The 63,472-nt window shown below is 41.8% G+C and overlaps 1 protein-coding gene across 1 annotated transcript; it reads right to left on the bottom strand.

Moving 5' to 3' along the window:
• Positions 1–2,962: 2,962 nt before the first annotated feature.
• LOC133388430 (uncharacterized) lies at positions 2,963–42,726 on the bottom strand. The gene is made up of 3 exons (XM_061634389.1): positions 42,682–42,726; positions 7,342–7,578; positions 2,963–3,907 (listed from the first exon to the last, which is right to left on the bottom strand). Exons 2-3 carry the CDS (start codon positions 7,520–7,522, stop codon positions 3,300–3,302), a joined length of 789 nt encoding a protein of 262 aa, XP_061490373.1. The 5' UTR covers positions 7,523–7,578; positions 42,682–42,726; the 3' UTR covers positions 2,963–3,299.
• Positions 42,727–63,472: the final 20,746 nt, after the last annotated feature.

The following is a 63,472-nucleotide window of genomic DNA, read 5'->3' as shown; positions in this document are numbered from 1 at the left end:
TAATTTGTTCTAACACCCAATTATTTGTCTTTTTCGCAGTCCATGGTATGCGCAAAGCTCTCTCCCTCACCATGTTAAGGTGTGCATGCTAGAGGGAGTTTGGTATATTAGAGACACCAAAATTTATCTTAGGGTAGGGCTGTGACAAGAAGACCTGATCTCTGTCCACCATTCTGCGTGGCTGAGCACCTTGGACAGCTCCTTCAAAATTTGGACTAAAACCTGGAGTGGGTTTACTGCCCCACTGACATTGGAGCCACCAGCTTCCACTGGGGTGAGAAAGGCATGTTACTTTTCCCCAATCCACAGGTTACAGATTAGACAGTCTAGCAGAGAGAGAGATACTTTACACCATGATAATTTATACCACAATGCTCATCTTTCCCTGCTCCCAAAAGGTGTCAAATCTCTACCTGAGGGATGAACATGACTTATGATTGAAGACCTACCTGGGTCAGATATACTTTAAAAATGTCTGCTCTGATGCAGTCTTTGTCTTTCACTGACCATCAGAGAAACCTGCAACTGACCATCTACACTGTGTTACTCATGAGGAGACCAGAAGCCTGTTTGTAAGTAGCAAGATCAGGAAAGATAAGCTTCTTTTATTTGCAATATTCTGCTTTGTCCATATGCCCCCTTCCTTTCCTTTTTATTCCCAACAAACATTATATAATTTGCATGCTGGGGTCAGAAGTGTGTTTATGTCAAACTCTAAGGATGTTTGTAACCTCCCAGGTGTCTACACACTGTGCACATACTACTTGTATGGGGTCTGTCAGCAAAATGACCAAGCTGTGCTAATCACTGGAGTACGATAGACAGCTAGACACAAGCTCTGTTTCCTCAGTAAGTTGAAAGGCGATTTTGCTTGGGAAATGCAAGATGCACAGTCTCAGAATCCCTTCATAAGTACTTGCCTTGGATTCCCAGAAATCACTCCCATCTGGGGTGCACAGCATGCTGAGAAGGAGGACTGCAGTGGTGGCATACCAGATAGCTTTGGAACATGACTGGCCTACTTTAGAAGGCAGTTGTGTAAGGCAGCATGTAAGCAGGCTCTCCTAGCTTTCCCCTTCCATCACATGCCTTTTAATATAAACTAAGATCCAGAAAATGGAATCCTCCTCCCAAAATTCACAAATGCATATTTTAAAGAGAAAAACAAGGTGAAAAGGACCCTCATTTAGATTTCCAAAATGATGCATTAAACCTTTGAAAATATTCTTGGGGACTCCATGAAGGAATACTACACAGCACATAAATGGCTGCCCATTAGCTACCGTGCCAAGTTCAGGAGTCTGATTTTGGTGTACAAAACTTGGGACCAAGATAACTAAAATATCATCTTACCCCTTATATACCCAGTCAATCACTGCGCTCTGCAAGTGAGGGCCTCCTGCAGATACCATCTTATCAGGAGGTTCATTCTGCACAACATAGGAAGCAGACCTTTAGTGTTGTGGCACCTATGCTTTGGAATTCCCTCAAATATTAGACAGGTACCATCTGTGTTATCCTTTTGGCACCTACTGAAAACCTTCCTCTTTCAACAAGCCTATTAAGTAGAGACCTTATCCCAGTCTGCATCTCTGTTGAAACTGCTTTTTAAGATGTTTTTAAAAAGATGTTTTTAAAAAGATGTTTTATTTATTTATTTTATTTATTTATTAAATTTATATACCGCCCGACTAGCAATAGCTCTCTGGGCGGTGAACATAAAACAGCATAAAAATACAATAAATAACAAAACAATACTAAAATACAAGCAACAATCCAACACAATAAACATTTTTAAAATTAAATCAGTGTAACTTAAAATGCTTCAAAAAATGTTTTGTTTTAATATGTTTTGAAAGATGTTTTGTTTTAATATATTTTAAAGTCTGTTTTTAAGATGTTTTAGAGTGCTTTTAGTGTTTTGTTTGCTGCCTGGGCTCCTTCTGGGAGGAAGGGTGGGATATAAATTTGATAAATAAATCAACAATAAATAATAAATTATCCATGGCAAAACATACATCTTAAGGTTGTTAACCTTACCCTTCTTGGCCTTTTGGCTAAGGTCAAGTGTAGTTACCTTATCCCCATATTAAGCCCATCTTTCCAAATCACTAGATATTTGTCATCAATCTATTTAAATTCAATTTAATTATTTGAGAAATATCATAGGAACCCAAATACCCACATGTTTTAGAACCATATTTGCACCATGCTGACCTCCCTGCTGCCTCACCCCTTCCCCTCCCAGTAATCAGCAGAAACTCAGCTGTCAGGAGGTAAGGTAAGCACCATCAACCCACCATACCATTCGCTACTGGCCATAGGCATTTCTGAGAGTTGCTGGGAGTGACCATAGAAGCTCAGATTTTACCCTCTGAAGTTGGGCCTTTCCATCTTTGCTCTCAGAGGATGAGATAGAAACATTCTATGGCCCCTGGGATGCCCTTCTAGAGACCAAAGGATTGCTGCCTGGAAGATTATATATAAATACTCCCCTGTAGTGAAGTCACAGATGGCAGGCACAACACAGAACAATGTATAAAAATCGCTGACCTATAAAACCCACTGTCATTTTGTACAATCAGTTTTTCATGCATTAAAACAAGCAGTCATTTCTCATTAGTTGCTCACCATCTGTTCATCTTCTCTCATAGTTGTATTTCTGTTGCTGGAATGAAGCCTTTTTTCAGCACTTAAAATATGCTTTGTATCTCAGAAGATATATTTCTCCTAAATATTGATTGGTTTTACTATTGTTGTGTAGAATTCAATTGCAGAAATATCATTCCGCCCTTCTTCCAGGCAGCTCAGACAACATATACAGTCTTCCATTACCCCTTTTGCCCCCACACAAAGAAGAGTCGTGACACCAAACTGGTATAATGTTATATTTATTAAAATATAACATCCTAAATCCAATGCAATACAGCCAATTATTCAAATCTATATCTTTTTGGGCAGGTGAGGCTAAACCTAACAACGAGGGATTACACCCTCACCTTCTTAAGGCATCACTTCTCATCATCACGTGACTCCAAAGTCAAGGACGTGGGTGAATTCCTCCCTCCTTGCTCCTGGAGCCAGCTGTGTGGTTCCAACCCCCACACCATGGCCCCGCCGTACAGGTGTTCACCATGATGCGCAAGCCGGTCCCACAAGGACACAACACAGATCCCCACCGGACACAAAGCCCTGATGGTTCCCTAGGAAGTGCCCCTTTTTCATGATGCCTTAACCACCTAATTTTAACCCCCATATACCTCACCTGCTCGAATTCTATGCCACAAGAGGGGATCAGCTTAAGCTTGGTCCCCTCCACCCAATGAGGATAACAATCCCCTTAATCCCCCCATAAGATCCTCCAAAAACAGGTCACACCCTTGCTCAGAAAGATGAACACCATCATCTCGAAATAGATGTGGGGCATGGAACCTAATCCTATCATGAGAAATAACTGCCCCACCAAGAGACAAAACTAAATCCCTAACCTTCCTATTGACCCATTTCCTAGATCTATCTATCTTATTGGGGTGAACAGCACCCCTCCAAACCCTTCTAACAAGCATTTCAGACCATACAAGCAGAAGATGGGGATATGATCTAATAAGCCACGTGAGATCACGCGTAACTTTTAGCAGCAAATCCAACCCAGGACGCTGCACCAAATCATTTTCACCCAAATGAATTAACAATATGTGCGGCCTGTCAGCCAATGACATGATCCGGCACACAGCAGGCAGCAACACATCCCATAACATGCCCCTCCGGGCTTCCCACTGAATCGTAGCTGTGGCAGAAAGCTGCAGCTGTGTTCCATAAACAGACGAGGATGCCCTCCGATGAGCCCAAAACACAATTGAGTGGCCACACAAGACGATCCTGACGGGAATTGGGATGTTTGTCAAACCTACAGGAAACAAAAACAAAGTCATCTGTTAAAACCTGACGTAAGACTTAAATGCATCGGAACGCCACTTTCCGATCGCCTGTATCTCGCTGATACTCATGCCCACAAGGGCCGCAGCTGTAACTGCACCAATCCGGAAAGAATGCAGCCCATAGACTCCAGCATCGCGACCACTGGCCAACAAGGCCCGCCGAACAACGGCCCAAAATTGAAATTGAGTCAGGGCAGTACCATCCATATGTATGAACAAATAACACTGGCCCGCTGGCCGAATGGATAAGAATTGTCGCATTGCAGACACAGGGCACAATACCTGGACCTGGCGACTTCGTAAAAGCACAAATACTGCCATGGCCCTTTGATCAGTCTTAGAGACCCGCAGTGAAAACCTCACTATATCTGCACCGAATGTGCAATCGCCAAAGCATAAGGCTCAATAAGTCACATCGCACTTAGAAGGGGACAATACTTCTCTAGGGCGAAAAGCACCATAAAACATCGTCAGAGTTACTGCGGTGAAGAGGTGCGACTCATACTGAGATGAGCATAAAGAATTAAATAGTGCCAGGATCTGGAGGAGGACATTGGGCGTGATTGGCCTCCTCTGGCCAGCGGACCTGGGAGCGGAACGCGACCAACCCACAAGGACCTATCTGACCCTAAAATCTACAGAATGATCCGGCAGCCCCCTTTCCTTGGAAATAAAGGCTAGTGCCGAGAGGTGACCAGCGATAGTAGAAACAGAATTATTGTGCCCTTTTAAATGTGTCATAAACTGCAATAAATGCTCCACAGGAATAGGCCACTCCAAAGGCAGCTCCGTGCCTATACGGAAAGTCTGGAACTTAGCAAATGAACGCTCATACGCATTTTGAGTACTGGGAGCCAGAGCGGCAGCAATCGCAACCCCAACTTCTAGTTGCCAAGGTTCCACAGGAAAGGTGGGATTGGTACAGGATCCAGAGCCGCTCCAGGTGCAAGCTCCCGAAAGTGCGCCATCTGTAAGTGTGAAAGTGCATCAGCTACTGTATTCTGCAAACCTGGAACATGTCTGGCCAGGAATAAAATATTAAAGCGCAAGCATTGCAACACAAAAGCGCGCACCAAGCGCATGACACGAGGAGACTTAGAAGTTTGGGCATTAATCACGCTAACTGTGGAAATATTATCGCACCAGAAGCGCACTGTGCGGTTTGTAAATGCCTTTGGCCAGATACGAACAGCGACCACAATTGGAAAAAATTCCAAAAATGTCAAATCGGAAGTAATTCCGATATCTCGCCAACTGTCAGGCCATCGCTCAGCACACCACTGAGCTCTAAAGATGACCCCAAAGCCAATGCATCCGGCAGCGTCAGAATGCACCGGTAATTTCGCTTCTAAGATTAATTCCTCCCTCCAAAAGGAAAGGCGTTTGAAATCCTTCAGGAATGCAAGCCACATGTACAAATCCTCTCTCATCCCTGACGTGATCCTTATGAAATGGAAGCGAGAGTGAACTCCCTTCATGGCGTCACATAAACGCCTGAGGAACGCACGACCAGGGGAAATAACTTTGGAAGCAAAAACTAAGTGGCCACAAGTTCCTGTAACCGGGCCAGTGTGATCTTTTTCAACCCTATTACTAAACAGAGCAGTTGACGCAGTACTACCAACTTCTCAAGCAGCAAACGTGAGGACTGAGTCACAGTATCTAACTGAATCCCTAAGATAATAAGGGAAGTAGTAGGGCCCTCTGTCTTTTCGGGAGCTAACGGAACTCCCAATTCGTCAGTTAAAGTGTCAAAAGATTGCATCAAATGAAAGCTATGAAAAGACACGGCCGGTCCCACAAATAAAAAAAAATTATCAAGATAATGAGCAGAAAAGGAGGACGATGCTTTCCTCCTCAATGCCCATTCTAGAAATGTGCTAAATGCTTCAAAAGCAGTGCACGACACAGAACAGCCCATTGGCATAGCTCTGTCAACGTAAAACTGATCTTGAAATTTAAAACCAAGCAAATCCCCATCCTCAGGGTGTGCTGGCAAAAGGCGAAAAGCAGATTTTATATCACACTTTGCCATTGAAGCACCCCTTCCAGCTTTTCTAACTACTCTAACCGCCTCGTCAAAAGAAGTATATCTAACTGATGCAAATAATGGGGAAATGCCATCATTGACAGAGGCCCCTTTTGGGAATGACAAATTATGAATCAGGCGATATTCTCCAGCCTGCTTCTTAGGGATAATACCTAAAGGGGAAATCCTCAAATTTTCCAAAGGAGGAAAATGGAAGGGGCCTGATATCCAATCAGCAAGTATCTCCTCATGAAGCTTGGCCAAAACTACAGGCGCTAAATTACTATAAGAGGGCTGATTGACTAGCGATGTAGCAATCCTAGGACCCTCATAAGGGATACGAAAACCATCCGTAAAACCCTGGAGTATAAAACTAGCAGCCTGCCGATTGGGATAATGCTCTAACAGCTTCGCCAAGGGAGCCAGCTTGATCGGGCTACTGGCCTTGCGATGTACAGCCACTATTGCCAGACCGAGTTTTGGCTGTGGATGCTCCCCTGTACCCTGTGGAGCTGTATGTGCCCTCTGGCAAGAGGAACTAGAGTGGTTGCCTCCGCACAGTGCACAAACATGTCGGAACCTACAGAGACGTCTTGAGCATCGGCCATTGCTATTAAATGTCCAGCAGACTTGTTGGGATTGAACCCACTGCCCGCCTTGGCTGTAGCCAGAGGCGGAAGTCTGCGCACGTGCCAATAAATGCCCACTATCGGCCCTATCTCCAAGAGAGGGCCTGGCGGAGGTCATAGAACGTAGCCACAGTCCAGTATGTTCAATGTCACAATGAAGGGTAGGATCTGATGCTGCTCTTTGTCTAAAATGCTGATCATACCTAAGCCAAGCAGTTCCAGAGAATTCTCAGAAGGCCCGATGCACTATATCCTGATATTTTATCATGGATAAAGCCCTAGACGGATAAGCCTGTGTCATAACACCCATATAAATCGTATAGGCGTTCAACCAATTAGGCCACACCCTATCCACCTTCCTTTTGATCACTGCCTCACGCTCTTTCCCTTCCTGACCGTCCTTAGGCTTAGCCTCGTGCTCACGAAACAGGAGAGTAAGCAAGTCAATATACTCTCCCCTCCAAATTTTTTCTTTTGTTCGTATCGCCTTGAGGATAAACCCCATATGGAAGGGACAAAGAAGCAGGTGATTGAGAAGAGGAAATCGAAGGCAGCTGCCAAGGACTCACTGCAGCCGCCGGCCAAGGAAGCTGTGGGTGCTGGGGTACCAACACCCCTTCCATAAACACTACTGGGTGGGCAGCTGCTCCCAACGAAGGAGAATCAGCTGTTTGTATATCCCTGTTAAGGGCAGTGGAATCCTGTGGATGTGTATTGCGAGCTTGTGAGTGCATGATTTGCTCACCTGTATACGCCAAAGGAGAGGCAATCACAGAAGGTGCTGCAAACCCAGAAACCATTGGAGTAAACGCTGCAGCATCATGCGGAACTGGCTGCTGACTTCGCATATGCCCGGCAGCTGACAGAACTGAAGGTGTGACAGCAGAAATAGGTGCTTGATCAGCTGGTAAACACGCAGTATGCATACGGATTGCTGGCTCCTCACTGGGTACCGCAGCTTCCAGAACCCCGATTCTAGAAACTAAATCAGCAAGAATACAATTTTTAGACTTTTTGGAAGCCAACCATGCAGATTTCTTACCTGCTGGAGCGGTACTTGTGCCAGCCTCAGCATCCAGGGGCTGTCTGCGTTCCTTTTCCAACGCCTCCACCCTAGCCACCAAGGCACGGATGGTCCCAAAATCCTCCTCTTTGTCAGAAGACAGGTTCTCCTGTGGTAGAGGGCGCTTTGTAGTTTGCTTGACCACCCGCACCCCTTTTTTCCACTGAGACTTCCTGGGAGGCATTTTGTAAGAAACAATAAACAACAACAATTATACAAAAGACCAAAATGCTATTATAATCTAATTATGGAGTCAACAAATTATAATAATAATTAGCATACACCAAGTGCCTATAACACTACAACTAATAAATTAACCCAACCTCTTTGGTTATTTATATATTTTATTTATTTACTTATTTACTTATACATTTATTTATTTATTATATACAAAGGGAAAGTGGAAAAAGGATTGAAGGTAAAGGGAAGTGGGAAGGGGGGGTAATTTATATTTTTAACACTAATAAACGGAATAAATAACGACTAGTAAATGAATTTTAAAGTAATGGAATACCTTAGTTATTAAATTAACAGAAACAATACTTATTATATCTTTAAACCTTTGCTCTAAATGAATTAGGTAACTACCAAAGTAACCAAAAGGATTAACAATCTAAATGGAATTACGCAACAAGAATAACTGGAGGGGGGGGGCAAATATCTCAATGTTAACTAAAGCAAAGGCAGAATTAATTTAAGACACACAAACTAAAACAGGAACAAACAAACAACTCAAACCCTCGTAACTGAAACTTAAAAGGCAATAACACTAAAGGGAACTAAACCAGGAAATAAGGAAGCCGGATTGCCGCCCCGCCGCCGCGGGCGTGTAGGCGGGCTCCCGACGCCCAGCTGATCGTCGGAGATCCGATAATAGTAAGTAAAGGCTCAAAAAGGAAAACGAGAGGCAAAGGAATCACAAGCCATGAAAAATCTCCGAACGAACGCCAAAGCCGCCAACGGAGCAACGTGGAATGAGGATCAAACGCAGCTGCTGCGAGGAGAAAAAGGCAAACGCGGGAAGAACGGAGCAGCCTTATATCTGCTGCTCAGTGCCCTCCCTAATAGGATGATTGATCTCACGTGGCTCCTAGCACTTGATTCGAGAATATTCCCAAGTCTTCCCTGTAATTATGGTGGGAGCAAATACGCCCCTAATTAGGAACGACATTATCCTAACAACCCTATGAGATAGGATGGAAAGATAATGGCTGGTGGAGCTTCATGACTGAGTGGGGGTGTGAATCTGGCTCTTCCTGTTACTAGTGCAGCATTCTAACCAGAGCTTGGAAGATTACTTTAAAAAAGTAATAAATTAGTTACAATTACTTGGCCCAAAAAAGTAGTAATTACCATTACGATTGCAATTGCTCTGAAAGTAACTGGTTACTTTACTTTTTCTCAAAAGTAATCACTACAATTACATTTCAGTTACTTTTTTTTAAAAAAAAAGGCCTACAACATGCTGGCCTTGGCTGCTGCACATCTAAGTAGCCTAAAACAACATTAAAAATAAACACCCACATACAGAGGTAGTAGAATAATTCTTCTTATCCATAAGATAGCAATGGTGGTCTCTCCACTGGTAAGGGAGGTGGGGTGGGAGGCAGAGGCCACTACTCTGATCTTTGCACATCAAATCAAGTGCATCCTCCTCCCTCATTCAGCCAGCAAGCATAATCTCTCTCACTTAACCACCTCCCAGACCCTGCCCTGCCACCAACTAAGGGACATTCACTCAAGCAAACATTTTCCCCTGAGATGGAAAAAAGGTAAAATACTGCAAATGCAGCACAGTAGCCAGAGAGGGTGGTGGAGGCCACTTTGTGTGCCAAGAGCAAACACAGTATTCACACACAGACGCACATGCACACAGGTTGTCATCTTGCACTTCCACAGTTCTTTATCTCCATTCTGCTGCTGCCTCCTTCTCCTTTATCCATGTTCTTGCCCTCCCACTTCTTTTTTCCTCCACTCCATTCTTCACCACCACCATCCATTTTTTTAAACAATTGTTTTCTCCACTCCGTCTCACTCTCTACCTCCTCCCTCGTCACCTCCTACCCATGCACATAGCATGAGGGAAGAGTGATGCTGCACAGAAGCCCATGATTTTCATCCACAAATCAGAGGAGCAGAAGACTTCCCCTGCTTCCCCCCCCAAGTAATGCCCAAAAGTAATGCTGGTGTTGAGTCTCGGCTCTCCCTTCAGGGGCAGGAAGGGGGGAGGCATGAGTTGCAGGCGCCTCAGCTGTCAGAGGGCATGGAAGACCCAGGAATTATTGAGTCTGAGCAGGACCTTGGGAGAGAAAGCGAGCCTGAATTTGAGCCAATTCCCACTGATAGCGCGCTCTCAGAAGAGGAGAGCGCACCGCCCCCAGTTGTCGCAGAGGAGCCATTGGGGCAAGCTCAGGAGAATGTGCCAACTCCTCCCTCGCCAAGCAGTTCTCAGGATGCCGCCAGCATGACGCAGCCTCCTGACCTTGAGCCTACTGTGGAGCAGGTGTCTTCCGATGAACCGTTGGAAACACGCCCCCCGTCGCCTTTCTCCCGCCGCTGTGAGAAGCGGACAGGGCAGAGACAGGACTTGTGAAGGAGTCAGAGATTATGCTCGAAAACGTTCCCTACTTAAGCTGGCAGTGCACCGGGGGGGGTGTTGCTGAGTCAACTTTCTTCACACGCCACAGAGCATGTGTAGAGTGTAGTTAGGGATTCAAGTGAGCCAGAATAGGTGTTTCTTATGAAGCGCAATGCCTTTGATGTATCCATTACTCTAATAAAACAAGATTTAATTGCACCCCCGTCTCAGTCTCGTGGTTCCGGCTCTGGACGGGACAGCTGGAAACATTACAGTTACTCCACAAAAGTAATAAAATTACTCCTAGTTCTATTACAATCAAATTGTAAAGGAATTACCCACTCGTTCCTCAAAAAAGTAATGAATTACAAGTAATTTGTTAATTGTAACTAATTACTTCCAAGCTCTGATTCTAACCACTACACCATGCTTGTCCACAAAATGAATGAGGGACCATCCAGACATCTCAACACTTCCTCTATATGCCTGATACATTTTGTAAACTTTTATAAGTTTTATTTCTTTCTTTGGATGCTCTGTGTTCCCCTGCTGTACAACTCCAGAGTAGCAACTGGCACCCATTGAAAATTTAAAACAAAACACAAGCACAAAAAATAGCAATAACATTACTCCCCTTCCTATACCCACCATCCTAATAATAATAATAATAGATTGTGATTATATAATTTTATTACATTTTAAAGAGAACGATAAAAGGGAAATCAATGTAGTATACAGGAAAAAATTAGATACTTATGTGGGAGTAACTGCAAAACACTGTAGTATTTGTCCTTGTTTCTTCACCTTTGAATTGACAACCACGCCTTTAGAATAAGGAAAACTATACATAACACCATAAAATGAGTGGTAATTTTATTGATCCATGACTCACTTTTGTATTTTTTAAAATTGAATATACTCTAGTAGTAATGTAAAGACAGATATTGATGAGAAATGTGCATAGAATCTTGTTTTGTGACTTAGGCAAAATGTTAAAAGAAAAACACATATTTTTATCTTAAAATACACCCAAGTACCTCAAACATCTTTGTCTCCCTACCACCATCACCACCACCTCCTTCACCATTCTCAGTTTTAAGTATCTCCTACACAATGTCTCCCTGGTTAATTAAAGTTTACTGTAAAAGGAGCCAGAGTGGGCTGAGAGCATTGATAAAGAGATGACTAATAAAGTAATTGGCATGTGATTAAAGTGTGGGCTGCCAGGCACAGATTAGTTCTCCTTGAGTCTCCTGGCTTTTATCTTGGCTGTGTACTAAAATAATTCTCTGTTAATGATAGTGAGGTCTCCCATCTCTTACACTGCATTTGAAAAAGCAAGACAAATGGAACCTAAATTTCTAAAAGCCTGTGATCCAGCTCAGGTTGCAGCCAATAAACTAAACTATAGATGTGGGTGGCTACATTTTCGCTATGCCTGGTGGATAGAGAGTTCAGAAGAGTGTGGGAAGTCACAATGAGTTCACAAAAGCATCTGCCTCCATACATGCATCACATTCATCCACCAACTGGGTACAGAATCATGTTTCGTTACCTATTGGTTATCAGTTTCACACGATGGAAGCAGATAAATCATAGCTAGGCCACCCAAAAGGCACTTGATCTTGACCGACATCTAACCTTTGAGAGGATATTTCAACCCAACTTGTGATAAACATTTGTTGCAACATACATAAACTCTCTTCAGCTGTAATGGAAGCCTGCTACCTGCTAAATAAGAACGTAAGAAGAGCCCTGCTAGATCAGACCAAAGGCCCATCTAGTCACACACCCTGTTCTTACAGTGAACAACCAGGTGCCTGCAAGAAGCAGGGCCTATGCGCAAGAGCATTCTCCCAACTTGTGATTCCTAGCTAGGGATGGGGGAGAAATTCAATTCAGTTCAAATTCACTTACCTAATTCACACTTTTCCAAACAAAATGTGAACCAAAACAACTATTCTGTGAAATTCCCATTTTGCAATCCAGTTTTCCAGCCAAGTAATGTTTACAAAAATGCATAAATTAGGGCAAAGTGTGCATATAAATGCATATATTGATGAAAATAACTTATAAAATTCATTGTATTAGAGAATGTTGCTTTGCAAAAATGTATATATTAGGCAAAATTGCATAGAAAAATGTGTATACTAGGTGAAATGCACACTACAATGCTAGTGAATTTTCATGAGGACCTAAAAAAATGCAAACTGATCTAGAAATGTGGAGAACTGAATTTAAGATTGGAAAAATGAGACCTGAGAGAAACTGAAATGCACAAATTTCTATCCCTATTCCTGGCAACTAGTATTCGGAAGCATACTGCCTCTGACAATGGAGGGAGAGCATAGCCATCATGGCTAGTAGCCATTGTTAGCCTTATCCTCTATGAATTTGTCTAATCCTCTTTCAAAGCCATCCAAGTGGGTGGCCTTCACTACATCTTGTGGAATTTCATAGGTTAACTATAAATAACTACCAGAACAGGAGGATTAAGTTCACCTTCATGATGACTCTGCTTTAACTTGTTTGGCTTTTAGTCTCATGAACTAGAAGATTATTTAAATATCTACCATATAAACATGAATCTCCTCCCCCACCTTGGGTTAAGTTCTAAGGTAAAGTGACTGTTTATTTATTTATTTATTTATTATTACATGTGTATCCCACCTTTACTCCAAGCGCAAGGTGGCGTACAATCAATCTTATCCTCATAAAAACCCTGTGAGGTAAAGCTGAGAGACAGTGACTGGCCCAAGGTCACCCAGGGAGCAGGGATTTGAACCGTGGTCTCTCAAGTCCCAGTCTGACACTCGTGACCACTACACCACGCTGGCTGTCAACTCACATCTACAACCCATGTCTACTATTACCACTGATAGTCAAACATGAAATAGGCACATTTAAAAAAATATTCCCACCCTTACTCAGACCCCTTAGAAATGTCAGATTTAATCTCCAGTTTTGCTACTACATTTTGTCATCCATTCTTTACCCTCCATGAAATTCAAACAGTTCAAGATAAGTACAGACTCCTAACTTGTAATTTTTGTATTTCTGAAGAGAATGCATAGATCTCACCATGCAGTCCCAAGGTGGGTTACAACCATTTAAAAACACCATATAAAAACAGTTAAAACAGATTACAGTCAAGAGAATAAGCTGGGCCTTAAAATAAGTATCTCAGGTGTCAAAGGCCAGGGTAAAATGTCTTCAACATATGACAATGAAGGTGCCAGATGCACCTCAGTGGGGAGGGAATTCCACAGGTTAGGGCTATCATAGAGGATGCCCACTCCTGGGTCACCCTACCCCTGAATTTCTGAATTACTAAGAGGATGATTGTAACCAGGGCTGTGAAGTCGGTATGTCAAACCTTCGACTCCGACTCCTCTATTTTTCTACTGTCCAACTCCAACTCCTTCATAAATGGCAAATGTATATTAATTTTTCTACTGTCTGACTCCAACTCTGACTCCTTCATAAATGACAAATGTATATCAATGTCTTAATATTAATAAATTAATATTAATATTAAAATATTGATTTTATTTTGAAGTCAGAGTCAGCACATTTCTACCGACTCCGACTCCACCCAAAATTGCTTCCGACTCAGACTCACACTCCATGACTCCAACTCCACAGCCCTGATTGTAACCCCAGAGAGTGTGTTTACTAATTTACCCTTGCAAGTTCTTTGTGAAACCTTATGCCTTACCAATTAAGTAAGTGCCAGTTCAAATATTAGGACTAGCCACATTTGGTGGTGGCTTCATACAGGAGCAATGCCATTTGAAAGCTGCCCTCTCTGTAGATGGCCCCAATAATGCAATAGAGCTCTACTACCTGTGCCAGCATGATGTCCGTGTGATCATAGTCATCCACACAGAGAGCAGCTTTTTCCCTGAAAGCAACGGGGTACCTCCTTTTGTTGTTGAATATCCCTTCTAACCACCCTCACTTCCCATGGCTTCTCTCTCTCACTCTCTTTCTTTCCATTCTGGCACATCTTCTTGTGCAGCTGCTGCAAAAGAAAATCTCAGGATATTGTGTACAAGATAGGATAAGGCACAGAGGAGTTGGTGCAGTCTGCAGCAGTTCATTATGCTTCCTGTTGAGGAAGCACAGGTGCCCTGCCTGCATTTTTTTAAAAGGTTCTCTATTCAATTAGGGAAGGCACATCGTTCACCTCTCTCCCCATGTTTCAGTCTATATGCAATTATTCTTCAGGAAAGCCTATATTCCTGGACAAACTGATGGTTCTAAACACTATTATTAACAATAAAATGGGTTGTGTTATATGCCTGCATGTCAAGCATGTTCTTTTGCATAAATCTGCTGTCAAAATACATTGTATTTGTTTATTTGTTTTGCAATCAAATACATTCAAAAACTGAAAATCTTGCCTATCACCTTTGAAATATCTTTATCTCCCTCCTCCAGTTTGGCATCCCTTGCTGTTTCCAAGACATAAGGTTAAATCTAAATCCCTTTAAAGAGGAATAGGGCTGTTTCTCCTGCCTCACCCACCCTCCTCCTTTAAAGTATATGATCGCAAGCCTAAAGTCCTATCAAATTAGTATGTACTTTACAGACATTCACAATTGACAGTCTTTTATCATTTCTTGCTTCAGTGTGGAATCTAGCTAAATTTGCAAGTGATTAAGGACTGAATCCAGAACTCAATTATTTCTAAGCTTCCTGCTGAACCAGAAGATAGAATATATATATATTCTGCCCTGGACTCCCACTGGGAGGAATGGCGGGATATAAATCTAATAAATAAATAATATATATATATATATTCAGTGTCAAATACAACATTACTTTTTTCAATTTTAAGCAATGATTAAATTTTAAGCAATGATCAAGGGCCAGCTGCCCATATCAGGGCAGCCATGAGTGCTTATTCACTTGCCCATCCCTGTCTGAAATGGGGACAGGATCTGTTTTTTTCTAACAAAAGGAACATGCAAGCTAAGGGATGCATTTTTGTTTCCAGCATTTTTCTTCCAACCTTGCTAATCACTTCTGATATCATAGCCACACTTGGAGAAGAGCCTGAAGCATGAAGCACAGAGATTCAAGACTGAAAAGGGAGAGAGTTCAGCTAGTATATGCATGTACTTTGTAGGAGGGACTGTAGCACAGTATTAGAACACGTGCTTTGCTCAGGTTCAGTCCCTGGTCTCTCCGGGTAGAGTTGGAAAAGACCCTTGTCTGAAACTCTAGAGATCTACTGTCAGTCAACATAAACCAGTATTCTTCCACCTTGGATCCCCAAATGTTATTGGAGTATAATTTCCATCATCCCCAGCCAGTTTAGCCAAATGGATGATGGGAGTTGTAACTCAGCAACATCTGGGAACACAAGGTGGAACCAGAGCTTGGAAGATTACTTTTAAAAAGTAATAAATTACAGTTACAGTTACATGGCCCAAAAAAGTAGTAATTACCATTACAATTACAATTGCTCTGAAAGTAACTGATTACTTTACTTTTCCTCGAAAGAAATCACTACAATTACATTTCAGTTACTTAAAAAATGCCTACAAGGTGCTGGCCTTGGCTGCTGCACATCTAAGTAGCCTAAAACAACATTAAAAATAAACAAACACATACAGAGGTAGTAATAATTATTTGTATTCATAAAATAGCAATGGTGGTCTCTCCGCTGGTAAGGGTGGTGGGGAGGGAGGCTGAGGCCAGTACTCAGATCTTTGCACGTCAAACAAAGTGCAACCCCCCCCCCTCAGCCAGCCAGCATAATCTCTGTCTCTTAACCACCTCCCAGACCCTGTCCTGCCACCAACTAAGGGACATTCACTCAAGCAAACATTTTCCCCTGAGATGCAAAAAAGTTAAAATACTGCAAATGCAGCACAGTAGCCAGAGAGGGTGGTGGAGGCCACTTTGTGTGCCATGTGCAAACACAGTATTCACACACACACACACACACACACACACACACACACACACACACACACACACACACACACACACACACACACACACGTACGTTGTCATCTTTCACCTCCACAGTTCTTTATCTCCATTCTGCTGCTGTCTCCTTCTCCTTTATCCATGTTCTTGACCTCCGGATCCTTTTTCCCTCCACTCCATTCTTCACCACCACTATCCGTTTTTTAAAATAATTGTTTTCTCCACTCCACCCCGTCTCACTCTCTGCCTCCTCCCTCGTCACCTCCTACCCATCCACAGAGCATGGGGAAAGAGCGACACTGCACAGAAGCCCAGTTTGAGGCACATGATTTTCATCCACAAATCAGAGGAACAGAAGACTTCCCCTGCTCTCCCCCAAGTAATGCCCAAAGTAATTCTGGAAACCTTACAATTACTCTACAAAAGTAGTAAAATTATTCCTAGTTCTATTACAATCAAAATGTAAAGGAATTATCCACTCGTTACGCAAAAAAGTAATGAATTACAAGTAATTCGTTACTTGTGACTAGTTACTTCCAAGCTCTGGGTGGAACACACTACTGAGATACATGGACAAATGTCTTGACTCGATGTAGGACAGCTGCCTTTGTCCTCATTCTGGAGGTGATCAGAACAGACACATGAAGAACCAATGTGGCTCCCCTGTCATATCTAGCTTCCCTCAATGCAGTAGTAACACGGGGCTCATCCATATGAAATCACAAAATCCGCATTTTCACAATTTGATATGTAACCTTGGTGTTCATATCTGACCTGTTTGTTCCTGACTTTATTTTTACAAATCTGGAGTTTTGTCATCTATACCTGGGGGCATGGAACATTGGACACCCCTGGAAGAGCGCAAAAGTTCATTTTCAAATTGTAGAGCTCAAGCACATGTGTGCTTTGAGATTTCTGGAGACATTCCTTCCATCCACGCTTTAAAGCTCATTCGTCCATTTTCTCTCCCTTGGCTTTAGTTACTTCTCTCCCCCCCCCCAGTGTTTTTGAAAATAATCAAGTTGTCAGGTCTATAATGTTAAACTGGTGTTAAGGGTGCTTCCACATATCTGCAGATTGAAATCAAATTCTTTGCAGGATTAAAAGATAAATTACCCAGGCGATTCCGCCTGGTCCCACTCGTCAGGCCACTGAGGAATTTTGTGTGTGTGCTAAAGACCTAATCAAGCAACCAAGTTGGAGTGACCCCTGAGCATCCATCTGCCAGCAAGCCCCATACTACCGAGGACAGAGGCTGCTTTCCCTGCAAAGGGAAAGGGAGAGAGAAGGGGAGGGGGGAGTTTCTAAAAAAAACCCCTAAACAAATTAACCCCTGAGGCTGACTCTTCCTTTGCCTCCTTCTGAATAAACCACACACACAAAAATTCATCTCACAGCTGATGCTTCTCTGTCTCTTTCTCTCTGAGGTAGGAAATCAATTTTTCGATTGATCACAAAATAGATAATCCCATTCCTGCTCTGTCCTCTGCCACCCAAAATGCCCAACAGACAAGGAAAGAGCCACTGAATCCCCCAGACAGCAGCTCCTTCCTCACACACATGCAAATGTCTGCCATGTAGATCAGAAGCTGCTTAATCCCTCCTTCCCTCCTGCCCCCCACCATGCTACTGTCTGGTGCAGGGGGACCTCTTTACTAGGCTTCCAAAAAAGGTGGAGTTTTTTGGAAAACAATGAGTTTGCACAACAGCTATACAGCTACTGCAGTACAGGCTGGAGAAGCAAAAAGGAAGAGCCCAGATTCAGTACCAGAAGCACAAATGGGCTGTAAGGAAAAAGGAGGAATGGATGGAAGGTGGGAGTTACACCTGTGGCCCGCCCATATTGCAAGATGTCCATACCACCATATGTTAAAGCTCTTGATAATCATTATAGCAAAGATTTTCGGGTTTTCAATGGATAGGGAAAATCTCGATTTAATATGAGAAAATCTGTGATGGCTGGGAACGTTATATGGACAATGGTGAATTAATGGGGACACGAGCTTACACTACAGATTAAAAGGAGGTATAGATGGGCCAACAGACACAAACTGTGACAGGGCTAGGCCCACTGTGGCATTGATATACATATCACTTGACAGTCTGCCTCATTTCAATTCGTTTATATGCTGTCGGTCTTTTTAAAAGTTATTGCTTTTTAAGATGTTTTTAAAGCTGTTTCTTTTTTCAAAAAATGTTTTTGAAGATGCTTAATTTTAATATTTTAAAGATGTTTTGTTTTAATATATTTTAACATCTGTTAAGAGTGTTTTTAGTGTTTTTGTTTGCCATTCTGGGCTCCTTCTGGGAGGAAGGGCAGGATATAAATTTAATAAATAAAATAAGAAAAGAAATAAGTTATAGGCTACCCTTGAGTATAAAATTCTTGCTGAAGTAGTACTGTCCCAAAACTACCTGGCTTGACTTTTTGTATTTTTACATATCCTTAATTATACTTTCCATTTAACTAGAATCCTGGGTTTTAAAATGGGACAGGCTACGTAAGTACGATCTGAACAGGCTACGTATATGTGATCAGCTTACTCCCAGCAAACCTCCCAAATGTTCTTCTAATGTAGTTTGCCTGTTTAACCTGTCAGAAGAGGTGTGGACTTCTCTCCAGCCTCTTCCAATTCAGGTTGTGGTTGAAGCCAATGTATACATCCTTGACCCCAGCATCTTTCAGTTAGCTTAGCAAGTGTGGCTCTGTAGGTTACTGTTTCTTCATGTCCTGCTCTTTGAGCGCATCATAGTGTACTCCATCCTATCAGTCTCCTACAGGTATCTATAGCTACATGTGGAGGCTTACACCATAATAAACCAGACACCAGCTGGAGGCAAAATAACCAGATCACTCTGTGGTTGTTGTGGTTATGTGCCTTCAAGTTGATTACAACTTATGACGACCCTATGAATCAGTGACCTCCAATAGCATCTGTCATGAACCACCCTGTTCAGATCTTGTAAGTTCAGGTCTGTGGCTTCCTTTATGGAATCAATCCATCCTTGTTTGGCCTTCCTCTTTTTCCACTCCCTTCTGTTTTTCCCAGCATTACTGTCTTTTCTAGTGAATCAGGTCTTCTCATGATGTGTCCAAAGTATGATAACCTCAATTTCATCATTTTAGCTTCTAGTGATAGTTCTGGTTTAATTTGTTCTAACACCCAATTATGTGACTTTTTTGCAGCCCATGGTATGTGCAAAGCTCTCCTCCAACACCACATTTCAAATGAATTGATCTTTCTCTTATCCACTTTTTTTGTCCAACTTTCACATCCATACCTAGAGATTGGGAATAGCATGGTCTGAATGATCCTGACTTTAGTGTTCAGTGATACATCTTTGCATTTGAGGACACTTTCTAGTTCTCTCATAGCTGCTCTCCCCACTCCTAGAATTCTTCTGATTTCTTGACTATTGTCTCCATTTTGGTTAATGACTGTGTCAAGGTATTGGTAATCCTTGACAAGTTCAATGTCCTCATTGTCAACTTTAAAGTTACATAAAGCTCCTGTTGTCATTACTTTAGTCTTCTTGATCTTCAGCTGTAGTCCTGCTTTTATGCTTTCCTCTTTAAGTTTCATCAGCATTAATTTCAAATCATTACTGGTTTCTGCTAGTAGTATGGTATCATTGGCATATCTTAAATTATTGATATTTCTCCCTCCAATTTTCACACCACCTTCATCTTCGTCCAATTCCGCTTTCCGTATATGTTCTGCGTACACATTAAACAAACAGGATGACAAAATATATCTCTGTCTCACACCCTTTCCGATGAGGAACCAATCGGTTTCTCCATATTGTGTCCTTACAGTAGCATCTTGTCCAGAGTATTGTACAGCCACGAGAGTGGCTGTATATTATAGCCAGCGTGGATTTTTCACATTCCGCAATGTTAAATTGAAAATACCCCCAAGGCATTCTGATGCTTCCCATAAGCTCATTTCAAAACAAAACCTTACAAATCTTATAGTCCTGAACTCAGAAACACTTGCTTAACAACACACACAATTTTCATGGCGATACATAAAACAGTCAGAGAGAATAGAGAGTTCAAAGTCTAAAAAGAGAGAAAAAAACCCAGAGCCCTTGTGGACTTTTTTCTGCCAGAGTTCTCATAATCTGTTGAAATTCATTAAAGATCAGCCATGTTCACAGAGTACCTGTAATCCTATTACTGACCTTGCCCCATACTCTGACCTTCATCTTCTACAGTTTAAAAGTTTAAAAAATGCCTGGCTGATTTTTAATTAATTTAAGAAATTTTGGCTGGCAACCTATGATAATGCGGGGCATGCTCAGTAAGAACCAACTGTCAGTGTTCTAAAAGCCTCACAGCTGCTGGGTTTGGCTAATCAGGGGGCCACACCCACACCAGACTTTGATTTCACATGAGACAGTCATGGCTTCCCTAAGAGAATCCTGGGAAGTGTAGTTTGTGAAGGGTGTTGAGAGGAGACTCCTGTTACACTGAGAGTGCTTCAGTGGCCAGACTGGTTTAACAGTCAGCCGCTCTGATTGAAGTCTGTGAGGGGAACCAGGCATCTCCTAGCAACTCTCAGCACCCTTCACTAACTACACTTCCAGGATTCTTTGAGAGAAGCCATGACTGTCCAAAGTGAAATAAAGGTCTGGTGTGGATGTGGCCAGGGACAGCTTTGGTTTAAATTTGGGTGGGAGGCTACATGTGCCGGCTGTAGAATAAAAAGGTGGGGGAAACGCTGAAAAACAATGATACTGTACACAATGTTTTCCTTTTGGAAAGGGGCTTCCCTTCTGCCATTATTCCACAATTATGTTTGGAGTCTTTTTTAGTGTAAATTTTGCAGTGTTGCTGTACTTCACATACTCACAGAAATAGAAACAAAAGAAAATGATTTCCTATAGGAAACTTCACTAAAATTGCAAAGTAAATCAGACATATTTAAAGTGACCATCTGAACTATATCAACTGTCTTTAATAACGTTGCTTCCTCCCTGCTAAAACAAGATCAGCACAGCACATGTCTTCTTTCTATTATTTGGGTTGATTGTAGGTATTGCCACCACTCACCATATGCTCAGAGGCACATGTTACCAAATTCTTGCAAGCTACACAGCAAGTGGATTGGACTGTGAAAGACCAAACGAAATTGTGTTTGCATTTTGACCAATTTGTAGGGCAGTACAATATCTCAGAGAGGAGGTCAGGTCTCCTGCTCCCCTGATGCATTCACTATAGCTGCCCAATTTCCCTGCTTTTTAAAGTTTGATACAAATATCTGTGGGCTATAGCTATGTTCTTAAACTGCAAGATTTTTTGCCTATTAGTGAATAGGTTGTGCATCAGATGCCGTGGTACCATTTCTTTTAAAGCATTCCATCGTTTTTCATGATCTACATAGTCAAAGGCTTTACTGTAATCTATAAAGCACAGGGTGATTTCCTTGGTACATTCCATTATCCAACATATGTATGCGATATGGTCTCTGGTACCTCTTCCCTTTCTAAATCCAGCTTGGACATCTGGCACTTCTCGCTCCATATATGGTAAGAGCCTTTGTTGTAGAATTTTGAGTGTTACTTTATTTGCATGGGATATTATGGCAATAGTTTAATTACTGCATTCCCTGAGATCCTTTTTCTTTGGAATTGGGAATCACTATGATACCAGTGTGGTGTAGTGTTTAATGTGTTGGACTATGACCTGGGAGACAAGGGTTCGAATACCTACACAGCCATGAAGCTCACTGGGTGACCTTGGACCAGTCACTGCCTCTCAGCCTCAGAGGGAGGCAATGGTAAATCCCCTCTGAATACCACTTACCATGAAACCATAGGGTCGCCATAAGATGGAATTGACTTGAAGGCAGTACATTTACATTTTATGATAACATAAAATGCAGATAATAGGATTAGCATTCTGAATAGGAATTATTCAAAATGAAGGAATCTTTGGTTCCTTTTTGTATGGTGAGGAAGGTTCATTTGTGTGAAAAGCTACATTTTTGCAAAAGCTAGAAATGATTCATCAGCTAATGGGATTTTAATGCCTAGCAAAAAATTTGTATCATCATCCATTATGAAAGCTTGTGTGATACATACACGTCGTCCAGCATATTATTACATGCTCATTCACCCAGTAATAGCCAAGCCACCCTCCCACTTCCTGGCAAACACATCTGTCTCTGGGAAATGGTAAACCATTGTTATGGACAAGTGACTTATTTGATGACAAAGCACTCTCGTCTTTTGCAATGAGTAAGTTTCTTCTGCACTTACTAAAAATTTAGGACAAATGGGAAAAGTTTTCTTTTTCTGAGTTTTTTAAAAAACATGACCCTCTCTTAGATGTGTGTATACATAAATGCAAACAGACTAAAGCCACAGCTTTTAAGACAGAAAGTTTATTGTAAATGGCAACCTGGACACGTTAGCAACTGTGTTCTATAAATGTGTATTATTTATTTATTTATTAAATTGATATATCGTGTGATTGAAATAAAATCTCTAAGCCAGCCTTTCCCAACCAGTGTGCCTCCAGATGTTGTTGGACCACAACTCCCATCAGCCTCAGCCATTGGCAATGCTGGCTGACGCTGATGGGAGTTGTGGTCCAACAACATCTGGAGGCACACTGGTTGGGAAAGGCTGCTCTAAGCGGTTAACAAGAAAGCAGTAGTGAAGTCAACTAATGGGGTTATTGACATTTCTACAATGTCACACATTTCTACCACATAAGGGCTGGCACTTGTAATACCCAGCCTTCTCAAGGTAGAAAGGCATGTCATCTTCTACACCTAAAACTATCTGCCACCCTTCAGGTCCTTCCAGGTGGCAAAAAAAAAATAAAAAAATAGCACCACCAAAACTTGTAAGCATTACATATAGCTCAAGTGTAGCCTTGTCCATGTTAGCTTCCCACTATGGGATCTCCACTTTTCCCCAGTAAAAAAGCAGGTGATGTATTGTTCTGTCCCAGGCAGTAGTCCTACCTGGAGGGGGGAATTCTAGCCCAAGTGGGGGCATGTGGTATTTGCAGAGTCCAAGAAAACTGTGTCATGTACCACTAGTCCCAGGTCAGAATCCAGGAAGCAAGATAGTCAAGCAGGGGGTCACATTCCTGCAAGGCAAGGCAGAGGTTGAGCTCCAAAAGGCAAGCAAAGTGGGTAGCACCCTGGATAGCTCTGAGTGGAACCTAGGCTGGAAGTCAGACACAGGTGGCTTAAACTGCTCCATCAAGCCTTGAATCTGACTGCCACTTCCACTGAGCAGCTAGCCCTACACTTGATGAGCAGATCCTCTACTCTTAAAGGGACCCAACCTATTTTAGGAGCTGTTGCCTCCAGTGGCATGGGGGAGGCCAGGGTTTTATTATGGCTTCTGAACTGTAGTCTGAGGAAGGCAATGGAACCTCTTCAGGTCAGAAAGGAACTGGAATCGCATGTTCCTCTGGTGCAGGAACAAGACAGGGATGCTAAAGGCTCGCTTCAAAGACAAATCCTCCTCCCAATCCAAGATGTTCTCTATATCCATGGCCTCTTCCATGAGGATATATATTAAAGGGGAAATCCTCACAAAATGGTAGGTCAGTGCTGCAAAGGGATGAGTAGCCTTGTGGGTGCTCACCAGGTTTTAATTGCTATTTCAAAAGGCTAGATGCATGCTACTTCAGAAGTGGAACAGCAAGATGTGCTCAGTCTCTGAGAAACAAGAACAAAAGAAAAACTTATGGCGGAAATCTTGCACTGAAGACCATCGGACACGGGTTAGAGCAGCAATAGCTGCCTACCAGGTGGCAACAAAGGCAGCAAAGAAAAATTTCTTTGCTGCCTCTATTGCGTCGGCAGAGTGTTGTCCCAGGAGATTGTTCCAAGTGGTCCGAAGCCTGGTCGGTCCAGTTGCTCAGGAACCCATGGAACATTCTAAAATCTCCTGTGATACTTTTGCTAAACACTTTGCCGATAAAATTGAACATCTGAAGAGCACGCTTCCGCTCGCCGTGGAGACAGGAAGTGGGCCAGAGTCGGCCAGTTGCATTCCAGTCTGTTGGGATCGGTTTCAGCCTCTTCTCTCTGAGGAAGTGGACAAGGTGCTCTGTACTGTGAAGCCGACCACCTGTCTGGTTGATCCTTGCCCCATCATGGCTCATCATGAGCTGTAAAGAGAGACTGGGCGAAGAGATCAAGGCGGTGGTGAATGTATCCTTGCAAGAGAGTGCAATGCCATCAGCCCTCAAGGAAGCGGTAATAAAGCCCATCTTAAAAAAACCGTCCTTGGATCCCCAAGAGTTAAACAACTTTCGCCCAGTCTCTAATTTACCATTCTTGGGCAAGGTGATTGAGAGGGTGGTGGCTGCGCAATTACAGACACACTTGGAGGAAACGGATTATTTAGATCCATACCAATCGGGTTTTAGGACTGGTCATGGTACGGAAACAGCCTTGGTCGCTCTGGTAGATGATATGCGGAGGGCATTGGATAGGGGTGAATACACCTTCCTTGTCCTCCTGGACCTCTCAGCGGCTTTCAATACCGTTGACCACGGTATCCTTTTAAACCGCCTAGAGGGATTAGGAATAGGAGGCACTGTCTTGCAGTGGTTCCGTTCCTATCTCTCGGATAGGCAGCAACGGATGGCATTGGGAGATGAGGTTTCAGACCCTTGGCCTCTTCATTGTGGAGTGCCACAGGGTTCTATCCTCTCTCCCATGCTATTCAACATCTATGTGAAACCGCTGGGAGCAATCATCAGGAGTTTTGGGTTGCAGTGCCATCAGTACGCAGATGACAATCAGCTCTATCTCTCCTTTAAGTCCTCACCAGAGTTGGCTGTGAATACCATGTCCAAGTGCCTAGAATCCGTAAGTGGATGGATGGGAGAGAATAGGCTGAAGCTGAACCCCAACAAGACTGAGGTATTACTTGTGGGAGATAAAAGGAAGTTAGGAATTACTGACCTGATGCTTGATGGGGTAAGTTTACCCCTGAAGGACCAGGTCCGCAGTCTTGGGGTCATACTTGACTCCCAGCTGTCCATGGAGGCTCAGATTACAGCAGTGAGCCAGGCAGCTTGGTATCAATTACATCTGATACGGAGACTGCGTCCCTATCTTCCTGTTCACCTGCTCCCTCAGGTGATACATGCCCTGGTCTCCTCTCGCTTAGACTACTGCAATGCGCTCTACGTGGGGTTACCCTTGAAAACGGTCCGGAAATTACAGCTGGTACAGAACACGGCGGCACGCTTGATTACACATAGCCGTCGCTGGGATCATATCACCCCAGTGTTATTAGATCTTCACTGGCTACCAGTTGTCTACCGGGCCCAATTCAAGGTGTTGGTGTTGACCTTTAAAACCCTATACGGTTTCGGCCCAGTATATCTGAAGCAACGCCTCCAGAATCACCGATTGTGCCGCCTGACGAGATCAGCCTCGCAAGACCTTCTCTCGGTCCCACTGGTGAGAACAGCTAGGCTGGTACGGACCAGAGAGAGGGCATTCTCTGTTGTGGCCCCCACCCTCTGGAACTCTCTCCCTTTCGATCTCAGACATGCTCCCTCCCTGTCCAGCTATCGCCGAGCCTTGAAGACCTGGCTGTTCAGGCAGGCCTACAAGATTGGGACAGATTAATTTATGTTCTGAATTAATGAATGGTTTTTTAGTTTAAAATTTGATTATGTTGATCTATATGTATTGTTTTTATTCTTGTTGTTCGTCGCCTAAAGTGTCCCTAACCCGGACAGATAGGCAGCTGAAAAATAAAATTTATTATTATTATAAGTATTTTCAAAATGGTACAGATACAAGTGGGTATTTCCATACCCTTTGCACAGCCACAGTGCAAACAGCACTTACAAATGCAATAGAAGCAGTCACTGGGGGTAGGGGGGATACATTTCCAAAAACCTAGAGCATCATATTGTTATTTGAATGTTGGGAAAATATGAATTTGCACATACCTAAAGTGCTATGTTTCAGTTATACCTCATATGTTATTCATATTGTGCAAGGAAATAACCTTTCATTGCAGACATGCATCAACAATATTTGGAGCTATTCCAGACAGTTGAAGATGTTCTTTTGGCAGCTAAATTAAATCCAGAAGATTCAATGGGCATATATTGGTTTAAGGTACAATCCAGCCAAAAGTAAATAAGTAACTTTAATGTTGAAACCATAGGTCATAACACAGCAAATCAAAACAATACAGCCAAAATTTAGCACTTTTAAGTCACACTGATTTCAAGAGAAAGGTAAGCACATGTTTATTGCTTTAACATGGCTGGATCATGCCCATAAACAATAAGTTTCCTATAGGCATACACCCCACACACTCCAATGTACTATTTTCTTGCTCCACAGAGGACAGGGGATAGAATAGTGAGCTATCAAATTTGAGACTACAAGCCCTTCAAGGCAGGAATGCCTCATATTTTGTAAAGAGCCATGCACATTATTTGTGCTAAAGAATAATAATTGTACCAAATGTCAAAAGCATAGGCCTATATCAATGATTTGTATTTACCAGAAAAACTTCTAGATTACTGATCAGGTTGTGAACATGTTTCCAGAAATAAAACAAAAAAGATACCCTCTACATTTTCCTCCAAGGAAATGTAAATCTTCCAAGGAAATGTAAACCTAGCTATGAATGTGTAAATGTTGCTGCTTGCTATGAAAGAAGGTTTAAAATATATCCTGGGTAGCATAATAAGGAGTCATTAGGATAATCATTATACCAGGGAACACAGGCTCTTAGATTAAAAATGACACATTAACACTTGTTAATATAGCCACCATTAATTAGCTTGTGATACATTTTGTCAAGTGTTCCAAGAATCTGCTAGCAATTTACTAAGAGGGGAATACATGTTAAATATAATGCACAATTATATGACACCTAAGAGTGTCATTGTGATGAAGCAGCAGCTTCTGAGTCAACAGATTGTAGAATTACACTTTACTAAAATGCTTTACTCCTTGTCTCAGTTTGGACACTAAAGTATGGTACAGGGTCCTCCCAACAGCAAACTCAGGTAGTGGATGCCAAGAGGATTGTAAGCAAATGGGGTACTAAGAGTCAAGAAGGAGGCATCAGGGTTGGAAAAGAACAAAAAATATCATTTAAAAAACCTAAGGGGCAAGCCCCCTCCCCTCAAAAAACAGCTCAACAAGGGTCAAGCATCTTCAGAAGGGGGTTAAACAAATTCATAGAGGAAAAGGCTATCAAAAATTACGAGACATGATGGGTATATACTGTCTTCAAGATCAGATACAGCATGCTTCTTCTGACTACTAGTCACTGGGGAACAGCAGGAGAGGGCTGTGTGCTCACGTCCGCCTTGTGTGTTTCCAGATTAGATGAGCCTTCAGTCTGCTTCAGTAGGACCCTTCTTATGTTGCTACACCTGTTTCTCTGCCAATAACATGGGTAAGGAGAACAGATATTCTCTCTTTCCCACATCATTTCCTACAATCTCTGTTGTGTGCTACAATACCTAATCTGAAGCATGGGAAGTTGCCACCTACGCCTGCCTTTAGAATAACACCATATTCTTTAAGCTATATTCACTGTGATCCAAGGATCTTTATTTATCAGATACAGACCCTAATAAACACGGGTCCATTTTGCCTATTTGGAGATATGTTTAGCACCTTTTAAAAAGTCTTGGTAGCATATATGCACCAGCTGTCTTCCCACCACCTCTCTTCCCCACCTTTAGGACTGCAGAACAGAACTGCACCACAGAATTAACACATCTCACCCCTTTCAAAACTTCCATATATCTGTATCTTTAGGGAACATGACTGAAGGAACTGGAAAATATGTTGCCTATGCATGGGCATCTGCAGGTGGGGTACTTGCCCACCCCCTGATGAAACATAATGCCCAGATTCTCCGCTTTCACATTTTAAAAAAGTAACTTCCTAGCATTTGTAGAACTCAAGATTTGAGGCAAAACGTGCAGGCACTATTCTCTTCATTTCATTTGTAAGAAAATAATCTGCTCCCAGCTTTCCTTGTTTTAGCCAGTGAATGAAATCATAGTAAGGATTGACATTTAGGAAAGCAGATCTAGCCAATTAGAGAAAGGGAAAGCTACAGTGAAACATCCATTTTCTGGACTCTACAGAAGGCACTTGATAGTATATTTTACAGCCTTTTATGCTGGTCTTCCCTGATAGAGAAGTGATTGTTGCCCCATAGAAAACAATTCAGGTATCCAGAACTTTAGCATAGGTGTGATTGGGGAGCAGTGCAAACTCAAAACCAAAAGGCATCATTGAAGACAGGAGTTCATGATCTTTCTAACTGAGGTCTTATTTCATATTTTAAAAAACCCTGATCTTTATGTTTGAGTTTGTAAACATTTAAAAAATGCAGATAAAGTCCATCATTGTTCTACCCGTATTACAGGGGGTGGGACTATGGCTAAGAGAGTGTGGGCTACACCAGCCTTGCAAAGAAACCAAGTGTTGCACTTGTTTATACCCATTTTGCTAGCAGGAGGGGAAGTTAGAGCAATGTATGACAACCCTGAAGTGTAATCTAGTGTTGTTGTTCTGGTGTGTTGATATTCATAGGGGAACGCTGTGAAGTTAATGGCAGCAGCAGTACATGGGCTGGAAAGAGTGAAAGCAGTCAGGGAATAACTAGAGGGCTTCAGCACTGGGTGGAAAGATGTCTGGATGCCAGGTCCACCTGTGGACAAACAGCAAGTCTACCTATTGAGGAACAACAGCAGAGCAGACCTGGGATACAAGTTTCTCACAGATCAGGTCTACCCAGGTCTCACACTTGACCTGCTCAGTCACCTGATCTACTAGAAATGGTAGACCTGTTGTTCGCCGATGCTGTGTTTGCTTCTTTATTTCTTTTGAGTATTTACTTTGCCCCTCTACCAGAAACATTCCTGTGGGCCCCCATGTACCTGTGGAGAAATGATATTTTGCCCCATGGATCAGGGTATCATCCAGCTTCCCTCTTCCTTCAGGATGCTATAAGTTATGATGTACAGGAAAGGAAAAATGCCAACTTCTGCTGCAGAGCAGCCCAGACATCAATATGCTTCCCAGTCAACAAGAAGAACTGAACATGGACAACTTCTCTGTAGCACCTCAAAGTAATCACACAACAGGTGGATTGTGTGTAATGCACCCATTCAGAAAACTGTGGGGGGATGTTAAAAGTCAAGGGAGAAACAGAGTGAGAAAAGGAACAGAGGGCGGGGAAAGACTTGGAAATAAAGAAGTCTTTCCAACTCTGATGGCATCAAATGGATTAAGTTTTGTTCTATCAGTCCCCTCCCCCTGCCAAAAAAAAATACAGGTAATCACCTCAGAGCCAGCTGGTCCCTTTTGATAAGACTGAGAGCCCCAAGCAGTGCCCCTTTAAATATGTGCACAACTAGGTGGGCATAATTAGGAGCAGTTATAGCTTTTTATTTGTATTTTATTTAAAAATCTGTGAGTTGGCACTGACCCACTCTTGGCCCAAATCCATAGTTCTTGGCACACACGCTTCTTCCATGAAGGATGTTTGTGCATTTATTTATTTATTTATTTATTTATTTATTTATTTATTAAATTTCTTAGTTGCCCATCTGGCTGGTTCTCCAGCCACTCTGGGCGACGTACAAATTAGCATATCAGTGCAATAAACATTAGAATCTGAGCCAATAATAATAATAAAATCTATCTACACATCTAATAACATAGCAATCCAGTAAACATTAAAATCTACACCAATAATAATAATAAAATCTAATCCTCCCCAAAGGCCTGCCTGAGGAGCCAGGTCTTCACGGCCCAGCGGAAAGCAAGGTGGAGATCATTAGGGAGGGAGTTCCACAGGGTGGGGGCCACAATTGAAAAAGCCCTCTCTCTAGTCCTCACCAGTCTGGCTGTTTTCACTGATGGGACAGAGAGAAGGCTTTCTGAGGCTGATCTGGTTAGGCGGCATAACTGATGATGCTGGAGGTGCTCCTTCAGATAGACTGGGCCAAGATCGTATAGGGATTTAAAGGTCAAAACCAACACCTTGAATTGAGCCCGGCAAGCCACTGATAGCCAGTGTAGTTCTTTTAATACTGGAGTTATGTGATCCCGCCGGCGGCTGCCTTTGCTCAGGTGCGCCGCCACATTCTGTACCAGTTGCAATTTCTGGACCGTTTTCAAGGGTAGCTCCATGTAGAGCGCATTACAGTAGTCTAAGCGAGAGGAGACCAAGGCATGTACCACTGACAGGAGCAGATGACTGGGGAGGTAGGGGCACCCACAGTGTTGGGCATCCAGATGCCAACCAGATGCCCAACACTGTGACCTATGTCAAGACCAAAGGTGGAGGCAGCAGACAAGGAGGGCTGTATTTGGTTTCTCTATACCTCATACACATGATTTCTGTTATCAAAGGTGGCAACGTCACTCATGTGTTTGGCATGGCTGCATCAGACATGTGCTGGATGAGCTGTAGCAGCAAGGAGAGACATCCTGATTGACTGGCCATGTTGGTGCCTCAGTTTCCAAGCTATTTTATGATATATATGGAGTTGAATTGCTGCCTTTAACTGAAATTATTGTACTTTAATAATAAAGTTGTTGTTTTTGTTGTTATTAATAATAATATTGTCTTTGCTTTTGTATGCCAATTCTGGGTGCAACTACAGAAGGCAGGACATAAATACATGTTTCTTGTCAGTAATATTATTATCCAGAGAGCACACTTTTGCATGTGTAAAATCCATTCCAGAAGAAGAGAAGAAAAGACTGGTGGCTACAGAAAGTTCGGGAAGTGGGACACAATCCTGACCATTGTTTATGGCTCTGTTTTGCTTTTTAAACATCTAACGGAAATTGCTCAGACATGTCTGACTATGGTCATGAGAACAAGAATGTTTTGAAATTAAAGCAGAGGTTTAACAAAGAGAAATTTGGTACCACATTTCAGATTCCACATTGCACTGTGCATGCATATGATGTACTTCCCTGACAATATTCAGGCTATAGAACACTTTCTAATCATGGTTGATCTCAAAGAAAGTATTAAGCATTATCATTTAAAGGTATGGGAGAGGAGTAACTGTAGTATTACCCAGCCAGTGAATTATAAGGCCAGATAGATTCATTATCATGGCCTATGACTCAGGAATAACAGCCTAACTTTTGATGAATGAGATAGTATGATATTGTTGCGTGCCTCTCCCAATCTCCGAATTGTGAGATTTCGGGGGTCCCTGCACTCATCCAGGGTTTGGTTTCCTTTGGGGAAGAAGGTCAGCAGAGACTGTGGTGTCTTTATGAAATATGATTTATTCATTTACACACATTCCAACCTGAGCTCAAGGATGGAGGGGTTCAATGCATCAGCAGTCCAATACCCAGCTTTTCCATCTGGGTTGCAGGAGGCCCCCCAAATGCCATGGTGCACAGAGTCAGTCTCTCTCTGCCTTCCAGTTCCCAGCAATTCTCTAGACACCACTAAAAACTACAAGCACAACTTCTGCTGGCTGCCAGGAGTGGGAGGGAGGCTCTCCTGCAGAGTTTAAATGACAAAAGGGTCTCCCTGGCCCATCCACTGTTGCTAGTTAACTGATAGGCCCATTATCTTACCTGGCCAATCTATTTGGTTAACAAAAGACTGATTTGACCAGCAGAGAGTTCCCCATTCCAAGGCACAGGATTCCAAATCAGAGGCTGGAAAGGAGACCCACAGGAATCATCCATCCCAACCCCCATGCTCATAACAACATTATTGCTGCTGTGCTTAATTTAGTCTTGCCCCTCCATGTTTATCAGTGCTGTTACTAGAAAGGCATCTGAGTTTGTTCTCAACTGTCTCAGCTGGAAGGTAGGTTATGTGAATGGAGCTAGGAAAGCTGTCGGTTTATTAAGGATGCTGGGAATTTGTAGCTCTGCAAAGAGAAAACCACAGTTCCCAGAATTCTTTGGGGAAAGTCACGTGCTTTAAATGTGCATTGGATGTGTGTTCAAATATATGGCGTGGATCTGCCCAGGGATAGCTCGTTGTGAAGAAGCTCATTGAGGAATAGGATCCTAGTTTCCTAAAAGAAGTAATATTTAACGGACTGCCTTCAAGTCGATCCCGTCTTATGGCTACCCTATGAATAGGGTTTTCCTGGTAAGCAGTATTCAGAGGGGTTTTTCCATTGCCTTCCTCTGAGCCTAGTCCTCCCCATCTGGCTAGGGCCTGCACAGCTTGCCACAGCTGCACAAGCCAGCCCCTGCCTTGTCTGCAACTGCCAGCTGGGGGGCAACTGGGCTCCTTGGGACTATGCAGCTTGCCCACTGCTGCACAGGTGGCAGGGCACGTAACCCCTGAGCCACTCACTGTGTGGGTGATCTTTAGCTGGCCCTTGACACCCAGGAGATATGAGCGGGGATTTGAACTCACAGACTCTGGACTCCCAGCCAGGCTCTCCTCCCCACTGTGCTATACCAGCTACAGAAGTAATATTAGGAGGACTTAATTCATACATAAATACGCTCACCATGTTCATTCTAGAGAGCAAGACCCAAAGTAGATTAAGTCCTTTGCCTGACTCATATGCTGAAATAGAATGTGAGATTATGATCTTCAAGTAAATATAGTGCTGATATGGAAGTGGTGAGGTGGGCGGGGCAATGAAAAGGAGGAAGTGGAGTGCGGGTGGAAGCTAAAGAATACTTCTTGCAAATGTCCTACTGAACTCAAAAGCTTCCTTTGTGTGGCTTGAAACCTAACCATTTCTGAGTAATCAAGCAGATGATATTTCCTTGTAATACTAAAAGGACAACCTTTTTTTTTCAAAATGACTTTCCCACAATAAGCATACCAAAAAGCAACGTATTTGATCAGATCTGGTCTAAACAGCACCAAAATGGTTCATTGTGAACAGTCTACATTAGAAATAACAAACACAAGGGTACTACTCAAGAACAGTGAATTCAATGCAGATTAAGAAAGTGAAGTCAAGGTACACATTACCTATCAACTGATAGATGGATCAATACATAATATCATTTTATAGAACATCCTCCACTCATTTATGTATTTGTCCCAATACATACATGTAGAAGGATTTAACTTAATTTAATTCAGTGTAGGAAACAGATTAACACAGTAAAAATAAATCCACACATTTGTCTGTATTGCACATAATGCTCAACTATGGTTTAGTATGAACTGAAATATCAGCTGAAGTGAGCCTTCAGATCACAGCTACACTCCCTTTCCCCCTCTCCACCCTCTAACATGGCTACAGGGAGACTGGAAGCTACCATATCCATTTTATATTAACTACAATTCAGTGTTACGTCGAAACTCTAAACTATGATTAAATTTAACTATATTTTATTGAAATAAACTAGTTTCTTAACCTACAATTTGTAACTGGCTTTTACCCCAACAAACCACAGTTAAGATTAACCACAATTTGTCAGGTTCAGATGACATGACAAGTTCATTTACCTTGTGACAGCTCTGGAAGGGGTGAATCACATTTTAGCATTACATCTGATCCAGTCATAGATTTATGCCTTTCTGTGAAGTGAGTTCTATGGGAAGGAGCTTCTGTGTATGTTGCACGTCCTGCGCAAGGAGTTGGTTGCTGGACTGTGGGGACTGTCAGTGGAGGCTGGTCCATTGGGACAACTGGGGCACAGCCCTCCCAATGAGAATGTCAAGCAATTTTTAAATTCCCCTACCTCCAAATTTTCAAAGCCATACTCTTTTGTTCCACAAACATTTTATACTTCTGCAAACATTTATATCAATCTACTGTTCTCTGGCCAATCAGCTCTCAGCACCACTCAGCCAATCCTAATCCAAAAGAGTAGCTATGGCAAAGAGGTCCCTCCCCTTGGTCTGAGGGCTTGTCAGCCCTCTTAGAAGGCTTCTCACTCCATCTGTTGTTAAAAGCCCCATCTAACACAGCCAGTATAGCAAATTAGGGAGGAGTTGGGGTGGAATTTAGACTGCTTCAAGAGCATCCCACTTGGTAGGCTTAGTCTATATCAGAATCACACATTGGTTCTGAGCATGCTCAGATATATCTAGACATATCAGCGAGAGGAGTGGTGGTAAACTACTCTAAAAGCAGGTTTGGTTTCTTCATAGGCCAGACTGGGCCCTATTTATTGTAGGGGGTTGGAAAGAGAGAGGAGATTGTCTTTTCTAGTGAATCATGTCTTCTCATTATGTGTCCAAAGTATGATAACCTCCATTTCATCATTTTAGCTTCTAGTGACAGTTCTGGTTTAATTTGTTCTAACACCCAAGTATTTGTCTTTTTTGCAGTCCATGGTATACGCAAAGCTCTCCTCCAGCACCACATTTCAAATGAGTTGATTTTTCTCTTAACCGCCTTTTTCACTGTCCAACTTTTACATCCATACATAGAGATTGGGAATACCATGGCTTGAATGATCCTGACTTTGGTGTTCAGTGATACATCTTTGCATTTGAGGACCTTTTCTAGTTCTCTCACAGCTGCCCTACCCAGTCCTAGCCTTCTTCTGATTTCTTGACTATTGTCTCCATTTTGGTTAATGACTGTGCCAAGGTATTGATAGTCCTTGACAAGTTCAATGTCCTCGTTGTCAACTTTAAAATTACATAAATCTTCTGTTGTCATTCCTTTAGTCTTTTTGATGTTCAGCTGTAGTCCCGCTTTTGTGCTTTCCTCTTTAATTTTCATCAGCATTCATTTCAAATCATTACTGGTTTCTGCTAAGAGTATGGTATCATCTGCATATCTTAAATTATTGATATTTCTCCCTCCAGTTTTCATACCTCCATCTTGGTCCAACCCGGCTTTCCGTGTGATATGTTCTGCGTACAGATTAAACAAATAGGGTGATAAAATACACCCTGTCTCACACCCTTTTCGATGGGGAACCAATCGGTTTCTCCATATTCTGTCCTTACAGTAGCCTCTTGTCCAGAGTATAGGTTGCGCATCAGGACAATCAGATGCTGTGGCACCCCCATTTCTTTTAATTCCATAGTTTTTCATGATCTACACAGTCAAAGGCTTTGCTGTAATCTATGAAGCACAGGGTGATTTCCTTCTGAAATTCTTTGGTCCGTTCCATTATCCAATGTATGTTTGCAATATGATCTCTTGTGCCTCTTCCCTTTCTAAATTCAGCTTGGATGTCTGGCATTTCTCATTCCATATATGGTAAAAGCCTTTGTTGTAGAATCTTGAGCATTACTTTACTTGCATGGGATATTAAGACAATAGTTCAGTAATTACTGCATTCTCTGGGATCCCCTTTCTTTCGAAGTGGGATATATATTGAACGCTTCCAGTCTGTGAGCCATTGTTTAGTTTTCCATATTTCTTGACAAATTTTTCTCAAAATTTGGACTGATTCAGTCTCAGTAGCTTGTAGCAACTCTATTGATATTCCTGGTGATTTGATATTCTCTATTCCTGGTGATTTGTTTCTTCCAAGAATTTTAAGAGCAGCTTTTACCTCACATTCTAAAATTTCTGGTTCTTCATCATATGGTTCCTCCGTGAATGAATCTGTCATCCTGTCATCTCTTTTATAGAGTTCTTCAGTGTATTGCTTCCATCTTCCTTTTATTTCATCTCGGTCAGTCAGTGTGTTCCCCTGTTGATTATTCAACATCCCTACTTGTGGTTTAAATTTCCCTTTCATTTCTCTAATCTTTTGGAATAGGGCTCTTGTTCTTCCCATTTTGTTGTCCTTTTCTATTTCTATACAATAACTATTGTAATAGTTTTCTTTGTCTCTACGTACTAGTTGTAGTATAGTTGCATTTAGGGTTCTGACCGTATTTCTATCTCCTTTTGCTTTTGCTTTCTTTTTCTCTTTAACCATTTCAAGAGTTTCTTCAGTCATCCATTGGGGTCTTTCTCTCTTTTGAACAAGAGGTATTGTCTTTTTGCATTCTTCCCTGATAATGTCCCTGACTTCAGTCCATAATTCTTCTGGTTCTCTGTCAACTAAGTTTAAAGCCTCAAACCTGTTCCTTATTTGATCTTTATATGCTTCTGGGATGTTATTTAAATGGTATTTTGGCATTATGAGTGCTTTGTTGTTGTTCTTCAGCTTTACTCTGATTTTCGATACAATCAGTTCATGATCTGTACTGCAGTCTGCTCCTGGTCTTGTTTTTGCAGAAAGTATGGAACTTCTCCATCTTCTGTTTCCAATTATATAATCAATTTGATTCCTATATTGACCATCTGGTGATGTCCACATGTACAGTCATCTTTTTGGTTGCTCAAAAAATGTGTTTGCAAGAAACAAATCATTGGCTTCACAGAATTCAATAAGTCTTTCTCCTGCTTCATTTCTGTCAACTAAGCCCCATTTCCCCACAATTCCTAGGTCTTCTCTGTTCCCTGCTTATGCATTCCAGTCCCCCATGATTATCATCATATTTTGTTTTGGTGGGTGATCAATTTCCTCCTGTACTTCTGTGTAAAATCTCTCCAATTCTTCTTCTTCTGCATTTGATGTTGGAGTGTAGACTTGGATGATGGTTATGTTAATAGGTTTCCCATTTAGTCTCATTGATATAACTTGCTCAGACCTTGCGTTATAGCTCTTAATTGCTTTTGCTACATCACTTCTCACTATTAAAGCAACTCCGCTTCTTCTTGATTTCTCATTTCCTGCATAAAATATTTTGTAGTTGCCTGATTGAACATGTCCCACTCCAGTCCATTTTAATTCACTCACGCTAAGTTGTTTAAAAACACTATATTAGAAGCTCAACTGGAGTGCATACCGCAGATCAGAAAAGGTACCGCCAGGGCCAAGAAGATGCCAGCATGGTTAACGAGCAAAGTCAAGGAAGCTTTTAGAGGCAAAAAGTCTTCCTTCAGAAAATGGAAGTCTTGTCCGAATGAAGAAAATAAAAAAGAACACAAACTCTGGCAAAAGAAATGCAAGAAGACAATAAGGGATGCTAAAAAAGAATTTGAGGAGCACATTGCTAAGAACATAAAAACCAACAACAAAAAATTCTATAAATACATTCAAAGCAGGAGACCATCTAGGGAGACAATTGGACCCTTGGATGATAAGGGAGTCAAAGGTGTACTAAAGAACAATAAGGAGATTGCAGAGAAGCTAAATGAATTCTTTGCATCTGTCTTCACAGTGGAAGATATAGGGCAGATCCCTGAACCTGAACTAACATTTGCAGGAAGGGATTCTGAGGAACTAAGACAAATAGTGGTAACGAGAGAGGAAGTTCTAAGCTTAATGGAGAATATAAAAACTGACAAATCACCGGGCCCAGATGGCATCCACCCGAGAGTTCTCAAAGAACTCAAAGGTGAAATTGCTGATCTGCTAACTAAAATATGTAACTTGTCCCTCGGGTCCTCCTCCGTGCCTGAGGACTGGAAAGTGGCAAATGTAACGCCAATCTTCAAAAAGGGATCCAGAGGGGATCCCGGAAATTACAGGCCAGTTAGCTTAACTTCTGTCCCTGGAAAACTGGTAGAAAGTATGATTAAAGCTAGATTAACTAAGCACATAGAAGAACAAGCCTTGCTGAAGCAGAGCCAGCATGGCTTCTGCAAGGGAAAGTCCTGTCTCAGTAACCTATTAGAATTCTTTGAGAGTGTCAACAAGCATATAGATAGAGGTGATCCAGTGGACATAGTGTACTTAGACTTTCAAAAAGCGTTTGACAAGGTACCTCACCAAAGGCTTCTGAGGAAGCTTAGCAGTCATGGAATAAGAGGAGAGGTCCTCTTGTGGATAAGGAATTGGTTAAGAAGCAGAAAGCAGAGAGCAGGAATAAACGGACAGTTCTCCCAATGGAGGGCTGTAGAAAGTGGAGTCCCTCAAGGATCGGTATTGGGACCTGTACTTTTCAACTTGTTCATTAATGACCTAGAATTAGGAGTGAGCAGTGAAGTGGCCAAGTTTGCTGACGACACTAAATTGTTCAGGGTTGTTAAAACAAAAAGGGATTGCGAAGAGCTCCAAAAAGATATCTCCAAACTGAGTGAATGGGCGGAAAAATGGCAAATGCAATTCAATATAAGCAAGTGTAAAATTATGCATATTGGAGCAAAAAATCTGAATTTCACATATACGCTCATGGGGTCTGAACTGGCGGTGACCGACCAGGAGAGAGACCTCGGGGTTGTGGTGGACAGCACGATGAAAATGTCGACCCAGTGTGCGGCAGCTGTGAAAAAGGCAAATTCCATGCTAGCAATAATTAGGAAAGGTATTGAAAATAAAACAGCCGATATCATAATGCCATTGTATAAATCTATGGTGCGGCCGCATTTGGAATACTGTGTACAGTTCTGGTCGCCTCATCTCAGAAAGGATATTATAGAGTTGGAAAAGGTTCAGAAGAGGGCAACCAGAATGATCAAGGGGATGGAGCGACTCCCTTACGAGGAAAGGTTGCAGCATTTGGGGCTTTTTAGTTTAGAGAAAAGGCGGGTCAGAGGAGACATGATAGAAGTGTATAAAATTATGCATGGCATTGAGAAAGTGGATAGAGAAAAGTTCTTCTCCCTCTCTCATAATACTAGAACTCGTGGACATTCAAAGAAGCTGAATGTTGGAAGATTCAGGACAGACAAAAGGTAGTACTTCTTTACTCAGCGCATAGTTAAACTATGGAATTTGCTCCCACAAGATGCAGTAATGGCCACCAGCTTGGACGGCTTTAAAAGAAGATTAGACAAATTCATGGAGGACAGGGCTATCAATGGCTACTAGCCATGATGGCTGTGCTCTGCCACCCTAGTCAGAGGCAGCATGCTTCTGAAAACCAGTTGCCGGAAGCCTCAGGAGGGGAGAGTGTTCTTGCACTCAGGTCCTGCTTGCGGGCTTCCCCCAGGCACCTGGTAGGCCACTGTGAGAACAGGATGCTGGACTAGATGGGCCACTGGCCTGATCCAGCAGGCTCTTCTTATGTTCTTATGTTCTTATGTTCTTATTGTAATGTTGATACGCTCCATTTCTTGCTTGACAATTTCTATCTTTCCCTGGTTCATGCTTCTCACATTCCATGTTCCTATTGTGTGAGTCGCACAACTCCGGACTCTCCTTTTGCATCTGTGTGCCTCAGCCTCTGGGCTTCCTTTCGGCTTTGACCCAGCTGCTTCATTAGTCACAGTGCTACTCGTACTTGTCCCTTGTTCTTACCCAGTAGCTCGGTGAGTGCCTTCTGACCTGGGGGCCTCATCTTCCAGCACTATCTCGTGTTGCATTTTGGATACTCTGTTCATAGGGTTTTCGTGGTAAGAGGTATTCAGAGGTGGTTTACCATTGCCTTCCTCTGTATTTGGATGCATCTTAGTCTGGTGTCTCAGCTTTGACCATTCCGCCATGGGTGCCCCTGCTAGGAGTCTAGCCTCTTGGTCTAGACTCCTGACTGCATTGCTCTCAGCTTCTTCAACACTCTCAAACCCCCTCACCACGTTAAGGTGTGCATCCTAAAGGGGGCACTACAGCTTATTTATTTATTTATTTATTGCATTTGTATACCGCCCCATAGCCGAAGCTCTCTGGATGGTTTACAATTAAAAACATTAAAAACAAATATACAAATTTAAAAACACAGTTTTTAGAAAGCAATTTAAATACACATGGTAAAATGTCTGGGAGAAGAGGAAAGTCTTGACCTGGTGCCGAAAAGATAACAATGTTGGTGCCAGGCGCACCTTGTCAACCTAATCATTCCATAATTTGGGGGCCACCACTAAGAAGGCCCTCCTCTCTTGTTCCCTAGTTAGGTGCTATATACAAAACTGGAATGCTTAAGTAGCCACAGTATGTTTGCAAGGGAAAGGATGGGGAGAAAACCAAAACTTGGCCACTCTCCCATGACCTTGTTGGCCACACTCCCTAGCAGCCCTACCAGGTCTAGTGGGCACTAGTCGCCACTGGTAATTGTAGTGCATATTTGCTCATTCTCTTTAACTAGAACACCCCCTATCAAATGCTAAACTGCTTCAAAGCAAAGCCAGCTCTACCATTAGGCAGAATGAGGCAATCACCCCAGACAGCACATGCTGGGGGCAGCAGCAGCAGCCTCCCTAGCTGTTCCCCCAGAACCCTTTGGCCATTTCCTCTATTGGAGATCACAGCTATGTGTGCGACAGGCCGGTCATATAACCTCTAGACTAGCCTACTGCCCTCAGCAGCAGTGAAAGATGCTGTCCCATTGCCGGTGTTGAAGTAAGATTCAAATCCAGGCTGCATTCAAGACAGCACTTTATTCCATTCTCCCAAAGTTTCCTTACCTGTTAATTTTTGCATTTTATGTTATCTTTCACACAACATAAAAAAAAAATTCTTGAAATCTAGTGGAATCAAGTGGAACTTTAGTGCTCATTTCCATGTTAATTGCTTCCAGAAAAAAATCTGTTTGCAACCCTGTTAATCCAGAAAATCATGGGGGGTTGGCTTTTTATTTTCCCCACAGTTTTCTTGGGATCATGCTATCACCGCTCAAGTAATCAAATTTGGGGTGGTATTCTGGCATGCAAAAACAAGCATGCTCTTAAAGGGGGAGGCAACACATCCAATGACATCTGTTGTTGCATCACACCACACCCACTGGTGTGAATGAAATTTAGCACAATATGGCAATATATTGTTTTTTGAAACCACAATTCCATAATGCAACAGGTACTGCAGTATGAAAGGAGCAGTAGACATTGGGAGAGAAGCGCTAGCTTTACAATAAAGAAAAATAATGCAATAACACACACACCCGTCTGAATACAGCCCCAATCTAGTTAGTGACTATATATGGAATGCACAGAAGGTCCCACCTTGTTCTTTGCCTGAGACAGCAAACTGTCTGTTAAAGTATGGCAGTAACCAGTGTTTAAACAAAGTCAGTGTACTCTTGGCAAGCCGATGACCTAGCAAGTTGATTATTTTATCTAAGAATAATTACTTAAAAGCAGCTAAATAAAGTTTATAGCAACCAATTAAGCCCCTGCACAGAAGGGTGAAAACAGCACAGCTTGAAGCACAACTCCCAGATTCAAAAGTGGTAAGCAGCTCAGCAATTAATAAATGTGTGGAGAAGCAATATATCAAGAATGCAGTTGATGCTACCCAAATTAGTGTTTGCATATTTATTTGAACTGATACTGTAGCATGTCTGATTTCTTGTTATTACCTGGGGACGGGATCCATAGATCTTTCATTGCTCCAAAAATATCACGTTTCCCCCAGTCTAAGGGCTGTGATCTTTTGTAATCACTAGGATAACTGAAGTAGCTTTCCCCAGTGGATGATTAGTCATTTGTGAATTTCATATAGGTATCAGGGATTGGTATTGTCAGGCCTCTGCTGAGACCCACACTCCAGTAGGGGCCCACTGCTAATCCCTGGAGTCTCTTAGCTCTCCTGCTCCTGCTCCTCCTCCTCCCTATTGCTACCTGTTCACTTGCCCTTTCAATCGAGTGAGCAGTGAAAGAAGCAAGGAGAAATCACAGTAACATGTCTTCTCTCTGCCTGGGGGATTATGCAGATTGGACCCAGAGGGAGAAGCAAAACAAATGGACAATGACAATAGTCTGGAACCATACTTGTGGACTTCCTACAGGCATCTCGTTAGCCACTGTAATGGCCACTAGATGGGCCTTTAGTCTAATCCAGGAGACCTTCTTGTGTTGTTATTTTGTTTTTATTGTAAGATGTCTTGAATATACGATATACAGAAAGGCAGGGTAGGGATTATAATCAGAAGCACATACAGACAATAAGTTTAGGACTGCCGTAGATAGAAAGATACCTTACTTGTTTCTTTTCATTTCCTTCATATGGAAATTGATAGTGTAATCAGTCTCTCTGTGAAATCTAAAACAGATAACAGCCTACATATAGATGAGGAAGCCCAAGCTTCCTATGAAGCAGAAAGCCCCTGGTTCAAGTATCATCTTGCCATGAATTTACTATGGTGACCTAGTGAAAGCTGCCACCCCTCAGCTGCAATATAATATCAGTGTCCAACCTTTCATGGTTGCGGTCAGATTATTGACATATTGATGCAATGTATGTGAAGTGCTTTGAACATTCAAAACACTATATAAATGCTAAATATTGTTATTAAAGCCTGTAAATCTGTTTGATATAAATAAGAATCTCAAATGCGAAACATGGTCAATTTTGGTACTTTTCACTGTTTTTTCTCAATTCTAATCTCCTCACCAGGTGTTGGTAAATCTCTGGCGTTCACCTGTGATGCACAGAGAGTTAAAAATGAATCAACTAAAGAAAGAAAAAAGGCATCCAAAATAGGCTCTGAAAAGCCTGCATTTTGTGAAACTGAGCTGTTTCCCTCCCACACAGACACATAATAGAAGCATCATTGAACACTGTACACGCAAAGTGTAGAGGTGAGGTAAGTCATGTGGAATATCTCCTTAAAGATTATTGCTTGGAGTAAAAAAGAAAGCACTGACCAAAAGATGGTTTCCTAAGCAACTCTCATGTTTAGTTAATTAGTCTAAGAATTTATTCTCTTTCTTTATTTACCTTTTGCTGAGGAGATACTACCAGATTCCTTTCCAATGACAAGTTCCCAGCTTGCTCCTCTTGAGTGATAATCACATTTCTTTCAGATAACTCACATAAACCTGCCTTTTGTAGATGCCTGTAAAATATACACAAGATTAAAAGCCATTACTTCTTAAGGTAAAGCATTTTTAAAAAAGAAATTTGAAATAGCATATGTGCCCCCTCCTTCTGCTTTATCTGTCTAGACATGCACAAATGTTTTTAAATAGACACTTTCAATCAAGTTGTAGGCATACTCATCTGATACGGAAATGTTTCATAAATGCATAATGGGAGATAACTAAAATTATAGTTCTAAAATCATGATTTTAAAAAAAGCAGAAACAGACCAGGTTTGCAGACTCTCTCTGCAGAGTACTTGTATGCAGTCTGAGGCTACTCTCATTAAGTCACAACAATGCTGTACAAATTTAGAGAATCAATGCTAATCTCTGCTGGTTCAAATGGGTGATCACTGGTGGTAGGTTATTTTGCCCTTCTGCTGGCTGGCCAGCCTATCACCAAGAATGTATAGCATGTTTTACACCTGGGTCCTCAGCAACTGAATTACAGTGGGGTCAGAGGGGGCCTTATTCATGCTTTACCTTCTAGTTCCTGTTCTAAATTAAAAGGCCATCAGAAGGGGCATGATTTGGATAACACGGGGGGGATTAAGGAGGTGAACCATTTGGATTTCATAAGATCATAAGGACCCCCTCTTTCCCCATAACTGAAGCCTTACGAAGGCTACATACATTAACCTATGAGTAAGGGCTCTTTGGCATACACCTGCAGCCAGGTAGGAGCCACTTCCCCATAGTGCTCTGCTATGTGTTGCAGTATGCATGTGAAAACCATCACCCAGTTTTATTGGTCTCAGATTCCCATAAACATGTGAGGATTTGTCCTTACTCTTCTAATGGAAACTTCTAATCAGGAGTCCAAAGATGCTCTTTCTCAGAACATCTAATTTGTAGGGGACTCTGTATATGCTCTGAAACCCAAGACTCTACTCACAGTATGTAACTAGCTAAATTATACTCCCTTCATTGATTTTATTTGCAAGCTTGGGTATATGGGAGAGAGATTGGTGCTTTCCTTTTTTTTTCTCTTATAATAAAATTCTTTATATTATGACTATATTTGACTACATTAGTTTTAAAAGACAGTTTTCTACAATTTCTCCCCAGAATTTCCCTCACAGGTAAGACCGCATGGCTGTTAAAGCTATCCCTTGTGGAGTAAGGCTGATGCGCAAGGTTTTGTTTCATTCTGTGTGTCCTCTGGACTTTGGGGAAGTAAATCCAAACTTCTTCTTTTAGTTTATTGTTTCCTAGATCTGGGCTGAAGGGAGGAATCCTGGGCAACAGGGCCCAGAACCTTCCCATGCAGCTGTGCAGACTAGGGTATGGTAGGAGGCTCATCTTATCTGGTGGTGGCCTACCAGAATTCTTTACTAGGTGATTATACAATGTGAAGACAAAGTTAGGTGGAGATCATATCTCCTGCATTCCCCTTGCTTGTAACAGGTGTGCCTTTGCAGATGAATGTTTGTTATGTGGTTTAAATATTTTTAACTTTGTCATTTAGGGCTGGGTTTTGAAGGCTTTGGGAGTGGGTCACTTTTGTTCCACCCAGTTGCGTGCTACGTTTCACTTGCAAATTCCTGTTGTTTACGCTCAATCAACAATGGTCTAAAAATACCCAGCATGATTATTTGCTCAGTGTCATATCAGATGACTAATGCTTGCTGTGTGACCTGTTAATCTATATAATTTCACCACAGCAACAATCACATCCCTGACATAACTGTGGCCCACTATTCAGCCTTGCAGGATGAGACAAAGGAAAATGTTCCTTCCGTACAAATTACATGACAATAGCCTTTAGAGCTGGACAGGTTTTGCTCATTTTTAACCTACTTCCTTCTTTTTTACAACTTCCCAGCAAGCATACACCTAACAAACAGATTTCCAGGTTACCATCTTTTCTTTTAAGCCAAAACAGGTGAGTGATTTATTTTTAACCATCACCCATCAGGAATGATGTTACTGGTCTCCAGTTCCTATCAGTTCCAGCCAGTATGGCCATTGGTCAGTCATGATGGGTGTTGTAATGTCCAGTAACATTTGGAAGGCTACAGGTTACCCACTCCTGATTTACATCTTACCTTCTACATCGACACTAAATTCAGTGCTAGATTCAAGCTGCATTGCCCGAATCAGGGATTGACTCCACTAGGGAGCTCCAAATGCCAACCCTGCTGCTAGTTTGTAGGAGTGTGTAAGCTGCCCCCATTTCACTTTGGGGTCCATTTCAGCACTATTCACTTCAGATCACTTTGTAGGCTCCTTGCTTCAGACCCTAAATCCAAAGCAATATTCAGAAAACAGAGAGGCCTCCTTAACCCTTATATACCCAGTAGGTCTCTGTGGGAGAGCTTCTCCAAGTTCCAAAGATCTCAGAATCCCACTCGACATTAACTCAGAGAAAGGCTTTCAGTGTGGCTGATGTCTCCAATAACTTTTCCTTTTTCCGATCTCCTCTGATTTTTTTTTTTGCAGAGAATTATTGATATTATAACTGCTATTTATTCACAAGTCTCCACTGGTATCAATCTTTATTCTGAACTCTGTATTTATTGCCTGTTACATTCCTTTTCAAGTGCATTGCAGAGCAGATTAAGGCAGATAATCAAGTCAGTGTCTTCCCCCCTGCTGCTTATAATCAACACCTCATTCCCCCTTGCTCTGCTTTCTGTCAGTTACAGTCAACACTTCAATCACTGAAAGGGAATACACATATGAAGAGCTCACAAAGAAAGTAGGTCAAAAGTAGGTATCACTCACATTATCAATGATTTCAAAACAAATTAAAAAAAAGAATTGGGGAAACAAAGAACAATGAATAGGAAACCAGACCCAGAGAGTTGCTATTTCAAAATTCTCTCCTCAAAGATAGACTATATCAGAAATAATAATTAATCCAATGGTAAATCCAATTATTGCAGAAACGAAGCCTGTTACTAGTGTCTACTTGTTATTGTTCTTTTTTTTTACCTGCTGCTATTTTCTGTATTTTTTTAAAGTGTATTTTACCTGTTTATTGCATTTTGTTCATCACCTTGAGATGTGTGTGGAAGGTGATATCATTATCATCACTGATGCTTTGGTCTTTCCATTAACTTGCATTAGGAAACCAAAATGACCATAACTTTTGGGGGGTTTCCTCCCACATAGTGCATGAAACTTGCCAGCATAGTAGCCCCCCTCTCCCCAAGAGGGATTAACTCTGCCAAATTTCAGACAGGTAGATGCAGAGTTTTTCCCCCAGTTTTAATGTCCATAACTAGTAAAACAATGTGCCAAAATGGGGAGTGGGGAGGAAAAGAGAAAGACAGAAGGAGGTGGCACTGCCTAACTATTGTAATGGAAGAAGACTAAGGGCGGAATTCATCTTAGCTCTAAGTCTCTTGTTCCATCAGCACAAGGACAATGTTCTACCCCTTTCCTCACCCCACACGTCCCCTAAATCTGTTCTAGGAGTTCCTGGAGCAGATTTTGGGAGCTCATAAGGCATGCTAGTGGGGAAGGTGAGGGGGAAGTCTCGTTGCACAAACAGGACTGGGATGGGTTGGAAAGGAAGGAAAATAATTGATACAAAACAAACAGATAGAAAGGCTGAGTTAAGGATGTGTAAGAGACAAGCTAAATCAAAATGCCACCAATAAACTCAGCATAATATTCAGAGAACTAGCCAAAGAATGAGAAAAAAAGCACTGAGAAAAAGGTTTTATAAATCAGCCTCCCTCCCACCAAGAACTGTGATTTGAGAGTGTTGGGTGAGATTCTAGCCCTGGACTGAAAGATAGACCTCTCAATAAGAAAGCTCCCTCTGCCTCTCTCCCCACCCTGGTGTTTCCCTTATATAGTGTTGTTTATATATATTTTTCCCTTTCATTTTGGGGATGGGAGGCCTGGCTTAGATTGTGGTGTGTTTTTAAAAAACTCCTGTCATCTCTGAATATCTCAGAAGAGCTCAGAGGAGGGGCACTACACTCCAAATATGTCCACCTCACCTTGGGATTCAGATGAGACAGTTGTACAGCCCCACCAGTTTGATCACAGTCTCAAAAGATTGTCTCTCCTGGCTGCTGTGGTCTTTCCCCCTCAGCTTCCCTGACAGCAAGAGCGGTCATAGTTCCGTGGTGGAGCCCATGCTTTGCATGCAGAAAGATCCAGGTTCAGTTCTCAGAACCTCCAGTTAAGAGTAGAAGGTAATCTCTACCTGAGACCCTGGAGATCTGTTGCCGCTCAGAATAGACAATACTTGGCTAGATGGACAAACAGCCTGCCTGGTATAAGACATGTTCCTATGTGGTGGCAGACAAGCATGAGCAGGCAACTACCATTAAGAGAAGAAGAAGAAGAAAAGGAATAGCTGGGCAGTTATGTACACATGCACTCTTCAGTGGGTAAAAAGGCTTTACCATAAAAGCACAACTCTCCCAACAATTGTTTAACCAAAATCCAAGTTCCATGAAAGCCAGTGATTTAAACAGAGATTCGATTACGCTAACAGTATTGTGGTAATAGTATTAGCAGGTTTTATTTTAAAATTGATAAGCAGAACTACAAAGTCTTGAGAAATTCACATTATCCAATTGAAATCTGTACAAATAAATCCCAATGAATTATTTCAAAATCATATGCAATTGTATTAACATGATAAAGTTTATAAACTAGCGAAACTGAACAATATGAAATTCAATAAGGGAAACAAATGTTCAGTGACTCACAAATCAGGAATAAGCAAATGCACAAACAGAATGCAGAAGGAAGTGGAGGAGGTTGTAATGCTGCAGAAAAGGCTCAGAGGATGATAAACTGGGCAGATGGGTGATCTGATCCTGTCACAGAGGAAGCAGAAATGTAAATGAGCATCTCAGATGTAAAACTACAGAGGTAATTATGTCCTCCTGGGTAGCACTAGTATTAAATTCTACAGAGAATTTAACTAAGCAGAGTAAAACTACGTGTGCTGTGTGATTTACCTGAAAGGAGCAGACTTTTAACCTGCATTCAAATCACTGAGATTTCCGACTTTGTAAAATAAGAAAAGCTGTTCTATTTATATAAATACATAGTTGATAGGAAAGGCATGACTGGTTCTAACTAAGTTGGAGGCACAATGGCCAGGCTTGGTCATTCACCCCATGCTAGAAGAGAGGAACAAAGACAAAATGTCTTCTCTCCCTTGGCTGGATGAGTTTGGAGGTGAGGTCAGCTCCCTGAGAGTATCAGTTTACAATGGAAGGAAGACACGTAGAGGAGCATCAGGTAAGATAGACAGCCTAGCCAGCTGGAGGACCCTCTATCTTCCCTCAGGCATGCAAAGAGAACCAAATGGGAGTTACTCTTGTCACACATCCAACAACTAGGAGGGCATCAGCTAAACTGTGTTAGCAGCTGTTGTTTTCAAAAAGTCCAGGGAAGCAATTAAATGTGTAAGTCTACCCAAATGGAGCCAATAGCAATGATAGTTTCAAAAGGATCTAGTAACAGATAATGCTGGGATTTCACAGTGCTAAAGTGGAGGCACCCAAAGCAAAATATGTTGTGTCTCAAATGAGTTTTGTCTAAGATACTTCAAAACAAAAATACTTAGTCATTCAAGCTAATATCAGGCAAGCTGAGGATAAACACAGTGCATGCTCATCACGTTAAAATGATCCATGTAGGGGTTTTGACTGCGTGGGCAGCCAGTCCTCATATGTGGTTATGTGTAGTGCCTCTTAATGAGCTGCTTGCTGCATTGCCAGAGTCTGTGGACAACTGGCTCTTCACACAATTAGTACTGCCATGTAGGGTATTTTTAAGCAGCTGTCCCAACCCTCTCCTTTTAAATCCATTCCTATCCTTTAAAAATCCACACGGCATTTTTAAAAACATTTTTGTGGCTCTTATCAGCTAGGGCCATCAATAATTGTATTCATTCCTTTGAGTACCACAGAAACTGGACTGTTGAAGCATTTGTAGGGATTGGAGAAAAGATATAGATTCTATAGATACAGAACACAGATTCTATATTAGAGAATCAGATACTAGCCATGAAGTCCTGATATTTTCTAGACTTGGACTCCACCTGATCCCACCAAGATTTCTTTAGCTTGGCCACAGTGTTCAGTCAGTGTGTGGCAGTGGTTATATTATGATCAGGGAGACTCAGGTTCAAATTCTCATGCCACCATTAAACTCTCTGGGGTGGTCACTGAGCCATTAAGCTCAGTCATTGTGAAATCGTCTTTCATAGGGTTGTTGTGATGCTAAAATGGTTGTGAGGAGGGAGAGCCAAGAATGCCACCCTGAACCCCTTGGAGGAGGGGTGAGATAACAATTAGCTAGTTAAATTCAATGAATTAAGGATAGCAGATTAAACAATCTGCTCCATTCCAGCAGCAGGCAGCACTTGTGGGGCTGTGTTGCTAACCTGACCTCCATCCACCATCCAGCTGAGTCACTGCAGGATACTGGAACAGAGGGTGGTGGTGGTGGTGGTGAGGTAAGTGCAAACGCACCAACAGGAGATCCGGTTTGGCTCCCCTGGCATATTTGCACTGTGCTGACCTTGCCACCTCTGGGCCACTCCCTCTCTCAGTCCTAGTATAATGTAGTGACTTAGATGGACAGAGGTCAGGTGGGCAGCACAGTCCTACCACACCATCTGCTCCTGCTCTATTGTTGTTGGTCACAAATCCCCACCCCAAACTCAACTTTAAAGGTGCCTAGGGTAATCCTTTAAGGTTACTACTACTGCTACTGCTACTGCTACTGCTACTGCTACTACTAATAATAATAATATGATGATGATGATGATGATGATGATGATGATGTTTGTCTGCGATTTAACAGGTTTCTTACCAAGGGGCACCTCTCTCATGTGTATAATTTTCAAACTAACACTAGGGAAAATTAAGTGATTCTCACCCTAAAACTGTAAAGCTGCCCCTGTGGGAAAACCACTGAACCTTTGGAAATCTGGCAGGATTCATGACCTCAGAAGGGGTCGCTTTGCTGCAAAGTTCTCCAACTTTGCTCAAAACTGAAAAAGCTATAGATGCTTCCTTTCTTAAAAAAGACAAAACTTTAAAGATGTTTAACACTAAAGCCCCTGGACCTACTAGCCTATAATATGGCAGGATTCATCCACTCTGGAGGGGCTACTATGCCTGCAGATTTCATCTACTTCTTTCAAAAGGAAAAAAGTTAGTAATTTCTTCCCAACATCCCAAAATAAACAACAGCCAGCATGGAACCAATTGCCTCCATAAAATCAGCAATGAATAGAATGCATGTGTGCCATAAGTAGAAATGTTCTATTTTAAGTCATTCAATCAATACATGTTTAGTATATAATAATCTTTTGCTGGCTATAGTTCCTTTCCCCCCCACTGCTTTGGCCTACCAACTGCCCAATTCCATGATGCTAGAGGTCTCAAAGCCATCACATGGCTTTTATCTTTCTAGTAGCTGTCATTTTTGAATGGTGGAGTCTGGAGGAAAAGGGAATATTTGCAGATCCTTCAAATCAGGGCAGTAGTCTATGAGACCCCTTTCACTTTTTAAGTCACATTCTATCCCCACCAATTCCAAAATACATCCATGACAGAATTCGATGGATAAGTTCCAATATTTAAAGTTTTAGCACTCAATCTTCTGATCATCATGGCTTTCAAAATAATGGGGAAAAGCCTCATGTATTTTCTGGCTAAAAATATGAGTTCTCCATATGGCACATAAGACTAACAAAACAAAAAGCCTGCCTCCAAAACAACAACAACATGCTGTTTAAAGAAGTTGGATGATGTGAACTTTAACAAATAACCTAAAAATAACTGACAACAGTTCCTGTCGATGCACTCAGAGAAAGAACTGTTCTCTGCAGATTTTCACCTCCTCCTCCTTCCCTTCTGCTTTTCTCCCACTTAAAAGAAAAACCTGCATCCTTGTCTAGTGAACTGTGCAGTCGAAGTGTGAACAATGCCCAACAAAGCAAGCAGGAACATGGAAAGACACACAGATAAATTTTATTGCTATATTTGCCAATTAGGGTCTAGACTTCTTTCTTGACCTGAGGTGGGGGAACGTTTATGGCTGGAGGAGGAACAGATGGTCTGGAAAGAAAAGTGTGAAAAAGACTGATGGAGGTTGCAAATGAGTGAGAACAGGGGAGAAATTTGATTCTATTTAAAGGCGAACCTCCCTAAATCATACTTTCCAAAACAAAATGCAAACTGCAACACAGCTATTCTTCACAATTTATAGTTCTCCAAATGTTGCAGTGCCGTTCTCCAGCCAGATAATTTGTACAAAACTATACATACTGCAGTAAAGTGTGCATAAAAAGTCTGCATCTGTGTTGGAATTGCTTTTTAATTTTTTAACAATATGTTTTTAACCTTTTTAAAGATGTTTTTAAAGCTTTTAAAAAATGTTTTTATCATTGTTTTGTTTTAATGTATTTGGGGGTCTGTTTTTATGATGTTTTAAAGTGTTTTTAGCGCTTCTGTTTGCCGCCCTGGGCTCCTGCTGGGAGGAAGGGTGGGATATAATAATAATAATAATAATCCTGAAAATAAAATACAATATATGGGGGGGAATATTATTATTATTTGCATTTATTAGTCACTTTTTTCACAAGGTGACCCAAAGCAACTTACAAATATTAAAACCAAGTATAAAAACCAGATTAAAATGAAAAAAAAAAACCAAACACCCCACTTTCATGACATATAAAAAGGAAGATTTAATTCAACTAATCCCACTAAAGGTAAGCAAGAAAGAGGCTACAAATCTACTTAATTCCCTCTAAGGCCAAAAGCCTGGGTGAAAAGAAATGTTTTTGCCTACCACCTAGAAATATATAATGATGGCACCAGGCATGCCTCCCTGGGCAAAGCATTCCACCAGTGGGGAGCCACCATTAAAAAGGCCCTTTCTCATGTTTATTTATTTATTGTATTTATATACCGCCCCATAGCCAAAGCTCTCTGGGCGGTTTACAGTAACTAAAAATATTAAAACAAATATACAAATTTAAAACACATCTTAAAAATTTTAAACAATTTAAAAACATGTGCTTAACAGGTGAGAATTCAGATGGAGACAAGCTATCAGGGAATATGGCACTGTATCAGAGACACATACAGAACTGAAAGAGTATGTATGGTAAACTCCCTGGTGTTTACAGACCAATACATTACTAACCCGCTCATAGTGTCTGTTTAACCTTTTTGTTTCTCTTGACTTTTGGCTGTGAGCGATGGTAGCTGCTGTTTGTCATCTGATGCGTTTACTACAAGGAAAACCTACAGTTCTGAATGCAGTTAACAACCTGCATTAAACACAAGTTGGTCCACATAGAGTGTTCTCATCTCCCTCGTTCTGTGGCCAACACACATAGTACCATTGACCAAGGAGTAATTTACTGTAGTATATCCATAACCATACAGGTTTTACCACCGTCTGCACCTCTCTCAGAGCAGACACGTTGAGAAGGGTCTTAAATGACAAATGCACGGTCTGGATTGATTCATGTGGAGAGAGGCAGTCCTTGAGGTATTGGGTTCTGAGCCATATAAGGCTTTATAAGTCAAACCAGCACTTTGGATTGAGCCCAGAAACTAATTGGTAGCCAGTGCAGTCATGCCAGAACTGGTTTTATATGCTCAGACCATCTTGACCCACTCAGCAATCTGGATATTGAATTCTGCACCAGCTGCAGATTCCAACCCATCTTCAAAGGCAACCCCACGTATAACACATTACAGTAATCTAACCTAGAGCAGAGCTTGGAAAAGTTACTTTTTTTGAACTACAATTCCCATCAGCCCAATCCAGTGGCCATGCTGGCTGGGGCTGATGGGAGTTGTAGTTCAAAAAAGTAACTTTCCCAAGCTCTGACCTAGAGGTTACCAGAGCATAGACAACAGACGTTAGGCTGTCCCTGTCCAGAGAGTGGCACAGCTGGGCCACAAGTTTTAGCTGATAGAAGGTACTCTGTGCTACTGAGGCCACTTGAGCCTCAAGTACAGTAATGGATCCAGAAGTACCCCCAAGCCTACATTTCAGAGGGAGTGTAACCCCATCAAGAGCAGGCCAATTCCCATCAGTCTGTTCTAGGGAACCACCCACTAACAGCGCCTCATTTTTATCTGGATTAAGCTTCAGAATACTGGCTCTCATCCAGACCATTACCAAGGCATCAGTCTAGCACATCCACTTGCACACCTTCAGATGTAAAAGAGAAACAGAGCTGCATATTATTATCATATAGCTAACAATGCACTCCAAAACTCTGGATGATCCCCACTCAGCAAATGTAGATGTTAAACTGTGGGATGGGGGTAACTGAATCCTGTGGAACCCTACACTGAAAACTCCAGAGGGCCAAGCAGTATTTCCCAATCATCATCCTCTGTAAATGGCCATCCAAGTGGGATTGGAACTATCACAAAGCAGTGCCACCCACCCTCAAGTCAGACAGCTGCTCCCAAAGAATGCTATGGTCAATGGTATTGAAAGCCCCTGAGAGATCAAGCAGAATTTACAGGGATGCAGTCCCCCTGTCTATTTCCAAGCAAAGATCTGTACAAGATCTGTATAAGGGAGAATGACAAACAAACGTGTGTATATTTGCACTAAAATGATGATGAATTTTCATGACTTTTTTAAAAATGCCAGTTAATGTAGAAATACAGTAGGGCCCCGCTTTACGGCGTTACATTTTCTGGCGTTCCGCTAATGGGACGGCTTTCAATTAGGGGAAATTCCCCATTTTAAAGCCGATTTTGCACTTTTGCGGCATTTTGCGGCATTTTTGCGGCATTTTCGCACGATGTGACCCATTATAGTCATTGGGTTCCGCTTTACGGCAATTTCCTCTTTACAGCAGGGGCCTGGTCCCTAACCCGCCATATAAGCGGGGCCCTACTGTACGAAGAACGGAATTTAAGACTGGAAAAATGAGGAATTCAGAGAAACTGAAATTGACACATTTGTCCATGTCTACACATGAGTGAGCAAGTAGCAGAGCATTAGATTGGTTTGAGGCTCGCTATCTAATTTATGTCACAAAGAATAAGGGAAGGTAGGGGGCTGAAGACTTTTAAATGGATTTTTATAAAAACTACCTTTTCTTAAAGAAGTTTATTTCTACAGTGCTATGTTACACAATCAGTCTTTATTAACTGTTTTACCTGGCCTTATAAATAACTGTTACATGTTGTTGCCTATGTTAGTTTGGATTATTTTAGTTTATTGTAATCATTGTTTTTATGATATCATTATTTATTACTTGCTCTACACCCTAAGATCCCAGTGCAGGTTACAACAATTTTAAATACAACATTAAAACAAATATTGAGAGCTGCCTTCTGTGTGTTATGCCCCAAAAGGGAGCATATAAATAATTGTATAAATAAATATAGCTCAGTATTCAACTAATGTTTTATGCTAGTGCAGCAGGTTTTTCCCCCTCCTCACCTGCACACCATCCCCAAATCTGTTCTAGAGGCTTGGGGGGAAACCCAGAACAGATTTAGGGGGCTCAGGGAGCGGAGAGGGGAAGATTGTTCCACCATGTGAGAAGAAATCCTTGCATTGATAGAACAGTTGCCTTAGTGCTATATTGAAAATAGCCCATAATGCTGATGGTGGAGTGTGCCCTGCTGCCCTAGGGAAATTGAAAACAAAGTTGTTTCCAGAGTGGGCAGGTGTTTCTCTGCAGACACCACAGGCCCTTCAGGTGCAGCAGGAACATCCGCGGTACCCAGCAGAAGAGACGGAACATCAACTCCTCCTCCCTGACTATGTTGCTACTTAAGCCTTGAAGAACTGCCTCAGAATATGAGATTGGGTGGGGCATGTGAGAGATCACCTGCTGCAAACTGTAAGAAATGTCATTGCTATTTTTTGAATTTAGCACTTTTGAGGAACTGGCTGTTGATTCTAGTGTTTATTAATAGTTGACTGTACTAGAAAGTTTTATTGCATCTGACGTCTGATGTTTACTAACATTTAAATTCATTATAAAATGGAATATGATTAATATAAACAACTGATCAATAATATAAATTGTCTATATTAATGATATTCCCTATTTTATAATGAATTTATGTTAGTATTCTCAAAATGAATGGTTTGTTTGCATGGTTATATTATGCTTTGAAGTTGTTTTTAGACTGCCCTTCATCTGACAATCACAGGGAAGTAAACAATAACAATACATAAAACATGACATTAAAAAAAATGAATAAATACCATATAGCTTAAAACTTTGAACATACAAGATCTTAACAGGGTGGTTCATGACAGATGCTCTTGGAGTCACTGATTCATAGGGTCGCCATAAATCGTAATCAACTTGAAGGCACATAACAACAGCTTAAAACTTCATTATGTATTATGTAGCACACATAGTCACAATACATTCTGTACATTGTATATGGCATTAATTTAGTCTAAAAGGCTGAATGAATAAATGTCCTTTCAACAGATGAGAAAAAGAGTATGTTTATTGAAATTAACTATTTACTGATATTTGCTTTTCTTATTTATTTATTTAATTTGTATCCCACCCTTCCTCCCAACAGGAGCCCAGGGTGGAAACAAAGCACTAAAACACTTTAAAACGTCATAAAACAGATCTTAAAATACATTAAAACAAAACAGCATTAAAAATATTTTTAAAAAACAACTTTAAAAAATAGTTAAAAACATTAAAAACATATTAAACAATTCTGACACAAGAATGGCTCAACTTAAAAGGCTTGTGTTGTAAGCTGCTGTGGCTACATTTGTGTGTGGAAAGTGGTGTACAAACTGATGTAATAATAGACCCATGAGGCTAACATATACTTTTTTATATATTAATGGACTGCCTTCAAGTCAATTTTGACTTATGGCAACCCTATGAATAGGGTTTTCATGGTAAGCAGTATTCAGAGGGGGTTTACTATTGCCTTCCTCTGAGGCTGAGAGGCAGTGACTGGCCCAAGGTCACCCAGTGAGCTATATCGCTGTGTGTGGATTTGAACCCTGGTCTCCCAGGTCATAGTCCGACACTCTAACCACACACTGGCTCTAAACATATAATTAGCAGATTATTGTCATTATTTCAACACTGATAACTAAAAGTCTTAGTTTTTCCTTATTTCTGAGATATATAAACAAACATGGTGTCAGAGCAGCATTTTAAAGTGTTTTGACATGGGTTAGGGTACTGCTAGATGGAAAGTAGAATAAGTGCCTTTTTAAACACCCCCTCCTTCCACCAAAATGGCCTGGTTGGCACATCACAGTAAGCTAAATTACAGCTTCCTGGGACCCAACTCTGTAGCCAGCCTTCCTTGCAAGGTGGGGCAGTACCATTTCAAGATGGGGCATTTTGGGGGGAGAGGTAGATAGTGCCAGCCAATCCCTCCCCCCCCCCGCTCACTGGTGGGGAGGATGTGAGGGCTAGGCTGGGGGAAGGGAAAGCAGTGACATTCCCCCTCCCACCTCCTCCATGCAAAGTGTATGTTAACTGACATGATGTGCTGCATAAAGGTCATATTAACAGAAAATTTAGTATGAACACCAGGAATTAAGTGGCTGGCATTTTTTTTTTGTTTCATAAGAAAAAAGGATGTTAAAGATACAATGAGCAAGGAGATACCAAAAAGTGAAAAACAAACCAAATAGTTTATGCTGTAAGTAAGAAGTTAAAAACTAATGTGCAGCTTATTTTCTCAAATATTGTTTTAATCTTGTATCATAACACCAGTCCAAAAAAAAAAAAAGGTTTAGAAACAGGGTAAGACCACATTGCAATGCAATCAAGTATTTAGGGAGAGTGGTTCGGAGAACAATATGCATAATTCTCTTGTTGAAGTCAGCGAGATTGAGTCCTGAACTTTGCAAAATATTTACTGCATAATAGACTTCCTTTCATAAACTTATAAAAATGCCTTGTAAACATGCAAGAAAGATTTTTGAATGGTAGGTTCACAATACACCATTTCAGAGATAAAAAATGCACCCAAAAACCATACTTTAGAACAGTTGCACCTTTCATTTTTTCCTGGAATTAAAGTAGTTTAAAAATTTATCAGATTTAAGGTTAGTTGTCCTAACATTTGGCTTAGCATTCATCTGAATCCAAGATTGTGATTAAGATCTCTTCTCCTTATCCACGATCTGTTACCATATGACATACTTTGGCTGCATGTGGTTAAGGAGGAGACTAAACAAGATCCTGGGTTTGCATGACATTCTAAGCCAAGCTTTGACTTAGCCATCATGCTTCACTGTGATAAAAGAACTGGGGAGGAACAAAGCAAGCATGAGCTTCTCTTTGCTAGCCGAAATATTCATGAGCCCCAGGTAAGCCATGTGATATGCAAACCAGACCAATACGTACATAATGGTAAGTCACCACTTTGTAAATTGTTTTATGTGTTCATACTGCCAAATTCCAGAGCAGTGGTGATCTGTTATGACATCTTAGGAGCAGCTAAAAAAAGTATTGGGGCATAGAACTTACTGTCCATAAGGAAGCTGCCTTATACCAGGTAAGGCAGACCAACTGTCCATCTAGTCCAATAGGGTCTGCTCTGACAGCCCAGTGGCTCTCCAGGGTCTCGGAGACAATGGCACTTTCAGATGATCTGTTTATTGAGCATTCATCCTGATTTGTTTGCAGGGAGATTAGACACTGTCAGATATTTAGTGAATATCCCAATGATTCCCAGTGTGGGCTGTAGTGCCCCCCTGGGGGGCATTACAGCCTTTCAGGGGGGCGTTGGCATGACTACAAACTTTAGGGGGACATTTGGGTTCATTAGGAGGCATTGACATTTGGCGGTCTGATGCGACAGTTGAAGCATTTAAGTTTAATTTTATTTAATACACAAATGTTTAATTTTTAAACTGTTTTGTCCCCAGTTAGAATGTATTTAATAGTCTCAATTCATGGAAATAACACTATAAATAGTGTGTGCTCTTTAGTAAAGAAATTCTGAATAGCGGCCAGTGTCACATCAAGGAATGGGGATATTAGCCCATTAGTCGTCTCCAGAAGGTAGTGCTTGGGGAACATTGCTCGACACCGTGGGCTCTCCAATGTGGAGTCCCGCAGGGGTCAGTTCTGTCTCCCATGCTTTTTAACATCTACATGAAGCCGCTGGGTGCGGTCATCAGGAGTTTTGGAGTGCGTTGCCATCAGTACGCTGATGACACGCAACTCTACTTCTCCTTTTCATTGTCTTCAGGTGAGGCTGTTAATGTGCTGAACCGTTGCCTGGCTGCGATAATGGACTGGATGAGAGCTAACAAACTGAGGCTCAATCCTGACAAGACTGAGATGCTGTTGGTGGGAGGTTTCTCTGATCAGATGGTGGATATTCACCCTGTTCTGGACGGGGTTACACTCCCCCTGAAGGAGTGGGTTCATAGTTTGGGAGTATTTTTAGATCCTTCCCTGTCACTTAAGGCTCAAGTAGCCTCGGTGGCACGGAATGCGTTCTACCAACTTCGGTTGGTAGCCCAGCTACGTCCCTATCTGGACAGGGAGGACCTCACCTCAGTTGTCCATGCTCTGGTAACCTCTCAATTGGATTACTGCAATGCGCTCTATGTTGGGCTGCCTTTGAAGATGGTTCGGAAACTACAGCTTGTGCAGAATGCGGCGGCCAGACTGATAACGAGGACCAAGCGGTCTGAACATATAACACCTGTTCTGGCCCGCTTGCACTGGCTACCAATATGCTTCCGGGCCAGATTTAAAGTGCTGGTTTTAACCTATAAAGCCTTATACGGTGCGGGACCGCAATACCTGCTGGAACGCCTCTCCCGATATGAACCTGCCCGTACACTACATTCAACATCGAAGGCCCTCCTCTGAGTTCCGACTCATAGGGAAGCTCGGAGGACGATAACAAGAACTAGGGCCTTCTCAGTGGTGGCCCCCGAACTGTGGAATAGTCTTCCCGATGAGGTGCGCTTGGCGCCGACGTTGTTATCTTTTCGGTGCCAAGTTAAAACCTTCCTCTTTTCTCAGGCATTTTAGTTTTTTTAGTTTTAAATATGTTGTAATTGATCTTAGATTTGTGGATTTTTATATACATGTCACTTGCACTGATTTATTGGATTTTATTGTGTATATTTATATTTCTCTGTTGTACACCGCCCAGAGAGCTATGCTAGTCGGGTGGTATAGAAATTCAACAAATAAATAAATAAATAATAAATTAGCCACGCCCCGGCACTAGGTAATGTTCTGATGCTGTCTTGAGGGATGTTGGAACCAATCACGAGAGAGTGTTTGATAAGCTGGGTGTATTGGTGGAGGGCACATTCTTCCAACGGATGAGTCCCATATGCAAACGGGTGACCCAGACAGTCAGTTATTCACTGGTTTTCTTCAGGAATGGGACATACTCGCTACCTGTTGTTTCCTGTGATGTTTAAATGAACTTGTTTAACAAAACAATGCCGGTAAACTGAATGAGTTTGTTGTTAAGTAACACAGTGTAAGTCTATTACTCCAGATATTGTGAAGTTAGCCAAAACTCATCAAGCTCAAGGATCACACTAGTATTTTATAATAAATCTCATTTTATTTTATTTTCTATAACTATGTATGTATATTAATAAATCATACTAAGAATTCAATGTGTAATCTAAGTGCAATAAAAAGGCATGATAAAAACAATCAGTAATAATCATTGAAAATACCTTTTATGCATTATATTTTAACGGAAGAATAGGAAGCATTGGCATATACTTAATCTGAGGGGGGCGTTGGGCACAAAAAGATTTTGCAAAGGGGCGTTGGGTCAAAAAAGGTTGGGTTACACTGGAATATCCATTCTGATTGGTTTGTGGGGAGATTAGATTTGCATCACAGCAAGTGTTACCTCACATTTTCCTGTGCATTTTCCTTTCACTTTCCTCATCACAAAAAGTCTGTTCTTCTGGGGAAGCAGGTTTCTGCACAAGCCCCCCCCCAACCAATTATAATTACACAGCCAGAATTTGCTGGTATGTGATTGAATCCCACCTGAAAAGAGCAACAGAAATATCTATCTTCTGCATACCTGCTACTCAGTCCTTTTAACTGCAAGTACCAAAGACCACAGCCAGGACTTTTAACCTGCAAAGCACCAACACTTATCTTTTTAGCAGTCAAGCTAAAGGTTTATTCACTCAGCACTTTAATTGTTGATGGTTCTTTTGTAAGACTCTTTGTTGTGCTCAAATATAGTGGGATGGGGAACTAGAGGATGCAGTGGCAGTGTCACATTCAGGTTCAATGTCAGATCCCACAGAGAGAACAGCGAGGTTGGCCAAATGTTGCTGGACCATGGATAGTTCCAAGTGAAAAACTTGCTACAACAAATGTTGGGATCAGACTGAGGCCTTTTAAGCTTACCTCCTCCTCTCTCTGTAGAGAGCTTCAGAGCCATATAGGGCCAGCTATCTGGCCTGAAGACAGGCACTCTTCCTCCATTCCATAGCCATGGGTGATGTGCCACATGAGTGGTGGGAGGCATCCGGCTCTTCAAGCTCAGAGGAAGTGCCTGTGAGAGTCCAGGCTCTGGCCCAAAGGCCCTGGTGTCTGGGTGGTTCCTCTGGGCCCCCAACAGATTCAGGTGCACTGGTCTCCCTATGTTCGGTAGTCAGCACTGACCCCTGAACCTGACCCAGTTCCCCATCTGATATCCCTGCAGCCTCCGACTCCATGTCCAGATCACGGCTAGATTCAGATTCAGGGGTCATGACAGGCAGCAGATCAACTTCAATGTCAATCTTCTTATATTCTTCTCAGAAGGCAAAGAAAACACACAAGGCAAAGAAAAAAGTCATGTGGCTCAATATCATAATTTAAGAATCTCTGACTATGAACACAAAATCAGCCAATTTTTTCTTGTCACTTCCTGTACAATTCAATTAATGTACTGCTTGTTCCTCTTTTGAAAAAATTGCTCCCCTCCCTGCCAAAGGGCTGATTCTGTGTCAGAGCTCATTTGCCACACAAATATGAAAAGTGAACAATATGTCTTTGCAAATGCCTGAGAAGCAAAAAGCAGAGAAGTCACATCCCAAGAAGTGACGAAGGTATGCTGTAGGGGCAGTTTGCCCTCTTTCTAGTGGCTGCCTCAGTTATTATTTCAAAGAGTTGGATGAAATCAGCACCTTCAAATAAACATGGTGTGTTCCCTAAATAAACAGGCTCCAGCTTTTAAATAAAACAGGCTCCAACCTTTAAGAGGCCAGATGACAGGATGGTGTCACTTACATCCTGTGCCACTGCTGTTCTCTTCTGAAGAACGTTGAATGGTGAAAGATAATTAGCATAACACAAATTAAAAAACGTTGCATGAGGAAGTGACACCCCGTATCACTCATCCCCGATCTGATAGAAGCATTTAAATTAGCAAAGGGCAATTATGAAATGAGTCAGCTGGTCTGCTTGAGATGACAGTTTGGAACAGGATGTGGGACCATTGGTTTACGATCAGCATGAGAGAGAGAGAGAGGAGACCTAAAGTCAGATCAGTTGAAGGGCAACATTTAAATGTCAGAAGTTTGCTTGAGGAAATGTTCAATTAGTCCAGACCATGGCAGTTCCATAGAACATAATTCTTAATTTAGAATACCATAGCTCTTAACAGAAAAGGCACTGCAATTCTGTAGAAACCTAAATACTGCTATAACAATCTACTCACATCACTTGACTTAGAGGCGTCTACTGTGTGCAGACAACAGAACTTCCATTAAAAGGGAGCATTACTTCATCTCACACTGAGCCAGCATGCAGGATATCACAATTTATTATATCACAGTAATGGAAAATTGTTTAAAACATGTCCATACTTCCTCAAACCTTTATTCTGTTTGCAGTCCTGGGTTCGCTCAAGTAGCCCACATCTGCTTATTCAGAGTAGCTAAGTCCCAAAGTTTTACATACTGTTTCCTCAATTCCAGGATATGTTTGATCTTCCAGTACTTAGAGAAGACAGTTCTCTAGCTAAAAAAATCATGCAGAAATGTATCATCTCCTTTTCCTTAAAGTCTGCCCTCTTTAATACAGTCAATAAAATATCCTAGGAGAGCAATTTTTCTCTCCTAGAATCTTATTTATTGCTCCCTGGATCTGCGTCCAGTATTTCTTTTTTAAAAAAACACCCCTCTTCCAATCTCTTTTAATAGAGGGTGCTCTCAGAGAAGAGAGACAAATATGCTAGACAGGCTACTACATCATGCATATCAGTATTCTCTTTGCAGTGTAACCAATATCAACTAAAATAGGATAGAGTTATTTTAGCAAAGAACATGTTGATTAACTGGTTATTTATTAGAGATGATTTGAGTTATCCCTGAGGAGTGTGTACTGAGCTGCAGATAAAAATATACCCAGTAAATTCTTTTCCATAGATATACAGGGTGAGAAGTATTCCCTTCCTGTAGCTTTCTTAACAGTCCTAATCACTAAGAGAAGCCAGCACCAGTTCAGATGGAGACTGTTAGAGAAAGATCAATGCCCTGGATCTCTCATACTGGAAATGAAATTATCTGTCTTCAGCACTCTTCCTGGTTCCGGAAGAATCGTGTGCTAGCAAATGAGAGGAATTTGATCAAATGGCAGAATATCTATCCCAATTAATTTGGGATAATGCTCTCCAGTCTCTTAGGGTAAGTTGCTTTGCTTCTTCACTTTTTACTAGACAATGGCGTATTATTCAGTAACCTGACAAAGAGATAATGCTATGTTGAAAGATGCACCTGGGTATGGTGGTACGTACAGAAATGATACATCTGATTTCACAGTGACTAAGGGCTTATCTGCACAATCCTTTTTTGAGTTCCAAAAGTGCTACAGTTCCCTGGATAGGAGTCAGAGTTCAAACCATTAGCACTTTCAGAATGGAAAAGCCCACACGTATTTTCCTTCTGCAGCAGTTTAATGAATGGCTTTTAGGGGCTTTAACATTCAATGCACTGCATATTGCACAAAGCAATTCTAGCTGCTAGGAAGTTAGAAAAGTGCTATTGTAATGGGGAAGGCCTTCATCAGTGAGTTGCCTGACCAGAACCACCCCCACAGCCACAGCCCAGCATATGGAAGGCTGTCGGACTCCAGCTGCAATCCTCTGCTACTTACTTCCTTGGGAATAGGGCCATCCCTAAGACCCACAGTTGGGGGGCCCTATGTCTGATGCCACCCATTCTGCAAGCCTGGCCACTTCCCACCTTCCTAAAGCAAGTCTGAGAGGGAAGTGGTCGAGGAGCAAGAGGCAGAGGGAAGATGAAGTCAATGGGGGGGCACAAACAATGTAATTTGCTCTGGGCCCTGCACCGCTCTCCCTCGTGGACAGCCCTTCTTTGGAACAGTCCCTTTTGAACTCAGTGGAGGTTAATTTCTAATTACATATCCATAGGACTGGACTGTTGACTGTTTAGATTAAGGCTGTTAGGAATAAGGGGTGAGGTCTAGCATAATGTTAGCTAAAGAGGTTTGAGAGATGTTGTGCAGCAGGAGAGAAAGTGGAAGTGCTCAAACTTAACCATCACCAAGTATAACACTAATAGGGCTTGCACAAGGGGTTGCACTAATGGCTATTGTTCCAGTGGGCTGCCACAATTGGATACCACCCAAGGACACGAGCATGTGCCTTTCCAAGAAACATAAAACACATCAGCAGCATCTAAGCAACCCCCCCACCCCA

The sequence above is a fragment of the Rhineura floridana genome, chromosome 7, assembly GCF_030035675.1.
Source record: "Rhineura floridana isolate rRhiFlo1 chromosome 7, rRhiFlo1.hap2, whole genome shotgun sequence".
Classification (NCBI taxonomy): domain Eukaryota; kingdom Metazoa; phylum Chordata; class Lepidosauria; order Squamata; family Rhineuridae; genus Rhineura; species Rhineura floridana.
This window is presented reverse-complemented; position numbering and strand designations above follow the sequence as displayed.

What these genes read in the sequence shown, in the direction of transcription:
- LOC133388430 (XM_061634389.1), bottom strand. Translation starts at nt 7,522, where the DNA reads ATGCATACTGCGTGTTTACCAGCTGATCAAGCACCTATTTCTGCTGTC. An exon ending in CTCTCCTTTGGCGTATACAG is followed by an intron (nt 3,908 to 7,341) that starts GTGAGCAAATCA and finishes TGTTTCCTGTAG; the next exon opens with GTTTGACAAACATCCCAATT.